This window comes from Aegilops tauschii, chromosome 2, assembly GCF_002575655.3.
Source record: "Aegilops tauschii subsp. strangulata cultivar AL8/78 chromosome 2, Aet v6.0, whole genome shotgun sequence".
In the NCBI taxonomy this organism is placed as follows: Eukaryota; Viridiplantae; Streptophyta; class Magnoliopsida; order Poales; family Poaceae; genus Aegilops; species Aegilops tauschii.
The window spans coordinates 551,274,151-551,346,239 of NC_053036.3; the positions used below are offsets into that span (position 1 = coordinate 551,274,151).

A 72,089-nucleotide genomic window follows, 5' to 3' on the forward strand; every position below is an offset into this window, starting at 1 on the left:
TTTTATTGAAATAAGAGATGCAAAACATTATTCTAAATAACAGCAAGCAAATCTAACAAAATAAATTGACTCTGCAAGTAAAACACATAGCATGTGATGAATGAAAACATAGCTCCAAGTGAGGTTACCGATAATGTTGGAGACGAAAGAGGGGATGCCATCCGGGGCATCCCCAAGATTAGTTGCTTGGATCTTCCTTGAATATTACCTTGGGGGTGCCTTGGGAATCCCCAAGATTAGTGTCTTGTCACTCCTTATTCTCCTCATATCGACATCTCACCCAAAACTTGAAAACTTCAATCACACAAAACTTAACGGAACCTTGTGAGATAGGTTAGTATGATAAAGAGCAAACCATTTCACTTTTGGTACTGTCAAAGGCAAGATTCATAATTATTTACACACAATGCCTACTGTATCATATCATTTCCACATTTATATTGAGAAATATAAGCCATAGAAACAAGGAAACAAGAAAACTATGCATTGAAAACAGAATCTGTCAAAAACAGAACAGTCTGTAGTAATCTGTACCCAAACCATACTTATGCTACTCCAAAAATTATGAAAAAAAATTTAACACGTGAGAAATTTGTATATTAATCTTCTGAAAAAAGAATCAACTCAAAAGCACTCTTCTGTTAAAAATGAGACTTATTTTCGTGAGCGCAAAAGTTTCTGTTTTTCAGCAAGATCAAATCAACCATCACCCAACATGATCCCAAAGGCTTTACTTGGCACTTCATTGAAACAAAAACATTAAGACATGATTACTACAGTAGCCTAATCATGTTAACACACAAAAACAGTAGGTAAAAGTGTTGGGTTGTCTCCCAACAAGCGCTTTTCTTTAATGCCTTTTAGCTAGGCATGATGATTTCAATGATGCTCACATAAAAGATAAGGATTGAAACATGCAAGAGAGCATCATGAAGCATATGGCTAGCACATTTAAGTCTAACCCACTTCCTATGCTTAGGGATTTTGTGAGCAAATAATTCATGGGAACAAGAATCAACTAGCATAGGAACGCAAAACATGCATAACTTCAAAACTTTCAACACATAGAGAGGAAACTTGATATTATTGAGATATGTAAAAGCATATGTTCCTCTCTCATAATAATTTTCAGTAGCATCATGAATGAATTCAACAATATAACCATCACATAAAGCATTCTTTTCATGATCCACAAGCATAGAAATTTTCTTACTCTCCACATAAGCAAATTTATTCTCATGAATGGTAGTGGGAGCAAACTAAACAAAATAACTATCATGAGATTGGAAATTAAAATCATGATGACAAGTTTCATGGTTATCATTATTCAATATAGCATACATGTCATCACCATAATCATCAAAGATAGGACGCATGCTTTCATCATAATAAACTTGCTCATCAAAACTTGGGGGACTAGAAATATCATCTTCAGCAAACATAGCATCCCCAAGCTTGTGGCTTTGCATATCATTAGCATCATGGATATTCAAAGAGTTCATGACAACAATATTGAAATCATGCTCTTCATTCATGCCAATCATTTTATTGAATTCTTCTTCTATCAATTCAGCACAATTTTCCGAACCATCATTTTCAACAAAGGCATTATAAAGATAATCAATAATATGATGCAACCTCGATTCCATTTTTTTAGTTTTCTTTTATAAACCAAACTAGTGATAAAACAAGAAACATAAATATTTTATTGCAAGATCTAAAGATATACCTTCAAGCACTCACCTCCCCGACAACGGTGCCAGAAAAGAGCTAGATGTCTACTATGCAACTTTATTCTTGTAGACACGTGTTGGGACTCCAAGCGCAGAGTTTTGTAGGACAGTAGCAATTTTCCCTCAAGTGGATGACCTAAGGTTTATCAATCGTGAGAGGTGTAGGATGAAGATGGTCTCTCTCAAACAACCCTACAATCAAATACAAGAAATCTCTTGTGTCCCCAACACACCCAATACAATGGCAAATTGTATAGGTGCACTAGTTCGGCAAAGAGATGGTGATAAAAGTGTAGTATGGATAGTAGACATGAGTTTTTGTAATGCGGGCAGTAAAAAAACAGTAAAGTAGTAAGTAGTAAAACGGAGCACAAACGGTATTGCAATGATAGAAAATGAGGCCTAGGGTGCATACTTTCACTAGTGCAATCTCTCAACAACGCTAACATAGTTGGATCATATGACTATCCCTCAAAATGCAACAAGGAATCACTCCCGAGTTCCTATTAGCGGCGAACAAAAGATAGAAATTGTTTGTAGGGTACGAAACCACCTCAAAGCTATTATTTCCGATCGATCTATCCTAGAGTTCGTACTAAAATAACAGCAATATATTCTTTCTGATCGATCTAATCAAGAGCTCGTACTAAAATAACACCATATGACAAATATCAACCAACTCTAATGTCACCTAGATACCCCAATGTCACCGCGAGTACCCGTGAGTTAATTATACGATATGTATCAAACAATTTCAGATTCATAATGCTCAATCCAACACAAAGAACTACAAGGGGACCCCAAAGTTTATATCGGAGAAAAGATAATAAAAACGTGCATCAACCCCTGTGCATAGATTACCCCAATGTCATCGCGGGAATCCGCAAGTTGAGTGCCATAACATATATCAAGCAAATCAATATGATAGTCCATTGTCACCGCAAGCATTCATACGGCAAGACATACATCAAGTGTTTTTAGATCTGAACATTCAATCTGACAAGACAAAACTCTTGGGGATCGTAGCAGAAATTAAAAAAATTCTACGCATCACCAAGATCAATCTATGGAGTCATCTAGCAACGAGAGAGAGGAGTGCATCTACATACCCTTGTAGATCGCGAGCGGAAGCGTTCAAGTGAACGGGGTTGATGGAGTCGTACTCGTCGTGATCCAAATCACCGATGACCGAGCGCCGAATGGACGGCACCTCCGCGTTCAACACACGTACAGAGCAGCGACGTCTCCTCCTTCTTGATCCAGCAAGGGGAAAGGAGAGGTTGATGAAGATACAGCAGCACGACGGCGTGGTGGTGGAGGTAGCGGGATTCCGACAAGGCTTCGCCAAGCGCTGCGGGAGGAGGGAGATGTGTCACGGGAGGGAGAGGGAGGCGCCAGGGGCTGTGGTGCGGCTGCCCTCCCTCCCCCCCCCTTTATATAGGCCCCTGGGGGGCGCCGGCCCTAGGAGATCTGATCTCCAAGGGGGCGGCGGCCAAGGGGTGGCTTCCCCCCCAAGTCAAGTGGGGGGCGCCCCCACCCCTAGGGTTTCCAACCCTAGGCGCAGGGGAGGCCCAAGGGGGGCGCACCAGCCCACCAGGGGCTGGTTCCCCTCCCACTTCAGCCCATGGGGCCCTCCGGGATAGGTGGCCCCACCCGGTGGACCCCCGGGACCCTTCCGGTGGTCCCGGTACAATACCGGTGACCCCCGAAACTTTCCCTGTGGCCAAAACTGGACTTCCTATATACAATTCTTTACCTCCAGACCATTCCGGAACTCCTCGTGACGTCCGGGATCTCATCCGGGACTCCGAACAACTTTCGGGTTACCGCATACTAGTATCTCTACAACCCTAGCATCACCGAACCTTAAGTGTGTAGACCCTACGGGTTCGGGAGACATGCAGACATGACCGAGACGACCCTCCGGTCAATAACCAACAGCGGGATCTGCATACCCATGTTGGCTCCCACATGTTCCACGATGATCTCATCGGATGAACCACGATGTCGAGGATTCAATCAATCCCGTATACAATTCCCTTTGTCAATCGGTACGTTACTTGCCCGAGATTCGATCGTCGGTATCCCAATACCTTGTTCAATCTCGTTACCGGCAAGTCACTTTACTCGTACCGTAATGCATGATCCCGTGACCAAACACTTGGTCACATTGAGCTCATTATGATGATGCATTACCGAGTGGGCCCAGAGATACCTCTCCGTCATACGGAGTGACAAATCCCAGTCTCGATTCGTGCCAACCCAACAGACACTTTCGGAGATACCCGTAGTGCACCTTTATAGCCACCCAGTTACGTTGTGACGTTTGGCACACCCAAAGCACTCCTACAGTATCCGAGAGTTGCACAATCTCATGGTCTAAGGAAATGATACTTGACATTTGGAAAAGCTCTAGCAAACGAACTACACGATCTTGTGCTATGCTTGGGATTGGGTCTTGTCCATCACATCATTCTCCTAATGATGTGATCCCGTTATCAATGACATCCAATGTCCATAGTCAGGAAACCATGACTATCTGTTGATCAACGAGCTAGCCAACTAGAGGCTCACTAGGGACATGTTGTGGTCTATGTATTCACACATGTATTACGATTTCCGGATAACACAATTATAGCATGAACAATAGACAATTATCATGAACAAGGAAATATAATAATAACCATTTTATTATTGCCTCTAGGGCATATTTCCAGCAGTCTCCCACTTGCACTAGAGTCAATAATCTAGTTACATTGTGATGAATCGAACACCCATAGAGTTATGGTGTTGATCATGTTTTGCTCTAGGGAGAGGTTTAGTCAACGGATCTGCTACATTCAGGTTCGTATGTACTTTACAAATATCTATGTCTCCATTTTGAACACTTTCACGAATGGAGTTGAAGCGACGCTTGATATGCCTGGTCTTCCTGTGAAACCTGGGCTCCTTGGCAAGGGCAATAGCTCCAGTGTTGTCACAGAAGAGAGTCATCGGGCCCGACGCATTGGGAATCACCCCTAGGTCGGTAATGAACTCCTTCATCCAGATTGCTTCTTGCGCTGCCTCTGGGGCCTCCATGTACTCCGCTTCACATGTAGATCCCGCCACGACGCTTTGCTTGCAACTGCACCAGCTTACTGCCCCTCCATTCAAAATATACACGTATCCGGTTTGTGACTTAGAGTCATCCAGATCTGTGTCGAAGCTAGCATCGACGTAACCCTTTACGACGAGCTCTTCGTCACCTCCATAAACGAGAAACATATCCTTAGTCCTCTTCAGGTACTTCAGGACATTCTTGACCGCTGTCCAGTGTTCCATGCCGGGATTACTTTGGTACCTTCCTACCAAACTTACGGCAAGGTTTACATCAGGTCTGGTACACATCATGGCATACATAATAGACCCTATGGCCGAGGCATAGGGGACGACACTCATCTTTTCTCTATCTTCTGCCGTGGTCGGGCATTGAGACGTGCTCAATTGCACCGCTTGCAATACAGGCAAGAACCCCTTCTTGGACTGATCCATATTGAACTTCTTCAATATCTTGTCAAGGTACGTACTCTGTGAAAGACCAATGAGGCGTCTTGATCTATCTCTATAGATCTTGATGCCTAATATATAAGCAGCTTCTCCAAGGTCCTACTATGAAAAACACTTATTCAAATAGGCCTTTATACTTTCCAAGAATTCTATATCATTTCCCATCAATAGTATGTCATCCACATTTAATAAGAGAAATGCTACAGAGCTCCCACTCACTTTCTTGTAAACACAGGCTTCTCCATAAGTCTGTGTAAACCCAAACGCTTTGATCATCTCATCAAATCGAATGTTCCAACTCCGAGATGCTTGCACCAGCCCATAGATGGAGCGCTGGAGCTTGCATACCTTGTTAGCATTCTTAGGATCGACAAAACCTTCCGGCTGCATCATATACAATTCTTCCTTAAGAAAGCCGTTAAGGAATGCCGTTTTGACGTCCATTTGCCATATCTCATAATCATAGAATGCGGCAATTACTAACATGATTCGAACGGACTTCAGCTTCGCTACGGGTGAGAAAGTCTCATCGTAGTCAACCCCTTGAACTTGTCGATAACCCTTAGCGACAAGTTGAGCCTTATAGATGGTCACATTACCATCCGCGTCTGTCTTCTTCTTAAAGATCCATTTATTTTCTATGGCTCGCCGATCATCGGGCAAGTCAGTCAAAGTCCATACTTCGTTTTCATACATGGATCCTATCTCGGATTTCATGGCTTCTAGCCATTTGTCGGAATCTGGGCCCGCCATTGCTTCTTCATAGTTCGAAGGTTCACCGTTGTCTAACAACATGATTTCCAAGACAGGGTTGCCGTACCACTCTGGCGCGGAACGTGTCCTTGTGGACCTACGAAGTTCAGCAGGAGCTTGATCCGAAGTACCTTGATCATCATCATCATTAACTTCCTCTCTAGTCGGTGCATGCTCCACAGGAACATTTTCCTGAGCTGCGCTACTTTCCGCTTCAAGAGGTAGTACTTCATCAAGTTCCACTTTCCTCCCACTTATTTCTTTCGAGAGAAACTCTTTCTCCAGAAAGGACCCGTTCTTGGCAACAAAGATCTTGCCTTCGGATCTGAGGTAGAAGGTATACCCAATGGTTTCCTTGGGGTATCCTATGAAGACGCATTTTTCCGACTTGGGTTCGAGCTTTTCAGGTTGATGTTTCTTGACATAAGCATCGCATCCCCAAACTTTTTGAAACGACAGCTTAGATTTCTTCCCAAACCATAATTCATACGGTGTCGTCTCAACGGATTTTGACGGAGCCCTATTTAAAGTGAATGCGGCAGTCTCTAAAGCATAGCCCCAAAATGAGAGCGGTAGATCGGTAAGAGACATCATAGATCGCACCATATCCAATAGAGTGCGATTACGACGTTCGGACACACCATTTCGCTGAGGTGTTCCAGGCGGCGTGAGTTGTGAAACGATTCCACATTTCCTTAAGTGCGTACCAAATTCGTGACTTAAATATCCCCCCCCCCACGATCTGATCGTAAGAACTTTATTTTCATGTCACGTTGATTCTCAACCTCACTCTGAAATTCCTTGAACTTTTCAAAGGTCTCAGACTTGTGTTTCATTAAGTAGATATACCCATATCTACTCAAGTCATCGGTGAGGGTGAGAACATAACGATAGCCACTGCGAGCCTCAACGCTCATTGGACCGCACACATCGGTATGTATGATTTCCAATAAGTTGGTTGCTCGCTCCATTGTTCCGGAGAACGGAGTCTTGGTCATTTTGCCCATGAGGCATGGTTCGCATGTGTCAAATGATTCATAATCGAGAGACTCTAAAAGTCCATCAGCATGGAGCTTCTTCATGCGCTTGACACCAATGTGACCAAGGCGGCAGTGCCACAAGTATGTGGGACTATCGTTATCAACTTTACATCTTTTGGTATTCACACTATGAATATGTGTAACATCACGTTCGAGATTCATTAAGAATAAACCATTGACCAGCGGGGCATGACCATAAAACATATCTCCCATATAAATAGAACAACCATTATTCTCGGATTTAAATGAGTAGCTATCTCGCATTAAACGAGATCCAGATACAATGTTCATGCTCAAAGCTGGCACTAAATAACAATTATTGAGGTTTAAAACTAATCCCGTAGGTAAATGTAGAGGTAGCGTGCTGACGGCGATCACATCGACCTTGGAACCATTCCCAACGCGCATCGTCACCTCGTCCTTCACCAGTCTCCGCTTATTCCGCAGCTCCTGTTTTGAGTTACAAATATGAGCAACCGCACCGGTATCAAATACCCAGGAGCTACTACGAGTACTGGTAAGGTACACATCAATTACATGTATATCACATATACCTTTGGTGTTGCCGGCCTTCTTGTCCGCTAAGTATTTGGGGCAGTTCCGCTTCCAGTGACCACTTCCCTTGCAATAAAAGCACTCAGTCTCAGGCTTGGGTCCATTCTTTGGCTTCTTCCCGGCAACTGGCTTACCGGGCGCGGCAACTCCCTTGCCGTCCTTCTTGAAGTTCTTCTTACCCTTGCATTTCTTGAACTTCGTGGTTTTATTCACCATCAACACTTGACGTTCCTTTTTGATCTCCACCTCCGCTGATTTCAGCATTGAATATACCTCAGGAATGGTCTTTTCCATCCCCTGCATATTGAAGTTCATCACAAAGCTCTTGTAGCTCGGTGGAAGCGACTGAAGGATTCTGTCAATGACCGCGTCATCCGGGAGATTAACTCCCAGCTGAGTTAAGCGGTTGTGTAACCCAGACATTTTGAGTAAGTGTTCACTGACAGAACTGTTTTCCTCCATCTTACAACTGAAGAACTTGTCGGAGACTTCATATCTCTCGACCCGGGCATGAGCTTGGAAAACCATTTTCAGCTCTACGAACATCTCATATGCTCCGTGTTGCTCAAAACGCTTTTGGAGCCCCAGTTCTAAGCTGTAAAGCATGCCGCACTAAACGAGGGAGTAATCATCAGCACGTGACTGCCAAGCGTTCATAACGTCTTGGTTCTCTGGGATGGGTGCGTCACCTAGCGGTGCTTCTAGGACATAATCTTTCTTGGCAGCTATGAGGATGATCCTCAGGTTCCAGACCCAGTCCGTATAGTTGCTGCCGTCATCTTTCTGCTTGGTTTTCTCTAGGAACGCGTTGAACTTGAGGCCAACATGGGCCATTTGATCTACAAGACATATTGTAAAGTTTTTAGACTAAGTTCATGATAATTAAGTTCATCTAATCAATTTATTCAATGAACTCCCACTCAGATAGACATCCCTCTAGTCATCTAAGTGAAACATGATCCGAGTCAACTAGGCCGTGTCCGATCATCACGTGAGACGGACTAGTCAACATCGGTGAACATCTTCATGTTGATTGTATCTTCTATACGACTCATGCTCGACCTTTCGGTCTTCCGTGTTCCGAGTCCATGTCTGTACACGCTAGGCTCGTCAAGTCAACCTAAGTGTATTGCGTGTGTAAATCTGGCTTACACCCGTTGTATTCGAACGTTAGAATCTATCACACCCGATCATCACGTGGTGCTTCGAAACAACGAACCTTCGCAACGGTGCACAGTTAGGGGGAACACTTTCTTGAAATTATTGCGAGGGATCATCTTATTTAAGCTACCGTCGTTCTAAGCAAATAAGATGTAAAACATGATAAACATCACATGCAATCAAATAGTGACATGATATGGCCAATATCATTTTGCTCCTTTTGATCTCCATCTTCGGGGCGCCATGATCATCTTCGTCACCGGCATGACACCATGATCTCCATCATCATGATCTCCATCATCGTGTCTTCATGAAGTTGTCACGCCAACGATTACTTCTACTTCTATGGCTAACGTGTTTAGCAATAAAGTAAAGTAATTTACATGGCGTTGTTCAATGACACGCAGGTCATACAAAAATAAAGACAACTCCTATGGCTCCTGCCGGTTGTCATACTCATCGACATGCAAGTCGTGATTCCTATTACAAGAACATGATCAATCTCATACATCACATATATCATTCATCACATCCTTTTGGCCATATCACATCACAAGGCATATGCTGCAAAAACAAGTTAGACGTCCTCTAATTGTTGTTGCATGTTTTTACGTGGCTGCTATAGGTTTCTTAGCAAGAACGTTTCTTACCTACGCCAAAACCACAACGTGATATGCCAATTTCTATTTACCCTTCCTAAGGACCCTTTTCATCGAATCCGTTCCGACTAAAGTGGGAGAGACAGACACCCGCTAGCCACCTTATGCAACTAGTGCATGTCAGTCGGTGGAACCTGTCTCACGTAAGTGTACGTGTAAGGTCGGTCCGGGCCACTTCATCCCACGATGCCGCCGAAACAAGATAAGACCAGTAGTGGCAAGAAAATTGACAACATCTACGCCCACAACAAGTTTGTGTTCTACTCGTGCATAGAAACTACGCATAGACCTAGCTCATGATGCCACTCTTGGGGATCGTAGCAGAAATTAAAAAATTTCTACGCATCACCAAGATCAATCTATGGAGTCATCTAGCAACGAGAGAGAGGAGTGCATCTACATACCCTTGTAGATCGCGAGCGAAAGCGTTCAAGTGAACGGGGTTGATGGAGTCGTACTCGTCGTGATCCAAATCACCGATGACCGAGCGCCGAACGGACGGCACCTCCGCGTTCAACACACGTACGGAGCAGCGACGTCTCCTCCTTCTTGATCCAGCAAGGGGAAAGGAGAGGTTGATGGAGATCCAGCAGCACGACGGCGTGGTGGTGGAGGTAGCGGGATTCCGACAGGGCTTCGCCAAGCGCTGCGGGAGGAGGGAGATGTGTCACGGGAGGGAGAGGGAGGCGCCAGGGGCTGTGGTGCGGCTGCCCTCCCTCCCCCCCCCCCCTTTATATAGGACCCTGGGGGGCGCCGGCCCTAGGAGATCTGATCTCCAAGGGGGCGGCGGCCAAGGGGTGGCTTCCCCCCCAAGTCAAGTGGGGGGCGCCCCCACCCCTAGGGTTTCCAATCCTAGGCGTAGGGGAGGCCCAAGGGGGGGCGCACCAGCCCACCAGGGGCTGGTTCCCCTCCCACTTCAGCCCATGGGGCCCTCCGGGATAGGTGGCCCCACCCGGTGGACCCCCGGGACCCTTCCGGTGGTCCCGGTACAATACCGGTGACCCCCGAAACTTTCCCGGTGGCCGAAACTGGACTTCCTATATACAATTATTTACCTCCGGAACTCCTCGTGACGTTCGGGATCTCATCCGAGACTCCGAACAACTTTCGGGTTACCGCATACTAGTATCTCTACAGCCCTAGCGTCACCGAACCTTAAGTGTGTAGACCCTACGGGTTCGGGAGACATGCAGACATGACAGAGACGACCCTCCGGTCAATAACCAACAGCGGGATCTGGATACCCATGTTGGCTCCCACATGTTCCACGATGATCTCATCGGATGAACCATGATGTCGAGGATTCAATCAATCCCGTATACAATTCCCTTTGTCAATTGGTACGTTACTTGCCCGAGATTCGATCGTCGGTATCCCAATACCTTGTTCAATCTCGTTACCGGCAAGTCACTTTACTCGTACCGTAATGCATGATCCCGTGACCAAACACTTGGTCACATTGAGCTCATTATGATGATGCATTATCGAGTGGGCCCAGAGATACCTCTCCGTCATACGGAGTGACAAATCCCAGTCTCGATTCGTGCCAACCCAACAGACACTTTCGGAGATACCCGTAGTGCACCTTTATAGCCACCCAGTTACTTTGTGACATTTGGCACACCCAAAGCACTCCTACGGTATCCAGGAGTTGCACAATCTCATGGTCTAAGGAAATGATACTTGACATTTGGAAAAGCTCTAGCAAACGAACTACACGATCTTGTGCTATGCTTAGGATTGGGTCTTGTCCATCACATCATTCTCCTAATGATGTGATCCCGTTATCAATGACATCCAATGTCCATAGTCAGGAAACTATGACTATCTGTTGATCAACGAGCTAGTCAACTAGAGGCTCACTAGGGACATGTTGTGGTCTATGTATTCACACATGTATTACGATTTCCGGATAACACAATTATTGCATGAACAATAAAAAATTATCATGAACAAGGAAATATAATAATAACCATTTTATTATTGCCTCTAGGGCATATTTCCAACAAAAACTTCAAAGGGTAAAGACTCAATTCATCATAACAAGAGTATAGAGGGGAGAAACATCATATGATCCGACTATATTAACAAAGCCCATGATATAGATCACGAGAGAGAGAGATATCAAACACATAGCTACTGGTAGAAACCCTCAGCCCCGAGGTGGACTACTCCCTCCTCATCATGGTGGCCGCTGGGATGATGAAGATGGCCACCGGAGATGATTCCCCCCTTCGGCAGGGTGCCGAAACGGGGTCTAGATTGGATCTCATGGATACAGAGGCCTTGTGGCGATGGAACTTCTGATCTAGGTTAACCCCGAAGGGTTTCAAAATATTTGGGAATTTATAGTGCAAAGAGGGGGTGCGGGAGGCCACCGAGGTGGGCACAACCCACCTGGGCACGCCAGGGGGCCCTAGCGCGCCCTGGTGGGTTGTGCCCCCCTCGGGGCAACCCCCCCCCCCCAGGTGCAGCTCAGGCCCATTGGGTTCCTTCTGTCCAGAAAAAAAACTCCAAAAAGTTACGCGGTGTATGGACTCCATTTGATATTGATTTCCTGCGATGTAAAAACAAGCAAAAAACAGCAACTGACACTGGGCACTGGGTCAATAGGTTAGTCCCCAAAAATGATATAAAGTTGCTATAAAATGATTGTAAACCACCCAAGAATGATAAAATAACAGTATGAATACTTCATAAATTATAGATACGTTGGAGACGTATCAACTACTTACCGTCTATCTAACGCATTAACGGTCTAGCATGTCCTACAGTTAGCGCGGCTCTGATACCAAGCGTTGTGGCACCCCGGCTCAGAGCAACCGGTTTACCTTGCATTGCCGGCCCAGAGATTAAGTCTTCTAGCAACACACAACAACATGGTACAAAAAACAACTGCTTTATTGATGCTAGCGGGGCACATAGGTCTGATATTACATACAGTTGTGAGGCCAAGCGGCACACACGGTGCGGCTGAACAGTATGTACATTATTTAATGAACATGAAGGGGCCTCGATTACATAAATTACGCGGCAGCGGAACGACGACGAAGTGGAACTCCATAGCACAGGGACACCGATGTGGACACGATCTAGAGGCGGGAAGCTCTCCGATCCGATATGATTTACCTGAAATCTGGCATGACATGCCAGGTCAGTACATTGACTGTACTTGCAGGCTCACAACAAACATAAGCATAATGGCAAACTATATCATGACAATTATTCATATTAATGCAATGCAAATCACACTACTGATGCACTGAAACCAACTTGTGCACCGAGTCCCTCGGACTCTCTTACCACACGGGTTACCTCGTAACCGAACGGTGATCATACCCGGATCACAACTGAAGCCAACACTTTGACACCAACCACGATCATCTCATGATCCCACAGATCATCACATAACCAGTGCCAACAATAAATCTTTAGTGTGCAAGATTACTTATTAATGTTGATCCATGGTGTGACTTACTCACGAGCTCTGTCCATAATCGAGGACGCGGCTATCGATAAATTAAATACACTCTGTAGAGGTAGCGCACTTTACCCACACCATGGAATCCATGGCCTCGGCATCCCATTCGGGTGGACCAACGGCATTCTGACGAAACCCTCCCATTGCCATGACACTCTCCCGGCCACTCCGACCAACTCCCCTCTGGGCTAAGTCATGGGTGGCCCTGTGCCTACCAAAGGCATCAACGGCCACCGTCGTGGCAACAATGGTCCCAAACGGGGACAAGGTACCATAAAAACAAACGTGCACACAAGGTTATGTCTGCTTACCGGGCCAGGGTACAGCACGCCCATAACCTTCCCTCGTTCGAGGCACCGGCAAGAGGCATGACAACGGACCGAATCAAGACCTCCCCATAATGGTAAATGTGGTCACACTGAGAAAAACTCGATTCAGTGGCACCATGACTCGATCAACGTTATATTCAAGTTGGATTATTATCAGGTTTAACTTGAAATAAAATCACCCAAGTCATCAGATGCCATGATCATGCAACTATTCGACGTGCAAAGCATACCACTCACGTGAACGAATCAACATCATCAAAATGATCTTCTTGCACTACTTATCATTAAACCTTAATGAATCTACTTCACTGGTTTTTATCATGCATCATTTTAATTACCTCACAATTTATATGAAAATCCATTTATCATGAAGAAACTACCATTATTCATAAGAGCATATTCACTTAGTTAAAATTTTATTCTACTGACCAAAACTAGTTCATGCATTCAACCAGTACCTTAACCAAGCATTTCAAGCATGACAAAATAACTATCACTAAGCAATATTTACTTAACTAATTAAATGCATGAAAAATAACTCATGTTCAAGTTGGAAAAATCATAGATATTGAAGTGACACCATCCAAATGTTGGTGTGGCTTGCCTTAGTGCAGAGGAGGTTCACATTCCTCTTGGTTATCTTCAAGACAAGTCTCTCCCTCTGAAAATATTTAAAAACAGCAAAACAAAATATCAAAAACCATTCTGAAAATCACCAGAAATTCTAGACAGCAAGGAAAAACCTCCACTTTGGTGTGCTGCTAGAGCTCTTCAAAACAAACACAATGCAAAAAGAATCAACTCATTTGGACTTATAGTTTAAAAGTTATCACTAGTCAAAGTTCTGGTCAAATTTTTGAATTATTTTGAATTAAACAGAAAACCAGGGGGTGACGTTGACGGCGTATTCACAGAATACGCCTCCACTCGTACCGCTTCAGGTGCGAGTGGAGAGGCTGATAGTGGGCCCCGCTGGTCAGGTGAGAGGGAGGGGGAAAAGAAGCAGCGCGACGGCGGCATTTCGCTGGAGCTCACGCCGGCGAGGAGGGGTCCTTAGCCGATTCTGGAGGGATAGAAATGGAGAGGGGGTCACGGTGAACCTGCCTGTACCCGTGGCTTGCTGGGGGATGGGCGGAGCAGCTCGAAATCAAGCTCGCGAGTGGTGGTTGCGGTCGGGTTTCACCGGAGAGGAAGAAGACGACGGAGAGGGGCGGCTCCAGGGGCTCCAACGCGTCCAGTCGGCACCAGTGGTCCTCCAAGAAGTCGCCGGCGAGCTTGGGTCGGGGACGGCTGCCAGAGGCCTGCCCGGTCGGGCGGCAGCTATGCTACGGGGCTGTGGTGGTTGGCAGGTGAGTTGTGAGTGCTCGGAGCGGTGGGAGGGGCTCAATTTATAAGCGGAGGAGGAGGGGGGTATGTGGCTCCGTCAGAGCTCTCTAGAAGCCGTCGAGCGACGACGAAGGGTGCCAGCAAGGGGTCGAAGTGCTCAGTGATCATGCGGACGAGCACAGGAAGCAGAGGATAAAGAAGACAGGGGCACGGGGCGCACTATGGCTTTTGGTCACGACGTGCCTGTGCCCGCTACGGCGTCTCTGGCGTTGGCGAGCGCCAGGGAGGGGTCAATGGTGATGAGTTGAGGCTGGTGGCACGGTGCGGCAGTCATCGGCGAGCTCTGGATCGAGCACGCATTGAACAGAGTCATAGGCGCAGCGCAGAGCGCGCCGAACGCATGCTAGGGCCCATGTCCTCACGCGGTCACCACACTGGCATGGTCAAGACGACGCTCACGCGCAGCCAAATCATGTCTGGGGTGTTGTTCGTGCAGTGTTAGGTCTAGGAAGGGTGATGGCACACTACCAGGCCGACCAGATGAGACTTGAGCTTGTTGGCAAGTTTCTGGTCAGAAACTTGGTTGCCAAGTTTGGAGGGCTTCTAGAAGGTGATTAGGGCTGATCTCCTGGGGTTAAGCTTTTCTTAGGAGGCCAGAATTGAAATGATTTTCCGTAGGTAAAATATTCCAAAAAGTCATGCAATATTTTTGCTCAGGAAGGTGGGACAAGGTTCGAAGAATATTTAGGAATTTTCTCAAGATTTTTGGAGCCACAAAAATGAGGGTTTCTTTGGAGCACAAGTTTCTGAAATGAGTTTCAGAGAAGAATTTGAATATTTTTCTTTTATGAAAAATAGTCCTTGGGTCATTTGGGATTTCTCAGAGAAAGAATGTTGAATGAGAGGTAGATGGGTCACTTGGTTGAAAGTCAAGGGCATGCCCAAGTGCTAAGTCCATTTGAATTGATTCCAAAAACTCAAATTCAAAGCAAGGGCAAATAAAGTCCGGAAAAAGAGAGAAGGCAAAATCCAGGCTGTCACAAAGGTGACGATGTGCGTCGGGAATGGTTCCAAGGTCGATGTGATCGCCGCCGGCATGCTACATCTACATCTATCTTCGGGATTAGTTTTAGACCTCAATAATTCTTATTTGGTGCCAGCGTTGAGCATGAACATTATATATGGATCTAGTTTATTGCGAGAAGGCTATTCATTTAAGTCAGAGAATAATGGTTGTTCTATTTATATGAATAATATCTTTTATGGTCATGCACCTTTGATGAATGGTATGTTTATGTTGAATCTCGATCGTAGTGATACACATATATATTCATAATATTGATGCCAAAAGATGCAAAGTTGATAATGATAGTGCAACATACTTGTGGCACTGCCGTTTAGGTCATATTGGTGTAAAGCGCATGAAGAAACTCCATGCGGATGGACTTTGGGAATCACTTGATACTTGCGAACCATGCCTCATGGGCAAGATGACTGAATCTCCATTTTTCGGAATAATGGAGCAAGCTAATGACTTATTGGAAATAATACATACAGATGTATGCGGTCTAATGAGTGTTGAGACACGCGGCGTGTATCGTTATTTTTTAACCTTTACAGGTGATTTGAGTAGGTATGGGTATATCTACTTGATGAAACACAAGTCTGAAACATTTGAAAAGTTCAAAGAATTTCAGAGTGAAGTAGAGAATCATCATAACAAGAAAATAAAGTTTCTATGATCTGATCACGGAGGTGAATATTTGAGTTACGAGTTTGGCCTTCATTTAAAACAATGTGGAATTGTTTCACAACTCACGCCACCTAGAACACCACATCGTAATGGTGTGTCCGAACATCATAACCGTACTTTATTATATATGGTGTGTTATATGATCTCTCTTGCTGATTTGCCTTTATCATTTTGGGGTTATGCATTAGAGACAGACGCATTCACGTTAAATAGGGCACTGTCTAAATCTGTTGAGACGACATTGTATGAACTATGGTTCGGGAAGAAACCTAAGTTGTCATTTCTTAAAGTTGGGGGATGCGACACTTAAGTCAAAAGGCTTCAGCCTGATAAGCTCGAACCCAAATCTGAGAAGTGCGTCTTCATAGGATACCCTAAAGAAACTACTGGGTACACCTTCTACCACAGATCTGAAGGCAGGATCTTTGTTGCTAAGAACGAGTTCTTTCTAGAGAAGGAGTTTCTCTCGAGAGAAGTGAGTGGGAGGAAAGTAGAACTTGATGAGGTAGTTCTACCTTCTCTTGAGTTGGAAAGTAGCACATCAGAGAAAACCGTTCCCATGATGCCTACACCAACTAGAGAGGAAGCTAATGATGATGATCATGAAACTTCAGATCAAGTTACTACTAAACTTTGTAGGTTAACTAGAACACATTCCGCACCAGAATGGTATGGTAGTCATGTCCTGGAAGTCATGTTATTAGACCAAGGCGAACCTACGAACTATGAAGAAGCTATGATGAGCCCAGATTCCGATAAATGGCTTGAGGCCATGAAATCTGAGATAGGATCCATGTATGAGAACAAAGTGTGGATTTTAGTGGACTTGCCCGATGATCGGCAAGCCATTGAGAATAAATGGATCTTCAAGAAGAAGACAGACGCTGATGGTAATATCACTGTCTACAAAGCTCGACTTTTCGCAAAAGGTTTTCAACAAGTTCAAGGGGTTGACTACGATGAGACTTTCTCACCTGTAGCGATGCTTAAGTCTGTCTGAATCATGTTAGCAATTGCCGCATTTTATGATTATGAAATCTGGCAAATGCATGTCAAAACTGCATTCCTTAATGGATTTCTTAAAGAACAGTTGTATATGATGCAACCAGAAGGTTTTGTCGATCCTAAAGGTGCTGACAAAGTGTGCAAGCTCCAGTGATCCATCTATGGACTGGTGCAAGCATCTCGGAGTTGGAATATATTTTGATGAGGCGATCAAAGCATATGGTTTTATACAGACTTATAGTGAAGCTTGTATTTACAATAAAGTGAGTGGGAGCTCTGTAGCATTTCTGATATTATATGTGGATGACATATTGTTGATTTGGAAATGATATAAAATTCCTGGATAGCATAAAAGGATACTTGAATAAGAATTTTTCATTGAAAGACCTCGGTGAAGCTGCTTATATATTGGGCATCAAGATCTATAGGGATAGATCAAGACGCTTAATTGGACTTTCACAAAGCACATACCTTGACAAATTTCTGAAAAAAATCAAAATGGACCAGTCAAAGAAAGGGTTCTTGCCTGTGTTGCAAGGTGTGAAATTGAGTCAGACTCAAAGCCTGACCACGACAGAAGATAGAGAGAGAATGAAAGTCATTCTCTATGCCTCAGCCATAGGTTCTATCATGTATGCTATGTTGTGTACCAGACCTGATGTGTGCCTTGCCATGAGTTTGGCAGGGAGGTACCAAAGTAATCCAGGAGTGGATTACTGGACTATGGTCAAGAATATCCTGAAGTACCTGTAAAGTACCAATGATATGTTTCTTGTTTATGGAGGTGGTGAAGAGCTCGTCGTAAAGGGTTACGTCGATGCTAGCTTCGACACTGAGCCGGATGACTCTAAGTCACAAGCCGGATACGTATTTATATTGAATAGTGGAGCTGTCAGTTGGTGCAGTACCAAGCAGAGCGTTGTGGTAGGATCTACGTGTGAAGCGGAATACGTAGTTGCTTCGGAAGCAGCACATGAAGGAGTCTGGATGAAGGAGTTCACATCCGATCTGGGTGTAATACCCAGTGCATCAGGTCCAATAAAAATCTTTTGTGACAACACTGGAGCAATTACCTTAGCGAAGGAATCCATGTTTCACAAGAGAACCAAACACATCAAGAGACGCTTCAACTCCATTCATGAAAAGGTCAAGGATGGAGACATAGAAATTTGCAAAGTACATATGGATCTGAATGTAGCAGACCCGTTGACTAAACCTCTTCCGCGGCCAAAACATGATCAGCACCAAGACTCCACTGGTGTTAGATTCATTACAATGTAATATAGATTACTGACTCTAGTGCAAGTGGGGGACTGATGGAAATATGCCCTAGAGGCAATAATAAAGTTGTTATTATTATATTTCCTTATTCATGATAAAGGTTTATTATTCATGCTATAATTATATTGACCGGAGACTTAAATACATGTGTGGATACATAAACAAATACCATGTACCTAGTGAGCCTCTACTAGACTAGCTCGTTCACCAAAAGATGGTTAAGGTTTCCTAACCATAGACATGAGTTGTCATTTGATAACGGGATCACATCATTAGGAGAATGATGTGATGGACAAGACCCAACCGTTAGCATAGCATATGATCGTTCAGTTTATTGCTACTGCTTTCTTAATGTCAAATACATGTTTCTTCGACCATGAGATCATGCAACTCCCGGACTCCGGAGGAATGCCTTGTGTGACATCAAACATCACAACGTAACTTGGTGATTATAAAGGTGCTCTACAGGTATCTCTGAAGGTGTCTGATGAGTTTGCATGAATCGAGACTAGGATTTGTCACTCCGTATGACGGAGAGGTATCTCTTGGCCCTCTCAAGAATACAACATCACAAGAAGCTTGCAAGCAAAGTGACTAAGGAGTTAGTTACGGGATGATGTATTACGGAATGAGTAAAGAGGCTTGCCGGTAACGAGACTGAACTAGGTATGGAGATACCGACGATCGAAACTCAGGCAAGTAACATACTGACCAGACAAAGGGAACTACGTATGTTGTCATAAAGGTTCCGCCGATAAAGATCTTCGTGGAATATGTAGGAACCAATATGGACCCAGGTCCCGCTATTGGTTATTGACCGGAGAAGCATCTCGGTCATGTCTACATCATTCTCGAACCTGTAGGGTCCGCACGCTTAATGTTCGTTGACGATATAGTATTATATGAGTTATGTATGTTAGTGACCGAATGTTGTTCAGAGTCCCGGATGAGATCACGGACATGACGAGGAGCTCCGGAACAGTCCGGAGGTAAAGATTAATATATGGAATAATAGTGTTTAGTCTCCGGAAGGATTACGGAATTCACCGGAAGGGGTTTCGGATGTTTCCCGAAATGTTCGGGTACGAGAACACTTTATTTGGGCCAGATGCCAGGGACCCTGGCGTCTGGGACCAGACACCAGGGACCCTAGCGTCTGGTCCTGGAGTCCGAGTAGGACTCTTGCCTTGCGGGCAAAACCGACTTTGAGGAGGCTCTTTCTCCAATTTTCGACCTCGGGGCTCAACATATAAATAGAGGGGCAGGGCTAGCACCCAGAAGAGATCAAGAATCACCAAGCCGTGTGCCGGAAACCCCGTCCCCTCTAGTTTATCCTCCATCTAATTTTTGGCGAAGCCCTGCGGAGATTGTTCTTCACCACCACCGTCACCACGCTGTCGTGCTGCCGGAACTCATCTACTACTTCGCCCCTCTTGCTGGATCAAGAAGGCGAGGACGTCATCAAGGTGAATGTGTGGTGAACGCGGAGGTATCGTATGTTCGGTCCTTGATCGGGACGGACTGCAAAGGTGTATGACTACATCAACTGCATTGTTAAACGCTTCCGCTTAGCGATTTTCAAGGGTATGAAGATGCTCTCCCCCTCTTGTAGCTATGCATCTCCATGGATAGATCTTGCGTGTGCGTAGAAAATTTTTATTTTTCATGCAACGTTCCCCAACAATTATAAATGTTGATGCTTGTACTACTAACTCTATTGATGATCTAACATCTATTCTTGAGGAGAACAACTCTCTAACAGCTCAACTTGAGAGAGGGCCCATGACGTGTGCCCACGAATAAAAGAACCTTGACTGGTACAGTTAACTCCTATACAAACGGTTTTTACTCCCTTTCCGCGACACAGTTTTAAACTGTCAACTTACCTGTGTGAGCTATAGGGCAGTCCATCACACACGACCCAGATAAATCGTCTGCGATAGGGCGAGTGATTGTTGACGATTTCCTAAAGTAATCGTATGCGAAGTTGTGGACTATCCCACACATCACACCTTGATGTTACGTTTGTGATCCGCTAGACATCCGAAAGGATTACACAGATATACTCGTGTGCAAAAGATGGATATCACAAACATTTAATCTACGATCTGTTTGTGATTGGTACATTATCACACGCAGTAAAAAACTGCAAAATGTGTGCGGTTCCTCTACTATTGCCAACGTGCCCATTTCATAAGTGTGTGTGACAGATATTCCTATCACACACGCGTTTCATATTTGAACCATCTTCTTTTCGTGCGACATTACACACACGGGTTTGAAACATTTATGGTGTTACCGCCAATCGCACACGCATATGGTACGAAAACATGTGTGGTATTGCTGACCCACACGCATATGAGATGGGACCATGTGTCGTGCCGCTGAGAATCGCACATGTTATCCGTCAAAGAATTGTGTGTGCTATATTTTTCCATCACACACGTTTTCTTTCTAACCGTGTGTACCCAAATTTATTCCCTGCTATTTATTTATTTTTGGATAATTTATTATTCAAATTTTGAATTATGAAGTGTGGAATTCAAATATTTCACATCCATCATATGAACCCTATTTACAATGGTTCACAATATGCATAAATAAAAATCTTAGTACCATATGTTCAAAAATTAGAGAATTAGGCAGCAGATTAACTATGATGAACCACAATATATACTATTAGAGGCGGTAAAGGTGAAGAGAGAAGTGTAAATTATTTTGATTGCCGATGGTGTTGAAGAAGCAGAATGCCCATAATGTGCCCTCCTCCATGCCAAAGGCGGGCACAACTTTTGTCGAACCCCTTGTGATGAGCGCCCACCCATCCTTCACTGTCTTCAGGAAGACTTCTAGACCATTACCATGGTAGTATGAATTATATACATTAACTTTTGTTGCTTCCACTCTGGTCATGTAGTTTGCAAGGCAATCGTGAGTAAATTGCTTCGGAAACCACTGAATAAAGAAAACTTTCAGATATTCATGTCTAATAGAGTAACTCGTTGTGGGCAGGGAAAAAAGCAACAAGATTACTTACCATCCTAAAGTTCACTGTTGTATGAAATCATTTGCGATAAAAACTGAATTTTGGAAACCTAGTCTCAAATAGTACATAATACTTTGCATAGTGTTCAAATATTTACCACAAAATATTGAGGTCATATCATGACACCATGCCAGGTATCATTTTTTTAGGCATGTTTTTTATTTTTCTACCGTTAAAAAACCAATAAATGACACGTCGAACCGGTTTAAAAATAAAGAAGGAATTGAACCGGATAGGACGGCAAGATGGAGCCGACGTATAGAAACATGGAAGGAATGAAGTATTACTAGAAGATATAATAAGGGTTTGTTTAGTTATTGCACATCTAAGCGACAAAATCAAGTATAAAAAAAGAAAAAGAATAAAGAAAATACCCACACAAATCTTCATGTAAGATCAATGACATAGGAATTATATGTGTAATACTTTTTTTAACATATATGTGCAATACTTATGTCACATCTAGATGTGTTTTAGCAAAACTGATATAATAAATATATATACAGTATCGTATTGACAGGGTTTGGAATTTCCATCTCTTTTTTCAAGCAATTTCCATGTTTCCGGATCACGACGCAGCTCAACCGCTCTAGATAGATGCGCAGGTGCGTGCCCCCACGAATTTTCACAAATGAATCGTAAGGAAAAAAATATGTGTGTTGTAATCCTACGAATCAAACAACTCATGTAGTAACAAAAATCATAAGGATTAGAATCATCCAAAATTCATATAAATCATCTGAATCAAAGATGGTTAGTGATGCTCTTAGGTGGTGCACGACAAAATAAATTGCACGAAGGTGGGTCACGGTGTCGTCAAAGTCTGGTTACATATTTATTACTGACTAGGCAAAAGAAATAGTACAGCTGGTCGAGCAAGAGGAAAAACACGGTTATGTAGCAGGTACGGATCATCAGCATGAGTCATACAGTACATAACTAGAGCGCATGTATCGCGATCGGAGCAAAACTTCTCTCAAACAACCCGTGTGGGCGTTCCGTCACCCTCTGCATCACTCATCGTCAGCGAAAAAGAAGTCTGAGTCATAGTCGTCAAGCTTCAAATCCGGCAAGCCCTGGTAAAACTCAGCCTCGACAGAATCCTCCACTGCCTGTGGTGCTTGTGGCACGATAGCAGCAGCACCCTGAGCAGCCGCATCTTGGAGTGGAAGCAGAGCCGGCTGGGCAGGCGGAGCGTCGAGCATGGCGTTGATTAAGGCAATGCTCCCGTGGCGGCGTCTGGTTCTCGGCCTCCGTACGGCGAGGGAGTTCACACCACTGGTCTCGCCCTTCGTGAACAGCCTCTCCAGCCCTTTTTGCCTGATGATCCATTCATCCAAGTTGATCCACGGGTCCGAAGCAATCATGTCACTCTGATTTGGGTAAGTGAAGCGAGCTGCAGACAGAAAATGCATCAAACAGTACAAATTAAGGACACTGCAGAATACATTAAACACCACTAGGAAATATTTAAAAACTCCACCAACAGGCCATGAACCAGGTACGTTTTTTCACCATGTGCTTTGAAGATAAAATCTTACATACGAATATAGTGTACTCATGATTTGGCAGCGTTTATATATGAAACTGCAATCGCTCTGACATTTTCCATATGCGAGGCATAAGCTCAAGATATACTTTCCTTTAGTGGTTGTCTTCTAATAAGTGTGCACACAACTAGTACTAGTTCTTTTGTTGATTGATATATACAGTTTACATTTTCAGTAACATGGCAATCGGCACGGCATCGGCATTGACAATTTCAGTCAGCTAAGACAATTTCTGAGTTTAGGCCAACCAAAATCCTTACATTGATCTTACCGAGGTTTCAGGACATGGTGTAAGAGCACTTGCACTAACGGAAGGTAGCCTACAAACTAGTATTGTTATTTCTTATACCTGTGTATGTAAACTTGTTATCCTGTCATTATAATTTTGATCAATGGTTAAGTAAAATTGACAACTTCCGTAATTTAGCAAGGAAGAACAATCACCAAACACTAGTAGGAAAAGGGGCTTTTACCCCGGTTTGTAAGGGCATTTTGTCTCGGTTTTCGAACTGGGACTAAAGGGTCGTTACTAAAGCCCTAACCCTTTAGTCCCGGTTCTTATACGAACCGGGACAGAAGGTCCTCCACGTGGCCGCTGATGCTAGCCCAGGCAGGGGGGCCTTTGGTCCCGGTTGGTGCCAACAACCGGGACTAATAGGCAGGGCCTTTGGTCCCGGTTGGTGCCAACAACCGGGACTAATAGGCAGGGCCTTTTGTCCCGGTTGGTGTCACCAACTGGGACCAATAGGCAGGGCCTTTTGTCCCGGTTGGTGTCACCAACCGGGACCAATAGGCATCCACGCGGCAGCATTTCAGGGGCTGTGGTTTTTGTTTTTTTTTTGAAAGGGGGGGTTGGGGGGTTTTGGGGGGTTAATTTAGGTGTTTCATATATTGTGTTAGCTAGCTAATTAATAGAGAGAAGTGTCCTCTCTTATCTCCGTGCTTGGTCGACGCTACGTACTATATACGTATGGAGAGGAGTAGACACGCTAGCTAGTAATCAAATGAAGGAAACAGAAGATCGTCATGAACATATGCATACAGAGAGAAGTGATATCGACCACCTCTCCTTCTCCGAGATATTGGTCGAACAACAAGTTCTCGTATATCTATCCGACACTACTGGCTACATATATACAATAATTATCTCTTACAATACAATCTCCTAATTAAATTGTAGGAACACAGGGTCCACATAGTATTCTCCGTTTTCAGCGATCACGTGGTCAAGGAAGAATGCCGCCAATTCCTCTTGAATTGCTCGCATACGATCTTCTGCTAGGAGTTCATCCCGCATCCGAAACATCTAATTTGAAGAAGGGGGTCAATACATATATATATGAATAAATGAAACTCGACACAAATGATGGTAATAAAATAAAATTATGAATATTATTGCTTACGCACTTCATATTGTTCGTCAGAGTAGCCCCGCTCACAGGTCGTGTGGCGGATAGACTCGCAAACGTAGTATCCACATAAATCATTCCCTTGTTCCTGCCACAACCACTTTACAAGAAATAGAGGTCAATCTAACTGATAAGCAAGCATGCTAAATGGTATTGATGAAACTAGCGCTTGAATCACTAGGAGATGTGCGGAACATGCTACTATAGTATTTACTTTCGGGTGTCTAAATTGCAGCTTCTTCGGCAGTCCCGGAGCTTTTGTGGTGAATTTTCTCCAAACCCTGCCAGACAAAGAAAACAATTACTTGATATCAGGAAATGAACAAAGTTGCTGATATGGTGGATAATGATCGATTTAACTTACTTCTCGAGCATTTGAGTCATGTCCGCATAGTCATGGGGATCTTTTCGTCTCAAGTCTAAGACGGTTACTACTCCCTGCTCAAGCTTAATCTCTAGGAGAATATAGTGGAAGCTGCGCATGCATGCATAAGTCATCAATTACATTACCATAACCTGGACTAATAAGGGAAACCGAATATGCACAAGACAGTAACACTCACTTGAAGTTGTAAGGAAAGAGTATTATATCTTTGTTTTGATTTAATACCAACGATCGTAGCAAGTTGGCCTCGGCTTCTTTGGGATGTTTTTCAACTGTATATGCATCTATGAGATTTGTGTTAATGAATCCAATATCACCGATTTGTCTTTTCTTCAATTCGACGATCTTCAATCTGCATAATATAGTGAGGATAATTATAAATACATGCAATGAAAGAGCTGACCTATATAGAGAGACTTAATGACAGAAGTAGTACTACTTACAGACAGTAGCAAGTGATCGTTGATTTATCGAGGGCCTTTTGATTGTAAAACTGGAAGACCTCCTCAAATGGAACATTCAGCAGTTCAATTCCAACGAGGTCATGCTCCGGTTTAACTCTCAGCGTCAAAGTATTCATCCCATCAGACTCTCTGCAGGTTTTCATGTACCAATCATGTAATCTTCGCATCATCGTTGTTAGCGATCTTTCATCTTTGACGAGAGGCTTCCCGTAATGGTATTTGTGTTCGTCCACCTCCATGATTTCATAATGTACATCGTCGGGCAGGTAATCTCCAAGATTGCTATAACCGGCCACCATCCTCGGATCATTAGCGACGATGTCTTTAGACACCTTGAGCGGGGGGCACGATGGTTCGCTTGTTCGCCGAGCTGGGCAATTTTTTTCCCAGCTCGTCGTTCTCTTAACCTTTGATCACTGACAGTACTTCCCGACCGCTCCGCTTCGACAAATGTCTTTGCAATAATGCGCTCATAGTTGCCTTTCGGCGGAGACTTTGGTGGTTTTGTCAGGGCATCCAGAGTGCGCTTCGCTTTCACCGGATCTACCTTCTCCTCTGGAGGTGGATGTTTCTTTGCTTTCACCCCTTCAAAGAAGTTCTTCACTTCGGCTCGCACGATCTTCGCATTCTCCTCCTCGGTCCTCTCGTATGGTAACTTCTCTGGAGTCTTCAGAGAAGGACCGAATCTGTATTGCCTCCCGCCTCTGGCAGCTGTACTGCTAGACGCCGGCAGAGCAGACGGAGCGGCTGCGGCTGTCTTCTTTCCTTGCTTACGAGGCAGAGGAGAAGGGCTACGACGCGCCGGAGCAGCCGGAGTGGCGACGGGTCTCTTCCGCCCTTGCTGACGAGGCGGAGAAGGAGGAGGCTGGCTGCTCTGGCACGCCGGCGCGGGCGGAGAAGGAGGCGGAGTGCCGCCACGCGCCGGAGAAGGAGGCTGATGAGTGCCCTGATCACTCGCCGGAGAAGGAGCCGGAGGAGGAGGCGGAGTGCCGCCACGCGCCGGAGAAGGACGCTGAGTGCCCTGATCACTCGCCGGAGGAGGAGGCGGCGGAGTGCCCTTACTCGCCGGAGGCGTATAGTTCGGAAGGTTAATGAGCTCCTTCCGCCATAGGCACGGAGTCTTTAGAGCTAAACCCAGCCGAGTCTCCCCTTCACCGGTAGGGTGGTCAAGCTGGAGGTCCTCAAATCCCTCCGTTATTTCATCCACCATCACCCTAGCATATCCTTCTGGAATCGGCCGGCAGTGGTAGGTTGCGCCAGGTTCAGGAGGTAACAGAGCCAACAGCCGCCTTGACTTTGAAGTTCTGCCATTGCGCCATAAGGTGGCAATGTTGAGACTCCGTGATAGCATCCACGGGGTAGCTAGCAGGAGCCGTCAAGACATGCTCCGGCTGAAGCAGCTCGGTGGAAGCCACGCTGCTTCTCCGCTGAGATGGCGGGGTAGCTTCGGGGGTAGTTTCGGCATGTCGATTGCCGTCTCGTTCCTCTAGCGCTTGAACACTTTCGTGCAGCTTCTGAATTTGGGTCTGCTCCATTTTTTTCCTCCTCTCCTGGCTTTTGTAACCGCCTGCGTCCGGAAAACCAGCCTTCCACGGAACGGAGCCTGGCGTGCCTCGTGTCCGTCCAGGGTGCTCAGGATTCTCGAGGGCCATTGTGAGCTCGTCGTTCTCTCTGTCTGTAACGAACGTCCCTTCCTGCGCTGCATCGATATATTGCTGAATCTTCTTAACTGGTATTCTCAAAAGCTCGTTCGTCCAAACGCACCTCCCTGATACAGGGTCCAAGGTTCCGCCAGCCCCGAAGAACCAAGTCCGGCAACGGTCTGTCCAGTTCATTGTCTGTGGTTCGATCCCTTTTTCAAGCAGATCATTCTCAGCCTTGGCCCACTTAGGCCGGGCTTTGAGGTAGCCACCTGACCCCGTCCGATGGTGAAGCTTCTTCTTCGTAGCATTCTTCTTGGTTGTCGCTGACATCTTCTTACTCTTTTCCGATGTCTTGTGGGCCACAAATGCGGGCCAGTGATCTCTGATCTTCTTATACCGGCCGATGAATTCTGCTGTCTCTTCTTTGTCGACAAACGTTTTCAGCTCATTCTTCCACCTCCTGAATAGGTCTGCCATCTTCTTAAGAGCATGAGACTTGATTAATTGCTCTTTAACTGGCTTCTCCGGATCCTCCTCTGGCGGTAGGGTGAAATTTGCCTTCAGCTCAGTCCAAAGATCATCTTTATACATATCATTGACAAAAGACACCTCAGGGTCTTCCTTCTTAGGCTTATACCATTGCTGGATGCTGATCGGGATCTTGTCCCTAACTAGAACCCCGCGCTGAGCAGCAATGCATCCTTTGTCCGGATGGGTTCAATCGGTTGGCTGTCGCGCGCGATTGCTGTGATCTCAGACCTTTCATCCGAGCGCAACTTTCTCTTCGGGCCTCGTCTCTTTACCGCAGTTGTGCTCGATCCGGAGGGCTAGAAAAAAGAAGAAAGACGAGTGTTAATTAATATGTGTACATACCAAAACAATGAATGCATCAATTAGCTAGTCAGCACAGGCTTAACTAATATATTTACCTGGCCGGACTCTGTTCGGTCACCGGAGCCGTCACCACGGGCTCCTTCTTGCACCAGCATTGGGTCACCGGAGCCATCATAATCATGTCTTTCCTCCTCCACTCTTCGATCACCGTAGCCTGGTTCTTCACCCTGTTCTTCCAGACCATCATTGTCGTTAAGATACGACAAGATATCACCTCCGGCTAAGATTATGTCCCCCAACACCTCTTCTGCTTGCTCGTCTCGTCCGTGCTCCATTGTTTCTGCAAATATTACAACATGGCAATTATTACACAAACATGACAGCAGGTGGTTAGTGCAAACGTAGACCTAGCTTATTCCGGGTTTGGGGTGGCCTCGGCAACGCTTCAAGGGTAGGGGCGCGGCGGGAGGGGGTAGGAGACCGACATCATTTTTTTCTAGGGTTTGGGTGTCCTCGAGAGTTTTGGTCGAGCGAGAGGGCCGAGGGGGGCTCCCATGGTATAAGTTATCACGGTCAAGAGGGGGTATAAATATCGACCGTCCATCATGTCGAAGTTATCTGGGAGGGAGTTATATATATCGACAACGATGACATACATACATGGGAAAATAATGTTATCGGGGAGGGGGTATATCGACCCCCCCCCACGTGTTGAAGTTATCGGGACGGGGTTATATCGACAACGACGACATACGTACATGGGAAAATAATATTATCGGGGAGGGGGTATATCGACCCCCCTCGTGTTGAAGTTATCGGGAGAGGGGTATATCGACGACGACAGACCCGATAAAACATAAGAAAACGAAGAAGAAATAAAAAGAGGAGAAGAAGAAAAGGAATAGAGGAGAAGATCGAAGAAAAAAAGAAGAAAAAAAAGAGGAGAAGAAGAAAGGAATAGAGGAGAGAATAAGAAAAAATAGAATTTTTTCTATTTTTTTCTTCTTCTCTTCTATTCCTTTCTTCTTCTCCTCTTCTTTTTCTTCTTTTTTCCTCTTCTTATTTATTTCTCCTCTTCTTCCTCTCCTCTTCTTCTCCTTTCTTCCTATTTCATCATTGTTCATATTTCGAAAAAAAGTAAAGGTTTTTCCTAATGCATTCTTCATATTTCATCATGTTTTATGAACAAAAAAACATCATATTTCATCCACATCCATGCATACATCATATATGTGATCATCTATGAAATAAATCATCATATTCTATAAAAAAATCATTACATATACATATATATGAACAAAAACAATTATGATAACAAGCATATCTATCATCATATATATAAAAAAACAAGCATATATATATATATGAAAAAACAAGAAAAAATGCTAGGGAGGGCGCCGGCCGGACCAAGGTGAGGAGGACCGCGGGGTCGGCGGCGAGGATGGTGACGGGGCAGTGGGCGCGCGCTCGGGGTAGGGGGCGACGGCGGCGAAGGGCGGGGCAGGGCGACGGGGACGGGCCGGGGCGGTGCGCGTCAGGGCAGGGGCGCGGCTGGCGGCGAGGGCGCGGGCGACGGCGACGGCGGGGGCGGCGGGCGGCGTCGGGGCAGCCTGGCGGCGTCGGGGCGGCGGGCGTCGTCGAGGCAAACTGCAGATGAACTCTGAAAAATTTCCTAAGTGTTTGCTTATATAGCAAAGCCTTTAGTCCCGGTTCGTGGCACCAACCGGGACTAAAGGTAGGCATTAGTCCCGGTGAAAAGAGGGCTTTAGTCCCGGTTGGTGGCACCAACCGGGACTAAAGGGGGGGCATTGGTCCCGGTTGGTGCCACGAACCGGTACCAATGCACCCCTTTAGTCCCGGTTGGTGGCACCAACCGGGACCAAAGGCCTCTTGCTGCCCGCGTCGCGGCCAAAAGTTTAGTCCCACCTCGCTAGCCGAGGGGCGCCCGCACCAGTTTAAAAGCCTCGGCGCGGCTGCTGTCTCGAACTCCTCTCTATAGCAGGCTTCTGGGCCTATCTTTAGCGCGCTGCCCGTTGAGCCTTCTAGCCTTTCTGGGCCTGTATTTGCAAACCCGAGGGTTGGAAGGCCCAGCGGGCAGCGCCCCAACAATTTTTTTGCTGTATTTAGTTTTTTTGTTTTTTTTGCTTTATTTATTTTGTTTTGTTTCTACTTGCAACAAAAAACTTATTTATTTTATTTTATTTTGTTTCTAATTACTTATTTATTTTACTTTATGATAATTCTTTTTGCTATTAAAGTTTCTATCAAAAAAGTTCTTTATGAAAATTCTTTTTGCTGTATTTATTTTTTTGTTTTCTTTTTTGCTTTATTTATTTTGTTTTGTTTCTACTTACAACAAAAAACTTATTTATTTTATTTTATTTTGTTTCTAATTACTTATTTATTTTACTTTATGATAATTCTTTTTGCTATTAAAGTTTCTATCAAAAAAAGTTCTTTATGAAAATTCTTTTTGCTTTTAATGATTTTGAACAGAAAATACTTCGATAATTTTAGTTGCATCAATTTTATATGATTTTAGTTTCAATAATACTAGAGGTTTCTTATAATGTTTTGAACAGAAAATACTTTGTTAATTTTAGTTTCATAAATTTTATTAAAGTTTATTTTATTTTGTCGTAACACAAGAAGTCTGGAGTTGTAATAAGTTATTAAAAATAAAAAAGAGGCGCAATGCTCGTTGATTCGCTTCAAGCCTTTCGGAATAGTGTAGACTGCACTGCACATAGCTCCATGCAGTCTACCTTATTCCTCAAGGCTTGAAGCTAAGCAACGTGAAGGTGAGCATTGCGCCTCTTCTTCATCGTCTCTGCACTCAGGGCTTATAAACCGCTCCTAGTGCCTCTCAGCTAGCGAGGTGGGACTAAAAAACTGCTTAGTAAGAAACTCTAGTACCGGTTCGTGCCACGAACCGGTACTAAAGGTGCTCGTGGGGCCACAGCCTCATTAGTACCGGTTCGTGGCACCAACTAGGACCAAAGGGTGGAATTGGTCCCGGTTCGTGCCACCAACCGGGACCAATGGCCTTGCACAGCGGCGTGGTGGTGGGAGTTTAGTCCCACCTCGCTAGCTGAGAGAGAGTCGCACCTGTTTATAAGGTGCGGTGCGCCTGAGCTGTCGAGCTCCTCTCTAAAGCAGGCTTACGGGCCTAACCTCTCTGTACATACCTGTGGGCCTACTGGGCCTTCTGCGGGCCTGAATCCTGGCCCATGGATGGGTTTCTAATCGTATTCAGGCCGTGGTGGCCCAGTAGGTGGCATAATTTTTAATTTTTGGCCTGTTATTTTTCATGCATTTACTAATTATTTTGAGCTATAAGACCCTAAAATTGAAAAGCATTTCAAATGAACTCTGAAAAGGTTGAAAGTTGGCATGGTATCATCATTTCATCCACATAGCATGTGCAAGAAAGTTGAGAGGGTTACGGCAAAAACTAGATGCACTTCGTGTACAAAACGGACAATGGTATCATACTCGTCTGTTACAAAGTTGGCATGGTATCATCATAATAGTTGCGGGAGAAAGTCTTCACTTTTTCTTCGCTTGTGTCATTTGCTTATTGCGCCGTAACCATGGATAATCTTCATCGTTTATCAGGATGCTTGGGTCAGCCTTGACTTTGAAGGGAGGAATTTCATGAAACTTTACATAATCTTCAGACATGTCTATCTTGCCCTCCACTCCCACAATGTCCCTTTTTCCTGAAAGAACTATGTGGCGCTTTGGCTCATCGTATGATGTATTCGCTTCCTTATCTTTTCTTTTTCTCGGTCTGGTAGACATGTCCTTCACATAGATAACCTGTGCCACATCATTGGCTAGGACGAACGGTTCGTCAGTGTACCCAAGATTGTTCAGATCCATTGTTGTCATTCCGTACTGTGGGTCTACCTGTACCCCGCCTCCTGACAGATTGACCCATTTGCACTTAAACAAAGGGACCTTAAAATCATGTCCGTAGTCAAGTTCCCATATGTCCATTATGTAACCATAATATGTGTCCTTTCCCCTCTCGGTTGCTGCATCAAAGCGGACACCGCTGTTTTGGTTGTGCTCTTTTGATCTTGGGCGATCGTGTAAAATGTATTCCCATTTATCTTGTATCCTTTGTAAGTCAATACAGTCGAAGATGGTCCCCTGGACAACGAGTACAACTCATCACAAACAGTGGTGTCACCTCTGAGACGTGTTTCCAACCAACTGCTGAAAGTCCTGATGTGTTCACATGTAATCCAGTCGTCACACTGCTCCGGGTGTTTGGAGCGCAGACTGTTCTTGTGTTCATCGACATACGGGGTCACCAAGGTAGAGTTCTGTAGATCTGTGTAGTGTGCTTGAGACCAAGAATATCCGTCCCTGCATATTCTTGAGTCCCCTCCAAGCGTGCCTTTTCCAGTCAATCTCCCCTCATACCGCGATTTAGGGAGACCTATCTTCTTAAGGCCAGGAATGAAGTCAACACAAAACACAATGACATCCTTTGTTTGATGGCCCATGGAGATGCTTCCTTCTGGCCTAGCGCGGTTACGGACATATTTCTTTAGGACTCCCATGAACCTCTCAAAGGGGAACATATTGTGTAGAAATACGGCCCCAGAATGACAATCTCGTCGACTAGATGAACTAGGACGTGCGTCATGATATTGAAGAAGGATGGTGGGAACACCAGCTCGAAACTGACAAGACATTGCGCCACATCACTCCTTAGCCTTGGTATGATTTCTGGATCGATCACCTTCTGAGAGATTGCATTGAGGAATGCACATAGCTTCACAATGGCTAATCGGACGTTTTCCGGTAGAAGCCCCCTCGATGCAACCGGAAGCAGTTGCGTCATAATCACGTGGCAGTTATGAGACTTTAGGTTCTGGAACTTTTTCTCTGGCATATTTATTATTCCCTTTATATTCGACGAGAAGCCAGTCGGGACCTTCATACTGAGCAGGCATTCAAAGAAGATTTCTTTCTCTTCTTCCGTAAGAGCGTAGCTGGCAGGACCTTCATACTGCTTCGGAGGCATGCCGTCTTTTTCGTGCAAACGTTGCAGGTCCTCCCGTGCCTCAGGTGTATCTTTTGTCTTCCCATACACGCCCAAGAAGCCTAGCAGGTTCACGCAAAGGTTCTTCGTCACGTGCATCACGTCGATTGAAGAGCGGACCTCTAGCTCTTTCCAGTAGGGTAGGTCCCAAAATATAGATTTCTTCTTCCACATGGGTGTGTGTCCCTCAGCGTCATTCGGAACAGCTAGTCCGCCGGGACCCTTTCCAAAGATTACGTGTAAATCATTGACCATAGCAAGTACGTGATCACCGGTACGCATGGCGGGCTTCTTCCGGTGATCCGCCTCGCCTTTGAAATGCTTGCCTTTCTTTCGACATTGATGGTTGGTCGGAAGAAATCGACGATGGCCCAGGTACACATTCTTCCTGCTTTTGTCATCTAAACAGTGCGTGCATGCGTGGTATCCCTTGTTTGTCTGTCCTGAAAGGTTACTGAGAGCGGGCCAATCATTGATGGTTACAAACAGCAACGCGTGCAGGTTAAATTCCTCCTGTTTGTGCTCATCCCACGTACGTACACCGTTTCCATTCCACAGCTGTAAAAGTTCTTCAACTAATGGCCTTAGGTACACATCAATGTCGTTGCCGGGTTGCTTAGGGCCTTGGATGAGAACTGGCATCATAATGAACTTCCGCTGCATGCACATCCAAGGAGGAAGGTTATACATACATAGAGTCACGGGCCAGGTGCTGTGATTGCTGCTCTGCTCCCCGAAAGGATTAATGCCATCCGCGCTTAAACCAAACCATACGTTCCTTGGGTCAGCTGCAAACTCAGCCCAGTACTTTCTCTCGATTTTTCTCCACTGCGACCCGCCAGCGGGTGCTCTCAACTTCCCGTCTTTCTTACGGTCCTCACTGTGCCATCGCATCAACTTGGCATGCTCTTCGTTTCTGAACAGACGTTTCAACCGTGGTATTATAGGAGCATACCACATCACCTTCGCAGGAACCCTCTTCCTGGGGGGCTCGCCGTCAACATCACCAGGGTCATCTCGTCTGATCTTATACCGCAATGCACCGCATACCGGGCATGCGTTCAGATCCTTGTACGCACCGCGGTAGAGGATGCAGTCATTAGGGCATGCATGTATCTTCTGCACCTCCAATCCTAGAGGGCATACGACCTTCTTTGCTGCGTATGTACTGTCGGGCAATTCGTTATCCTTTGAAAGCTTCTTCTTCAATATTTTCAATAGCTTCTCAAATCCTTTGTCAGGCACAACATTCTCTGCCTTCCACTGCAGCAATTCCAGTACGGTACCGAGCTTTGTGTTGCCATCTTCGCAATTGGGGTACAACCCTTTTTTGTGATCCTCTAACATGCAATCGAACTTCAGCTTCTCCTTTTGACTTTCGCATTGCGTCCTTGCATCGACAATGACCCGGCGGAGATCATCATCATCGGGCACTGGTTCCTCTTGATCTTCAGCAGCTTCCCCCCTTGCAGCATCATTGGGCACATCGTCTGGTTCCTCTTGATCTTCAGCAGCTTCCCCCGTTGGAGCATCACCGTATTCAGGGGGCACATAGTTGTCATCGTCCTCTTCTTCTTTGCCGTCTTCCATCATAACCCCTATTTCTCCATGCCTCGTCCAAACATTATAGTGTGGCATGAAACCCTTGTAAAGCGGGTGGGTGTGAAGGATTTTCCGGTCAGAGTAAGACTTCGTATTCCCACATATAGGGCATGGATAACACATAAAACCATTCTGCTTGTTTGCCTCAGCCATTTCGAGAAAATCATGCACGTCCTTAATGTACTCGGAGGTGTGTCTGTCACTATACATCCATTGCTGATTCATCTGCGTGCATTGTATATAATTAAGTGTGTCAAAAACCATTACAGAACATCATGAATAGATAATTAAGTGACCAAATTAATAGAAGTTCATCATCACATTAAAACCAAAGTACATACATAGTTCTCATCTAACAACATATATATAGCTCTCCAGAGCATCTAATTAATTAAACCATACATTGAAACTATGTAAAACATTTCAATGTGAAAACAAATGCGATCAAAATCGCAACCAAGGTAACAATTGATCCAACGGCATAATGATACCAAGCCTCGGTATGAATGGCATATTTTCTAATCTTTCTAATCTTCAAGCGCATTGCATCCATATTGATCTTGTGATCATCGACGATATCCGCAACATGCAACTCCAATATCATCTTCTCCTCCTCAATTTTTTTTATTTTTTCCTTCAAGTAATTGTTTTCTTCTTCAACTAAATGTAACCTCTCGACAATAGGGTCGGTTAGAATTTCCGGTTCAACCACCTCCTAGATAAATAAAATCTATGTCACGTTGGTGGGTATATTTGTCATAAACAATAAATGAACCAAATAGTTATAAAAAGATAATATATACCACATCCGAATCATAGACAGGACGAGGGCCGACGGGGGCGGATACCAAAACCATCGCACTATGTAATAAGAAGGAATAATAAAAGTAACAAAATTAGACAAGTATCTATCTAAAGTAAGAATTGTTTTCTTTCAGAAAGAAGATAAGAACAAGAGGCTCACCACGGTGGTGCTGGCGATGAGATCGGCGCGGGCGATCGACGGCGGTGAAGACGGGGACGGGACGTGACGGACCGCTAAACCTAGACAAATCTCGGGGGAAATGGAGCTCGGAGGTCGAGTTTCGAGAGGAGAAAGATTAACTAGTGTGGCTCAGACATTTCATCGAACACCTCATGTGCATAGGAGGTGAGCTAGAGCACCCAAATGCCCTCCCCTCGCCGGCCAGAAAAAACAGAGCACTCTGGAGTGCTCTGCTGTGGCGATGGGGTATATATAGGGAACTCATTGGTCCCGGTTCGTGGCACCAACCGGGACTAAAGGCCTTTGGTCCCGGTTGGTGCCACGAACCGGGACCAATGACCCCCTTTAGTCCCGGTTGGTGGCACCAACCGGGACCAAAGGTCTTGTGCTGCCCCGCGTCAAAAGTTTAGTCCCACCTCGCTAGTTGAGAGGGCTCGAGAGTGGTTTATAAGCGCTGTTGCGCCCACCCTCTCGAGCTCCTCTCAACTGCAGGCTTTCGGGCCTAACCGTTCTCTTTGCCTGTGGGGCCTACTAGGCCTTCTGCGGGCCTGAATCCTAGCCCATGGATGGGTTTCAAGTCGTATTCAGGCCGTGGTGGCCCAGTAGGTGGCATAATTTTTTTTCTCTGTTTTTTGTTTTGTCTTTTGCTTTATTTGTTTTATTTTGTTTCTACTTACAACAAAAAACTTATTTATTTTATTTCTAATTACTTATGTATTTTACTTTAATTATTTTATTTTTATTTATTTTACTGCTGATATTTTTATTTATTTTACTGCTGCTATTTTTATTTAATTTATTAAGGTTTATTTATTTTAGTTACTATAGTTTATTTTATTTTATTTTATTAAGGTTTATTTATTTTATTAAGGTTTATTGATTTTATTTACTATAAAAAATGAACATAGATGCGCCTATAGAGAAAATTCAACCTAAATTCATAATAAATTTCTATGAAATTCAAAGAAATTTACTGTGAATTTAGGTCAAATTCCCTGTATAAGGGCATCTATTTTCACTTTAAGAGAAGCTCAACAAGGCAGAGAGGGACGGGCTTATAAACTGGTGTGAGCGCCCTTCGGTTGGCGAGGTGGGACTAAACACTATCCGCAACTAGGACCAGCCCTTTAGTCCCGGTTTGTGGTATGAACCGGGACTAAAGGGTGGTGGGCCAGGAGCGTGGCCCATTGGTCCCGGTTTGTCCCACCAACCGGGACCAAAGGAGCCGGACGAACCGGGACCAATGCCCCCACGAGGCCCGGCAGGCCCCTGGCCGCACGAACCGGGACTAATGCGACTAATGTGAATATTGCCCTATGACCAAAGCTCAGTTTTTTACTAGTGAAAACACTAATCGACTTACGTAATTTAGCGAGTAAGATGTAATGCCTAACTTCAAATAGCAATCGCCACGGCATCGGCGTTGACACTTTTCAGTCAGTCAAGACAATTTCTGAATTTAGGACAAAATTCTTACATTGATCTTATATACTGAGGTTTCACGTCATGGTGTAAGAACACTTGCACTAACTGTAGGTAGCCTGCAAAGTACTACGTATTCTTGTCTCTTTTACATGTGTATATGAACTAGTTATCCTGTCACTACAGTTTTAATCAATTGACAAGTAAGATTGACAACTTTTACTCACGTAATTTAGCAAGGAAGAACAATCACCAAAACACTAGTACACGATTTCTTATATACAGAGAACGGCCCTCACAAATTGAATATACTAATTTGTTAGTACTCCCTCTGTCCGAAAAAGTTTGTCCCTTAAATAAATGTATTTAGCACTAAGTTAGTGCTAGATACATCTATTTGAGGGACAAACTTGGGACAAGTTTTTTCGGACGAAGGGAGTAGTAAATAGTGTGTACAGTTCAAAAGTTGAGCTTGTAGGCAGAAGCATGCAGTTGGACTTGTAAGTTTAGGATATGGCCGTAAACACTTGCACAGTTGAGCTCGCAATGTGACACTGGTGTTTTGGTAAATAGCCGCAAATATGCTCATGCCGGACGTGCGCCGCTGGCTCACATTGGCACCACCCAAACTTGCACAGGTGATAAAACAACTCAACTGTAACCGCAACCATAAGTAACAAGGGGAATATATCACCAAAACACTTGGACCGGGAACTAAGACTGCACGTTTCTGCTTGCAATCCGAGCAGAATATTAAATAAGATCGTTTGATGTCCAGGGGTCGTCGCGCACCCAGATTCGAATCACGTACGGAGCAGATGGAAAGGGAGAAGACGCTCAGGCACACCAATTTTACCTTGAGATGGGCTCCCGCCGAAGGACCCTTCATCGAGGTGGACGTAGCGTCCCCTGCAAATTTTGCGGGTACGACGGCAAATCAGGCAAGTCCACGCAGTTTCCGCAATCCAAATCGCAAAAAAAAAAAAGACAGAAAAACACGGAGGATCTCCCGAACACCACCACCTTCTCTGCGCTTCGTACTCGCTGCGTCGTGCGACCGCCTCCCGCCGCTGCCTGCGCTGGACCACACGAGCCCTCACCTCGCCCTCGCTCTCTGAATCGCTCCAGTTCTCGCCGCCGCCGCTCATGGTGCTCTCCAAGGAGAAGGTTTTGGGACGGTGGGGTTTTGGTCCCTCTCCCTCGACTCTTGCTCTGTATAAGCCTCGGATGCGCTTCACCTTTATAGACAACTGGAGGAGCGTATAGACTCGGTCTATGGGTTCACCAAAAAGGAGCCATGCGTCAGCGTACAGAGTCACACGCAGACCCCGGCCTTCCTTTCCTTCCTCCTCATCCCCCGTCTTCACCTGTTCCTCAACTCACCGTCTTTTATGTTTACTTTAGACCCTGATTTGAAATTCGTATTTTTCTTGCCATGGAAGTTCCTACTGTACTTATTTACACTGCGTATAAACAATTACCTTTAGATATGATTGTAACAAGCTTAAGTTAAGGGAAAAAACCAAGTCACAAGAACGCCCAATTCTGAAACAATCAAACAGTGTGATCTTTATTCATTTTCATATCCTTTTTTTTCAGATATATACTAGCAGCACGTGTTATATAGTAAAATGAGTCTTAGCAAAAGAAAAGCAATGCTCAGCTCTGATTAGGGTTCTATCTAAATTAATCTTCAAATACTTGCTTTCCATGTTATAGTCCAGCAAGTCCACAGAAATGGTAAGCGTCCAACATTCTGATTTGGGGCCCTGTCTATATGAAAAACCAAATTATTCTACTGGGCAAAAACTACATTGTAACTTCACAAGATGATCAAATGTTCAAAGCCGAAAGACAAGTTGATTTGAAGCACTCCCGACAGTAAGCAATGATGCTCAACACTATAGCACAACAAGAAATCCGTGCAAGACATCAGGGATTGAAACAAGAGAAACATTTTATTCTCAGGATTAAGCAAGTGCTCCTCCACACAAAGCAAACAGACTTAATCCAATGCGGAACCCCAGGATTACAACAAGAAATCCATGCAAAAACATCAGGGATTCAAACAGTAGAAACATTTCATTCTCAGGATTAAGCAAGTGCTCATCCACACAAAGCAAACAGACTTAATTCAATGCGAAACCCCAGGATTACAACAAGAAATCCATGCTTAAACTCAGGGAATGAAACAGTAGAAACATTTCATTCTCAGGATTAAGCAAGTACTCGTCCACACATAACAAACAGACTTAATTCCATGCAAAACTTCAGGATTACAACAAGCAATCCAAACCTCAGGGACTGAACAGTAGAAACATTTCGTTTTCAGGATTAAACAAGTATTCATCCACACCTAGCAAACAGCCTTAATTCCTACTCTTGGGAGGCAACAGAATCCCGCGGGGCTCCATTCTCATCACAAACAGCCCCGGGCACCAACGCTAGCATACTTCTCTGGCACTCCTCGGTGTTGCTGTACTCATCAAGGAAGTTATCCATGCCTATGTGCAAGGCCCTGCCCATTTCATGCCACAAGAAAAGGGCCATCGAGATTGGTGGCCTAGCCTGCTTGAGCTCCTCCGGCAACTTATCCCCCATCTTCAAGCCCATGTCAAGATGGCGCTTGATATAGGCAGCGTCACCGCGCTGGAAGACGATTCGGCTGACTAGACGTGCAGCCAGACACCTCCGCCTGAAAAGGAGTTCGTCGCGGTAGTCACGCAGCTCCTTGAGTATCTGGAAAAGATCTTCTAACTCATCGAGCCCTGACCGGTGCTGCTCCTTCAACTCCTTGATCTTGTTCCTCTCCTCATCCGTCATCGGCACAGGGCGGCGCATCTTCTTCCCTGCAACGGTACCAAAATCAAAGACCACAGGACGGTGAAACTGCTGCCCCTCCAAGGGTGCTCGGATATTAATTTTGCGAATTTTATTTAGGGGTTTGAGGGTGGGGATTGGACCTGGATCAATGAAAAAAATAGCGAGCTACAGCAAAATAGCGGCGACCTCAAAATATGCTATTAGCGTGCTATATCGCGCTATTAGCGAGACATCGTACACCGATATATTTAGCGAGGCAATTCTCAATACGCTATAGCGTGCTATTAGCGACGCTATAGCGCGCTATTTTTTCCAGGGACCTGGATTGACGAGGTTCTCAGCAGCGGTGTTGGGCGCTGGGCGGGCGAGTGGCTTCTCCTTCTCCGGGGGCGGCAAGCACGAGTCCATCTCCTTCCCTGCTAGAAGCCGAACATAGCAATTATTACAGGGACGAAGGGGCAAAAGTAAACCCTAACTTTTTGACGGTGGCAGGGGTCAAGATTCAACCAGTCTTGGCGAGGAAAGCAGGAGCAACGGCGGCTGGAAGGACATCATCCTTCCCCTTCTCCAGCTCCGGCAGGAACGCGCCACTCTCCTTCCCTGCGAGAAGCCGAACAGAGCAGTTACAGAGATGAGGGTAAACCCTAGCTTTTTGACGGTGGCGGGGGTGAGGGTTCGACCTGGCTTGGCGAGGACGGCAGGAGCGATGGCGGGCGGGAGGATGGCAGCATCCTTCCCCTTCTCCAGCTCCGGCAGGAACGCGCCCCTCTCCTTCCCTGCGACAAGCCGAACAGAGCAGTTAGAAATGAGGAACCCTAGCTTTTATGGCGGCGGCGGCGGCTTCGACGATGGAGGGGGTACGGTGTGAACGAGGCTAACCTGGATCGGTGGTCACCGCCGCGGTGGCGGCGGCGGTGGCGGGCGGTGCTCTGGTGCAGGTGGCCATGACGTCAACGGCGAGGAGGCAGAGAAGGGGCGGTCTCTGGTTGGTGCGAATGCGATGCGTGTGTGGTGCGGTGCTGGATGCGGCCAGCCGATCACGGACGACGTTATATGCGTTCTCTAGACGGGCCGAGTTGGGCTGGGACGCTGGGTGCTCTAACTCTTTCTTTTTATCTCGGGGTGCTCAAGAAGGATTTGTCCTATCTTCCCTCTCGTTAGGGTTCATCATCCTCTCGGCGGCACACCGTCGTTGAGATTATCTACTCCCTTGCCGAGGATCTAGCCAATGACTACTCGGGCTGAATCAGGGGCGGTCTCTGTATCGCTACCCGGCCTTGGTAGGTACCTAGTTTGGAGCCTTCAGAAGGAGAGGGTTTCTGTTTCCGATCTTGGTCCAGAGCGGCAATGCCATGGCGTCCCAAGGAGATGGATCCTCTTCGGGGGGAGGGGGGGGGGGTAAGATGAAGGAGCTGATGAAAGAGTTAGGCCTCAGAGAGGATGACCTAGATGACGTGATGTTTGAGAAAGAAGCTTTCAGCAGCAATTCCAGAAAAAAGGAATAGGTGTTTTAGCCAGGTCATATGGAGGATCTGCGATGCATGATAATCGTTATGATGCATATGGATAGGGACTTAGCACCTATTGGTTTTTCAAAAACATGTGTACTGCATGGGATCTCGCACGCCGTGTGAAGATTTGAACCCTAGAGCCGATTATGTCTGTAATGCAATCCAATTGCTTAGGTGGGCGAGTTCATTGATGTTGAGCCATCGTCGTTTGATTTCCAAGGCAACTTCTATGGGCCAGAATCATACTTGATGTCCACAAGCTGCTCAACAAAGCTACTTATAATCAAAGGAGGACAGAGGGAAATCTTCACGGTGAAGTACGAGCGCCTTCCGAATTGGTGTCAGGTTTGCGGCATGATGGGCCATTAGTTCAAGGAACATGGTGATGGCATTGCCTCAGCTCTCATTTTCAAAAACCTTCGTGCATCGACAACTACTTGCTGGGGTACAAGGGCACGCGTCAAGGGGGCAAGATGCATCAGTTGTGATGATGTGTTCGGTGGTGCAAGCGTTCGAGATTTTGTTTCCGAAGACAAAGCGAAGAGCCAAGATGTTGAGATGAAGGACACTGACCCTAGCCAGAAGCGCTCTTCAGATGATACTATTGATCCGAAGTCCCCTGCTACCCTAGGAACTAAACTTGTTCAGGTGGGGCGGCAATGGTGGCAGTATTGCTTTACCGGCGCCTCCGAGGAGCGGGATGCCTCCCAACCCACCGCCAAAACATGATCCAAAGAGGCCCAAGACGATGCACGCAAAAATGAGAGAACCAATTCATGAGGTGGGAAGATGTTGGATGTGGTTGTAAAGAACAATGATGTGTGATTGACGGCCTCCTCGACGGAGGACCGCCGGACGCAATGAGTCTTCTCTACTGGAATTGTCGGGGTATCGACAACCCCCAACAGTTCAAGAGCTACGCGAACTGACGTTAAAGTTTGCCCCTAAACTGATTTGTATAGTTGAAACTCATATTAGTATAGACCGAGCTGAAAAATTAGCAAATGCTTTAGGTTTTGATTGTGCTTATGCTATTGCTGCCACTGGTAGAAGTGGCGGCTTGGCTGTGTTTTGGAACAACAAAATAAAGATAGAAGTTTTGGGTTACTCAAAGTACCATATTGATGCTAAAGTTAGTGATCTTGGTGGAGACCCATGGAGACGTTCATGTTTCTGTGGTGAAGCACAAACACATCTTCGACAAGGAACTTGGGATACAATGAAGGGCATGGTTACTTTGAATGATCTTCCATGTGTTTGCTTAGGAGATTTCAACGAAGTCTTGAGGTACGATGAACATGACGGTACTGGCCAGAGAAGTCAACACACAAATGCAAGGATTTTGAGATGTCATTGATGTATGCGGCATGATTGATCTAGGATGCCAGGGGAGGAAGTGGACCTTCGAGAAAAAGCTGGCAGGGGGATCATTACACGGGTTTGACTTGATAGGGTGTTTGCATCAGCCAATTGGTGTTCACTATTTCCTTTGGCGATGGTGGAACATGCTACGATTGTGACTTTAGATCACTAACCGATCCTTTTGAAACTAGACTCCACTGGAAGAAACAAAAAAACTGGGAAGCTCCTCGGATATGAGGTCATGTGGGATTCTCATGCATAATTAAAACATGTCGTCCGTTCTGCATGAGATCCCAACAGTCACAATCCGACAGTGAGTGTTGTTGGCGCCAAGTTAGCAGCCCTTGCTAACATTTTGGGAGAGTGGAGCAAATCCATGTTTGGTGGTTTGTGTGGCGAGAAATTGAAAAGGGAACTTGAAAGGTTGTGCGGTGACGCGGCTAGGACCGATCCAAGTACGCTGAAATTAAAATGAACGACCGCTTAATCGAGTTGTGTATCTCCGTGAGGAGTTGATGTGGCGCTAGAGGTCTCGAGTGGAGTGGCTCTTGGCTGGTGATAGAAATACACATTTTCCATCTCAGAGCATCAATCCGGCGTAGGAAGAATCTGATCAAGTCTTTGCAAAAAACCATACGGTGAAATCATAGAAGACCCGACTGAGATGCAGCAGTTGGCGATGGATTTTTTTATCAAAATTTGTACGCGTTTGAAGGGGTGCAAGGGGTACCTGAGGTAATACAACATGTACCAGTTAAGGTAACAACGACAATGAATGAGATTTTAATGGAAGAGAGCACTATTTTCAAATGTTTCCCACAAAGGCCCCTAGGTTTGATGGCTTCCTAGCTCACTTCTTCCAATATCATTTGGACGTCTTTTTTGTGTTTAGAGTTGTGTTGTGATATCTTCCCGTGAGTCCCTGATCTTGATCGTACACGTTTGCGTGCATGATTAGTGTACGATTGAATCGGAGGCGTCACAGACATATGTGGGGCTTTTGTCACTAAAGCAGTTCTCGACATTGTCCGTGGAGAGAAAAATCCGGCCATAAATGGCACACTATTGGTACTGATCCCAAAGGCAATCGGAGTCTCTTGTCACATTTTCGCCCCATTAGTCTCTAATGTTTTCTATAAGATAATGTCTAAAGTTCTTGCAAACCATTTGAAGGTTGCCTTGCCTGACATCATATCAGAGGAACAGTCGGCATTTGTACCTGGCAGGCTTATTACTGACAACATAATCTTAACGTACGAATATTTGCACTTCATGAAGAGGAACGGGAGAATAATAGTTTTTGTGCACTCAAATTGGACATGATGAAAGCCTACGATAAAGTAGAAAGGAGCTACCTGAAGGCAATTATGGGAAAAATGGGATTCACAGGTCTGTTGATTTCATTCATTATGAACATGGTGAGCTCAGTATCCTTCTCTATTCTTTTTAATGGGAGTAAATTGGAGGAATTCAAACCTACAAGAAGTTTTTGACATGGAGATCCTATCTCTCTATATCTTTTCTTATTGGCGGCAGAGGGTCTTTCGTGCCTATTAAAATCAGAAGATCGCTCATCCTAGCTTAGCGGAACCAAGGTGTCCCCATCTACTCCGCTGGTGAACCACCTCCTATTCACGGATGATAGCATGTTGTTTTTTAGGGAAAGAGTACTAGTAGAAAACAGGGCTTAGGTCACGGGACAGTTTTCACATTAGCCCCGGTTCAGTCACGAACCGGGACTAATGTGAGCATTGATCCCAGTTCGTGCGGCCAGGGACCTGCCGGGCCTCGTGGGGGCATTGGTCCCGGTTCGTCCGGACCCTTTGGTCCCGGTTGGTGGGACAAACCGGGACCAATGGGCCACGCTCCTGGCCCACCACCCTTTAGTCCCGGTTCCTACCACAAACCGGGACTAAAGGCCTGGTCCTAGTTGCGGCCAGTGTTTAGTCCCACCTCGCCAACCGAAGGGCGCTCACATCAGTTTATAAGGCCGTCCCTCTCTGCCTTGTTGAGCTTCTCTTAAAGTGAAAATAGATGCCCTTATACAGGGAATTTGACCTAAATTCACAGTAAATTTCATAGAAATTTATTATGAATTTAGGTTGAATTTTCTCAATAAGCGCATCTATGTTCATTTTTTTATATTTATAAAATAAATAAACCTTAATAAAATAAATAAACTAAATAAACCTTAATAAAATAACATAAAATAAACTATAGTAACTATAATAAATAAACCTTAATAAATTAAGTAAAAATAGCAGCAGTAAAATAAATAAAAATAGCAGCAGTAAAATAAATAAAAATAAAATAATTAAATTAAAATACATAAGTAATTAGAAATAAAATAAATAAGTTTTTTGTTGTAAGTAGAAACAAAACAAAACAAATAAAGCAAAAGAGAAAAAAATAGAGGAAAAAAATTATGCCACCTATTGGGCCACCACGGCCTGAATACGACTAGAAACCCATCCATGGGCCAGGATTCAGGCCCGCAGAAGGCCCAGTAGGCCCCACAGGCAAATAGAACAGTTAGGCCCGAAAGCCTGCAGTTGAGAGGAGTTCGAGAGGGTGGGCGCAGCAGCGCTTATAAACCACTCTCGAGCTCTCTCAACTAGCGAGGTGGGACTAAACTTTTGACGCGGGGCAGCACAAGGCCTTTGGTCCCGGTTGGTGCCACCAACCGGGACTAAAGGGGGCATTGGTCCCGGTTCGTGGCACCAACCGAGACCAAAGGCCTTTAGTCCCGGTTGGTGCCACCAACCGGGACCAATGAGTTCCCTATATATACCCCATCGCCACAGCAGAGCACTCCAGAGTGCTCTGTTTTTTCTGGCCGGCGAGGGGAGGGCATTTGGGTGCTCTAGCTCACCTCCTATGCACATGAGGTGTTCGATGAAATGTCTGAGCCACACTAGTTAATCTTTCTCCTCTCGACCTCCGAGCTCCATTTCCCCCGAGATTTGTCTAGGTTTAGCGGTCCGTCACGTCCCGTCCCCGTCTTCACCGCCGTCGATCGCCCTCGCCGATCTCGTCGCCAGCACCACCGTGGTGAGCCTCTTGTTCTTATCTTCTTTCTGAAAGGAAAAAATTCTTACTTTAGATAGTTACTTGTCTAATTTTGTTACTTTTATTATTCCTTCTTATTACATAGTGCGATGGTTTTGGTATCCGCCCCCGTCGGCCCTCGTCCTGTCTATGATTCGGATGTGGTATATATTATCTTTTTATAACTATTTGGTTCATTTATTGTTTATGACAAATATACCCACCAACGTGACATAGATTTTATTTATCTAGGAGGTGGTTGAACCGGAAATTCTAACCGACCCTATTGTCGAGAGGTTAAATTTAGTTGAAGAAGAAAACAATTACTTGAAGGAAAAAATAAAAAAAATTGAGGAGGAGAAGATGATATTGGAGTTGCATGTTGCGGATGTCGTCGATGATCACAAGATCAAGATGGATGCAATGCGCTTGAAGATTAGAAAGATTAGAAAATATGCCATTCATACCGAGGCTTGGTATCATTATGCCGTTGGATCAATTGTTACCTTGGTTGCGATTATGATCGCATTTGTTTTCGCATTGAAATGTTTTACATAGTTTCAATGTATGGTTTAATTAATTAGATGCTCTAGAGAGCTATATATATGTTGTTAGATGAGAACTATGTATGTACTTTGGTTTTAATGTGATGATGAACTTCTATTAATTTGGTCACTTAATTATCTATTCATGATGTTCTGTAATGGTTTTTGACACACTTAATTATATATAATGCACGCAGATGAACCGGCAATGGATGTACGGTGACAGACACACCTCCGAGTACATTAAGGGCATGCATGATTTTCTCGAAGTGGCTGAGGCAAACAAGCAGAATGGTTTTATGTGTTGTCCATGCCCTATATGTGGGAATACGAAGTCTTACTCTGACCGGAAAATCCTTCACACCCACCTGCTTTACAAGGGTTTCATGCCACACTATAATGTTTGGACGAGGCACGGAGAAATAGGGGTTATGATGGAAGACGGCGAAGAAGAAGAGGACGATGACAACTATGTGCCCCCTTAATACGGTGATGCTGCAACGGGGAAAGCTGCTGAAGATCAAGAGGAACCAGACGATGTGCCCAATGATGCTGCAAGGGGGGAAGCTGCTGAAGATCAAGAGGAACCAGTGCCCAATGATGATGATCTCCGCCGGGTCATAGTCGATGCAAGGACGCAATGCGAAAGTCAAAAGGAGAAGCTGAAGTTCGATCGCATGTTAGAGGATCACAAAAAAGGGTTGTACCCCAATTGCGAAGATGGCAACACAAAGCTCGGTACCGTACTGGAATTGCTGCAGTGGAAGGCAGAGAATGTTGTGCCTGACAAAGGATTTGAGAAGCTATTGAAAATATTGAAGAAGAAGCTTCCAAAGGATAACGAATTGCCCGACAGTACATACGCAGCAAAGAAGGTCGTATGCCCTCTAGGATTGGAGGTGCAGAAGATACATGCATGCCCTAATGACTGCATCCTCTACCGCGGTGCGTACAAGGATCTGAACGCATGCCCGGTATGCGGTGCATTGCGGTATAAGATCAGACGAGATGACCCTGGTGATGTTGACGGCGAGCCCCCCAGGAAGAGGGTTCCTGCGAAGGTGATGTGGTATGCTCCTATAATACCACGGTTGAAACGTCTGTTCGGAAACGAAGAGCATGCCAAGTTGATGCGATGGCACAGTGAGGACCGTAAGAAAGACGGGAAGTTGAGAGCACCCGCTGACGGGTCGCAGTGGAGAAAAAATGAGAGAAAGTACTGGGCTGAGTTTGCAGCTGACCCAAGGAACGTATGGTTTGGTTTAAGCGCGGATGGCATTAATCCTTTCGGGGAGCAGAGCAGCAATCACAGCACCTGGCCCGTGACTCTATGTATGTATAACCTTCCTCCTTGGATGTGCATGAAGCGGAAGTTCATTATGATGCCAGTTCTCATCCAAGGCCCTAAGCAACCCGGCAACGACATTGATGTGTACCTGAGGCCATTAGTTGAAGAACTTTTACAGCTGTGGAATGGAAACGGTGTACGTACGTGGGATGAGCACAAATAGGAGGAATTTAACCTGCACGCGTTGCTGTTTGTAACCATCAATGATTGGCTCGCTCTCAGTAACCTTTCAGGACAGACAAACAAGGGATACCACGCATGCACGCACTGTTTAGATGACACTGAAAGTATATACCTGGACAAAAGCAGGAAGAATGTGTACCTGGGCCATCGTCGATTTATTCCGACCAACCATCAATGTCGAAAGAAAGGCAGGCATTTCAAAGGCGAGGCGGATCACCGGAAGAAGCCCGCCATGCGTACCGGTGATCACGTACTTGCTATGGTCAATGATTTACACGTAATCTTTGGAAAGGGTCCCGGCGGACTAGCTGTTCCGAATGACGCTGAGGGACACGCACCCATGTGGAAGAAGAAATCTATATTTTGGGACCTACCCTACTGGAAAGAGCTAGAGGTCCGCTCTTCAATCGACGTGATGCACGTGACGAAGAACCTTTGCGTGAACCTGCTAGGCTTCTTGGGCGTGTATGGGAAGACAAAAGATACACCTGAGGCACGGGAGGACCTGCAACGTTTGCACGAAAAAGACGGCATGCCTCCGAAGCAGTATGAAGGTCCTGCCAGCTACGCTCTTACGAAAGAAGAGAAAGAAATCTTCTTTGAATGCCTGCTCAGTATGAAGGTCCCGAATGGCTTCTCGTCGAATATAAAGGGAATAATAAATATGCCAGAGAAAAAGTTCCAGAACCTAAAGTCTCATGACTGCCACGTGATTATGACGCAACTGCTTCCAGTTGCATTGAGGGGGCTTCTACCGGAAAACGTCCGATTAGCCATTGTGAAGCTATGTGCATTCCTCAATGCAATCTCTCAGAAGGTGATCAATCCAGAAATCATACCAAGGCTAAGGAGTGATGTGGCGCAATGTCTTGTCAGTTTCGAGCTGGTGTTCCCACCATCCTTCTTCAATATCATGACGCACGTCCTAGTTCATCTAGTCGACGAGATTGTCATTCTGGGGCCCGTATTTCTACACAATATGTTCCCCTTTGAGAGGTTCATGGGAGTCCTAAAGAAATATGTCCGTAACCGCGCTAGGCCAGAAGGAAGCATCTCCATGGGCCATCAAACAGAGGACGTCATTGGGTTTTGTGTTGACTTCATTCCTGGCCTTAAGAAGATAGGTCTCCCTAAATCGCGGTATGAGGGGAGACTGACTGGAAAAGGCACGCTTGGAGGGGGGACTCAATAATATGCAGGGACGGATATTCTTGGTCTCAAGCACACTACACAGTTCTACAGAACTCTACCTTGGTGACCCCGTATGTCGATGAACACAAGAACAGTCTGCGCTCCAAACACCCGGAGCAGTGTGATGACTGGATTACATGTGAACACATCAGGACTTTCAGCAGTTGGTTGGAAACACGTCTCAGAGGTGACACCACTGTTTGTGATGAGTTGTACTCGTTGTCCAGGGGACCATCTTCGACTGTATTGACTTACAAAGGATACGAGATAAATGGGAATACATTTTACACGATCGCCCAAGATCAAAAGAGCACCAACCAAAGCAGTGGTGTCCGCTTTGATGCAGCAACCGAGAGGGGAAAGGACACATATTATGGTTACATAATGGACATATGGGAACTTGACTACGGACATGATTTTAAGGTCCCTTTGTTTAAGTGCAAATGGGTCAATCTGTCAGGAGGCGGGGTACAGGTAGACCCACAGTACGGAATGACAACAGTGGATCTGAACAATCTTGGGTACACTGACGAACCGTTCGTCCTAGCCAATGATGTGGCACAGGTTATCTATGTGAAGGACATGTCTACCAGACCGAGGAAAAAAAAAGATAAGGAAGCGAATACATCATACGATGAGCCAAAGCGCCACATAGTTCTTTCAGGAAAAAGGGACATTGTGGGAGTGGAGGGCAAGACAGACATGTCTGAAGATTATGAAAAGTTTCATGAAATTCCTCCCTTCAAAGTCAAGGCTGACCCAAGCATCCTGATAAACGATGAAGATTATCCATGGTTACGGCGCAATAAGCAAATGACACAAGCGAAGAAAAAGTGAAGACTTTCTCCCGCAACTATTATGATGATACCATGCCAACTTTGTAACAGACGAGTATGATACCATTGTCCGTTTTGTACACGAAGTGCATCTAGTTTTTGCTGTAACCCTCTCAACTTTCTTGCATATGCTATGTGGATGAAATGATGATACCATGCCAACTTTCAACCTTTTCAGAGTTCATTTGAAATGCTTTTCAATTTTAGGGTCTTATAGCTCAAAATAATTAGTAAATGCATGAAAAATAACAGGCCAAAAATTAAAAATTATGCCACCTACTGGGCCACCACGGCCTGAATACGATTAGAAACCCATCCATGGGCCAGGATTCAGGCCCGCAGAAGGCCCAGTAGGCCCACAGGCATGTACAGAGAGGTTAGGCCCATAAGCCTGCTTTAGAGAGGAGCTCGACAGCTCAGGCGCACCGCACCTTATAAACAGGTGTGACTCTCTCTCAGCTAGCGAGGTGGGACTAAACTCCCACCACCACGCCGCTGTGCAAGGCCATTGGTCCCGGTTGGTGGCACGAACCGGGACCAATTCCACCCTTTGGTCCCAGTTGGTGCCACGAACCGGTACTAATGAGGCTGTGGCCCCACGAGCACCTTTAGTACCGGTTCGTGGCACGAACCGGTACTAGAGTTTCTTACTAAGCAGTTTTTTAGTCCCACCTCGCTAGCTGAGAGGCACTAGGAGCGGTTTATAAGCCCTGAGTGCAGAGACGGTGAAGAAGAGGCGCAATGCTCACCTTCACGTTGCTTAGCTTCAAGCCTTGAGGAATAAGGTAGACTGCATGGAGCTATGTGCAGTGCAGTCTACACTATTCCGAAAGGCTTGAAGCGAATCAACGAGCATTGCGCCTCTTTTTTATTTTTAATAACTTATTACAACTCCAGACTTCTTGTGTTACGACAAAATAAAATAAACTTTAATAAAATTTATGAAACTAAAATTAACAAAGTATTTTCTGTTCAAAACATTATAAGAAACCTCTAGTATTATTGAAACTAAAATCATATAAAATTGATGCAACTAAAATTATCGAAGTATTTTCTGTTCAAAATCATTAAAAGAAAAAAGAATTTTCATAAAGAACTTTTTTTGATAGAAACTTTAATAGCAAAAAGAATTATCATAAAGTAAAATAAATAAGTAATTAGAAACAAAATAAAATAAAATAAATAAGTTTTTTGTTGTAAGTAGAAACAAAACAAAATAAATAAAGCAAAAAAGAAAACAAAAAAACTAAATACAGCAAAAAGAATTTTCATAAAGAACTTTTTTTGATAGAAACTTTAATAGCAAAAAGAATTATCATAAAGTAAAATAAATAAGTAATTAGAAACAAAATAAAATAAATAAGTTTTTTGTTGTAAGTAGAAACAAAACAAAATAAATAAAGCAAAAAAGAAAACAAAAAAAACTAAATACAGCAAAAAAAATGTTGGGGCGCTGCCCACTGGGCCTTCCAACCCTCGGGTTTGCAAATACAGGCCCAGAAGGGCTAGAAGGCTCAACGGGCAGCGCGCTAAAGATAGGCCCAGAAGCCTGCTACAGAGAGGAGTTCGAGACAGCAGCCGCGCCGAGGCTTTTAAACTGGTGCGGGCGCCCCTCGGCTAGCGAGGTGGGACTAAACTTTTGGCCGCGACGCGGGCAGCAAGAGGCCTTTGGTCCCGGTTGGTGCCACCAACCGGGACTAAAGGGGTGCATTGGTACCGGTTCGTGAACCGGTACCAATGCACCCCTTTAGTCCCGGTTGGTGCCACCAACCGGGACCAAAGCCCTCTTTTCACCGGGACTAATGCCTACCTTTAGTCCCGGTTGGTGCCACGAACCGGGACTAAAGGCTTTGCTATATAAGCAAACACTTAGGAAATTTTTCAGAGTTCATCTGCAGTTTGCCTCGACGACGCCCGCCACCAGGCTGCCCTGACGCCGCCCGCCGCCCCCGCAGTCGCCGTCGCCCGTGCCCGTCGTCACCGTCGCCGTTGCCCACGCCCTCGCCGTCAGCCGTGCCCCTGCCCCGACGCGCACCGCCCCGGCCCGTCCCCGTCGTCCCCGTCGCCCTGCCCCGCCCTTCGCCGCCGTCGCCCCCTACCCCGAGCGCGCCCCCACTGCCCCGTAAACCATCCTCGCCGCCGACCCCGCGGTCCTCCTCACCTTGGTCCGGCCGGCGCCCTCCCTAGCATTTTTTCTTTTTTTTCATATATATATGCTTGTTTTTATATATATATGATGATATATATGCTTGTTATCATAATTGTTTTTGTTCATCTATATGTATATGTAATGATTTTTTATAGAATATGATGTTTTTTTCATAGATGATCACATATATGATGTATGCATGGATGTGGATGAAATATGATGTTTTTTTGTTCATAAAACATGATGAAATATGAAGAATGCATTAGGCAAAACCTTTACTTTTTTCGAAATATGAACATGATGAAATATGAACAATGATGAAATAGGAAGAAAGGAGAGGAAGAGGAGAGGAAGAAGAGGAGAAATAAATAAGAAGAGGAAAAAAGAAGAAAAAGAAGAGGAGAAGAAGAAAGGAATAGAAGAAAAGAAGAAAAAATAGAAAAAATTCTATTTTTTCTTATTCTCTCCTCTATTCCTTTCTTCTTCTCCTCTTTTTTTTCTTCTTTTTTTCTTCGATCTTCTCCTCTATTCCTTTTCTTCTTCTCCTCTTTTTATTTCTTCTTCGTTTTCTTATGTTTTATCGGGTCTGTCGTCGTCGATATACCCCTCTCCCGATAACTTCAACACGAGGGGGGTCGATATATGTTGGAAATATGCCCTAGAGGCAATAATAAATGGTTATTATTATATTTCTTTGTTCATGGTAATTGTCTATTATTCATGCTATAATTGTATTGTCCGGAAATCGTAATACATGTGTGAATACATAGACCACAAAGTGTCCCTAGTAAGCCTCTAGTTGACTAGCTCGTTGATCAACAGATAGTCATGGTTTCCTGACTATGGACATTGGATGTCATTGATAACGGGATCACATCATTAGGAGAATGATGTGATGGACAAGACCCAATCTTAAGCATAGCATAAAAGATCGTGTAGTTTCGTTTGCTAGAGCTTTTCCAATGTCAAGTAACTTTTCCTTAGACCATGAGATCGTGCAACTCCCGGATACCGTAGGAGTGCTTTGGGTGTGCCAAACGTCACAACGTAACTGGGTGACTATAAAGGTGCATTACGGGTATCTCCGAAAGTGTCTGTTGGGTTGGCACGGATCGAGACTGGGATTTGTCACTCCGTGTGACGGAGAGGTATCTCTGGGCCCACTCGGTAATGCATCATCATAATGAGCTCAATGTGACTAAGGCGTTAGTCACGGGATCATGCATTGCGGTACGAGTAAAGAGACTTGCCGGTAACGAGATTGAACAAGGTATTGGGATACCGACGATCGAATCTCGGGCAAGTAACATACCGATTGACAAAGGGAATTGCATACGGATTGATTGAATCCTCGACACCGTGGTTCATCCGATGAGATCATCGTGGAACATGTGGGAGCCAACATGGGTATCCAGATCCTGCTGTTGGTTATTGACCGGAGAGGCGTCTCGGTCATGTCTGCATGTCTCCCGAACCCGTAGGGTCTACACACTTAAGGTCCGGTGACGCTAGGGTTGTAGAGATATATGTATGCGGAAACCCGAAAGTTGTTCGGAGTCCCGGATGAGATCCCGGACGTCACGAGAGGTTCCGGAATGGTCCGGAGGTGAAGAATTATATATAGGAAGTCCAGTTTCGGCCACCGGGAAAGTTTCGGGGGTTACCGGTACTGTACCGGGACCACCGGAAGGGTCCCGGGGGTCCACCGGGTGGGGCCACCTATCCCAGAGGGCCCCGTGGGCTGAAAGTGGAAGGGAACCAGCCCTTAGTGGGCTGGGGCGCCCCCCCTTGGGCTTCCCCCCATGCGCCTAGGGTTGGGAACCCTAGGGGGAGTTCCCCCTTGCCTTGGGGGGCAAGGCAACCCCTTCCCCCCCTTGTGGCCGCCGCCCCCCCCCCTTTGGATCTCATCTCCAGGGCCGGCGCATCCCCCCAGGGGCCTATATAAAGGGGGGGAGGGAGGGCAGCACACCACAGCCTTGGGCGCCTCCCTCCTCCCCTACAACACCTCTCTCTCTCTCGCGCAGAAGCTCGGCGAAGCCCTGCCGGAGAACCGCTACATCCACCACCACGCCGTCGTGCTGTTGGATCTCCATCAACCTCTCCTTCCCCCTTGCTGGATCAAGAAGGAGGAGACGTCGCTGCACCGTATGTGTGTTGAACGCGGAGGTGCCGTCCGTTCGGCACTCGGTCATCGGTGATTTGGATCACGGCGAGTACGAGTCCGTCATCCACGTTCATTGGAACGCTTCCGCTCGCGATCTACAAGGGTATGTAGATGCACTCCTTTCCCCTCGTTGCTAGTAGACTCCATAGATGCATCTTGGTGAGCGTAGGAAAATTTTAAAATTATGCTACGATTCCCAACAGTGGCATCATGAGCCAGGTCTATGCGTAGTTACTATGCACGAGTAGAACACAAAGCAGTTGTGGGCGTTGAGTTTGCCAATTCTTCTTGCCGCTACTAGTCGTTTCTTGTTTCGGCGGCATTGTAGGATGAAGCGGCCCGGACCGACCTTACACGTACGCTTACGTGAGACAGGTTCCACCGACTGACATGCACTAGTTGCATAAGGTGGCTAGCGGGTGTCTGTCTCTCCTACTTTAGTCGGAACAGATTCGATGAAAAGGGTCCTTATGAAGGGTAAATAGAAATTGGCAAATCACGTTGTGGTCATACGTAGGTAAGAAAACGTTCTTGCTAGAAACCTACAAACCACGTAAAAACTTGCAACAACAATTAGAGGTCGTCTAACTTGTTTTTGCAGCAAGTGCTATGTGATGTGATATGGCCAGAAGATGTGATGAATGATATATGTGATGTATGAGATTGATCATATTCTTGTAATAGGAATCACGACTTGCATGTCGATGAGTATGACAACCGGCAGGAGCCATAGGAGTTGTCTTTATTATTTTGCATGACCTGCGTGTCATTGAATAACGCCATGTAATTTACTTTACTTTGTTGCTAAACGCGTTAGCCTTACAAGTAGAAGTAATCGTTGGCGTGACGACTTCATGAAGACACAATGATGGAGATCATGATGATGGAGATCATGGTGTCATGCCGGTGACGAAGATGATCATGGTGCCCCGAAGATGGAGATCAAAGGAGCATGATGATATTGGCCATATCATGTCACTATTTGATTGCATGTGATGTTTATCATGTTTTTGCATCTTATTTGCTTAGAACGACGGTAGTAAGTAAGATGATCCCTTATAATAATTTCAAGAAAGTGTTCACCCTAACTGTGCACCGTTGCGAAGGTTCGTTGTTTCGAAGCACCACGTGATGATCGGGTGTGATAGATTCTAACGTTCGAATACAACGGGTGTTGACGAGCCTAGCATGTACAGACATGGCCTCGGAACACACGCAATACACTTAGGTTGACTTGACGAGCCTAGCATGTACAGACATGGCCTCGGAACACGGAGGACCGAAAGGTCGAGCATGAGTCGTATAGAAGATACGATCAACATGGAGATGTTCACCGATCTTGACTAGTCCGTCTCACGTGATGATCGGACACGGCCTAGTTGAATTCGGATCATGTTTCACTTAGATGACTAGAGGGATGTCTATCTGAGTGGGAGTTCATTAAATAATTTGATTATATGAACTTAATTATCATGAACTTAGTCTAAAATCTTTACACTATGTATTGTAGATCAAATGGCCCACGTTGTCCTCAATTTCAACGCGTTCCTAGAGAAAACCAAGCTGAAAGATGATGGCAGCAACTATACGGACTGGGTCCGGAACCAGAGGCTCATCCTCATAGTAGCCAAGAAAGATTGTGTCTTAGAAGCACCGCTAGGTGAAGCACCAATCCCAGAAAACCAAGACGTTATGAACGCTTGGCAGCAGTGTGCTGATGATTACTCCCTCGTTCAGTGCGGCATGCTTTACAGCTTAGAACCGGGTCTCCAAAAGCGTTTTGAGAAACATGGAGCATATGAGATGTTCGAGGAGCTGAAACTGGTTTTTCAAGCTCATGCCCGGGTCGAGAGATATGAAGTCTCCGACAAGTTCTTCAGCTGTAAAATGGAGGAGAACAGTTCTGTTAGTGAGCACATACTCAGAATGCCTGGGTTGCACAACCGCTTGTCTCAGCTGGGAGTTAATCTCCCGGATGACGCGGTCATTGACAGAATCCTCCAGTCGCTTCCACCAAGCTACAAGAGCTTTGTGATGAACTACAATATGCAGGGGATGGAAAAGACCATTCCCGAGGTATATTCAATGCTGAAATCAGCGGAAGGGGAGATCAGAAAAGAACATCAAGTGTTGATGGTGAATAAAACCACTAAGTTCAAGAAGGGCAAGGGTAAGAAGAACTTCAAGAAGGACGGCAAGGGAGTTGCCGCGCCCGGTAAACCAGTTACTGGGAAGAAGTCAAAGAATGGACCCAAGCCCGAGACTGAGTGCTTTTATTGCAAGGGAAGTGGTCACTGGAAGCGGAACTGCCCCAAATACTTAGCGGACAAGAAGAAGGCCGGCAACACCCAAGGTATATGTGATATACAAGTGATTGATGTGTACCTTACCAGTACTCGTAGTAGCTCCTGGGTATTTGATACCGGTGCGGTTGCTCATATTTGTAACTCAAAACAGGAACTACGGAATAAACGGAGACTGGCGAAGGACGAGGTGACGATGCGCGCCGGGAATGGTTCCAAGGTCGATGTGATCGCCGTCGGCACGCTACCTCTGCATCTGCCCACGGGATTAGTTTTAAACCTCAATAATTGTTATTTAGTGCCAGCTTTGAGCATGAACATTGTATCTGGATCTCGTTTAATTCGAGATGGCTACTCATTTAAATCCGAGAATAATGGTTGTTCTATTTATTTGAGAGATATGTTTTATGGTCATGCCCCGCTGGTCAATGGTTTATTTTTGATGAATCTCGAACGTGATGTTACACATGTTCATAGTGTGAATACCAAAAGATGTAAAGTTGATAACGATAGTCCCACATACTTTTGGCACTGCCGCCTTGGTCACATTGGTGTCAAGCGCATGAAGAAGCTCCATGCAGATGGACTTTTGGAGTCTCTTGATTACGAATCATTTGACACGTGCGAACCATGCCTCATGGGTAAGATGACCAAGACTCCGTTCTCCGGAGCAATGGAGCGAGCAACCAACTTATTGGAAATCATACATACCGATGTGTGCGGTCCAATGAGTGTTGAGGCTCGCGGAGGATATCGTTATGTTCTCACTCTCACTGATGATTTAAGTAGATATGGGTATATCTACCTAATGAAACACAAGTCTGAAACCTTTGAAAAGTTCAAGGAATTTTAGAGTGAGGTTGAGAATCAACGTGACAGGAAAATAAAATTCTTACGATCAGATCGTGGTGGAGAATATTTAAGTCACGAATTTGGTACACACTTAAGGAAATGTGGAATAGTTTCACAACTCACGCCGCCCGGAACACCTCAGAGAAATGGTGTGTCCGAACGTCGTAATCGCACTCTATTGGATATGGTGCGATCTATGATGTCTCTTACCGATTTACCGCTCTCATTTTGGGGTTATGCTTTAGAGACTGCCGCATTCACTTTAAATAGGGCTCCGTCTAAATCCGTTGAGACGACACCGTATGAATTATGGTTTGGGAAGAAACCTAAGCTGTCGTTTCTAAAAGTTTGGGGATGCGATGCTTATGTCAATAAACTTCAACCTGAAAAGCTCGAACCCAAGTCGGAAAAATGCGTCTTCATAGGATACCCTAAGGAAACTATTGGGTATACCTTCTACCTCAGATCCGAAGGCAAGATCTTCGTTGCCAAGAACGGGTCCTTTCTAGAGAAGGAGTTTCTCTCGAAAGAATTGAGTGGGAGGAAAGTGGAACTTGATGAGGTGATAGTCACCCCTTCCGAACCGGAAAGTAGCGCAGCGCGGGAAAATGTTCCTGTGGTGCCTACACCGACTGGGGAGGAAGTTAATGATGATGATCATGAAACTTCAGATCAAGTTACTGAACTTCGTAGGTCCACAAGGACACGTTCCGCACCAGAGTGGTACGGCAACCCTGTCCTGGAAATCATGTTGTTAGATAACGGTGAACCTTCGAACTATGAAGAAGCGATGGCGGGCCCGGATTCCGACAAATGGCTAGAAGCCATGAAATCCGAGATAGAATCCATGTATGAAAACAAAGTATGGACTTTGACTGACTTGCCCGATGAGCGGCGAGCCATAGAAAACAAATGGATCTTTAAGAAGAAGACGGACGTAGATGGTAATGTGACCATCTACAAAGCTCGACTTGTCGCTAAGGGTTATCGACAAGTTCAAGGGGTTGACTACGATGAGACCTTCTCACCCGTAGCGAAGCTGAAGTCCGTCCGAATCATGTTAGCAATTGCCGCATACTATGATTATGAGATATGGCAGATGGACGTCAAAACGGCATTCCTTAACGGCTTCCTTAAGGAAGAGTTGTATATGATGCAGCCGGAAGGTTTTGTCGATCCTAAGAATGCTAACAAAGTATGCAAGCTCCAACGCTCAATCTATGGGCTGGTGCAAGCATCTCGGAGTTGGAACATTCGCTTTGATGAGATGATCAAAGCGTTTGGGTTCACACAGACTTATGGAGAAGCCTGTGTTTACAAGAAAGTGAGTGGGAGCTCTGTAGCATTTCTCATATTATATGTGGATGACATACTGTTGATGGGAAATGATATAGAATTCTTGGAAAGTATAAAGGCCTATTTGAATAAGTGTTTTTCAATGAAGGACCTTGGAGAAGCTGCTTATATATTAGGCATCAAGATCTATAGAGATAGATCAAGACGCCTCATTGGTCTTTCACAGAGTACATACCTTGACAAGATATTGAAGAAGTTCAATATGGATCAGTCCAAGAAGGGGTTCTTGCCTGTATTGCAAGGTGTGCAATTGAGCACGGCTCAATGCCCGACCACGGCAGAAGATATAGAAGAGATGAGTGTCATCCCCTATGCCTCGGCCATAGGGTCTATTATGTATGCCATGCTGTGTACCAGACCTGATGTAAACCTTGCCGTAAGTTTGGTAGGAAGGTACCAAAGTAATCCCGGCAAGGAACACTGGACAGCGGTCAAGAATATCCTGAAGTACCTGAAAAGGACTAAGGATATGTTTCTCGTTTATGGAGGTGACGAAGAGCTCGTCGTAAAGGGTTACGTCGACGCTAGCTTCGACACAGATCTGGATGACTCGAAGTCACAAACCGGATACGTGTATATATTGAATGGAGGAGCAGTAAGCTGGTGCAGTTGCAAGCAAAGCGTCGTGGCGGGATCTACATGTGAAGCGGAGTACATGGCAGCCTCGGAGGCAGCACAGGAAGCAGTCTGGATGAAGGAGTTCATTACCGACCTAGGGGTGATTCCCAATGCGTCGGGCCCGATGACTCTCTTCTGTGACAACACTGGAGCTATTGCCCTTGCGAAGGAGCCCAGGTTTCACAGGAAAACCAGGCATATCAAGCGTCGCTTCAACTCCATTCGTGAAAGTGTTCAAAATGGAGACATAGATATTTGTAAAGTACACACGGACCTGAATGTAGCAGATCCGTTGACTAAACCTCTCCCTAGGGCAAAACATGATCAACACCAGGACGCAATGGGTGTTCGATTCATCACAATGTAACTAGTCTATTATTCATGCTATAATTGTATTGTCCGGAAATCGTAATACATGTGTGAATACATAGACCACAAAGTGTCCCTAGTAAGCCTCTAGTTGACTAGCTCGTTGATCAACAGATAGTCATGGTTTCCTGACTATGGACATTGGATGTCATTGATAACGGGATCACATCATTAGGAGAATGATGTGATGGACAAGACCCAATCTTAAGCATAGCATAAAAGATCGTGTAGTTTCGTTTGCTAGAGCTTTTCCAATGTCAAGTATCTTTTCCTTAGACCATGAGATCGTGCAACTCCCGGATACCGTAGGAGTGCTTTGGGTGTGCCAAACGTCACAACGTAACTGGGTGACTATAAAGGTGCATTACGGGTATCTCCGAAAGTGTCTGTTGGGTCGGCACGGATCGAGACTGGGATTTGTCACTCCGTGTGACGGAGAGGTATCTCTGGGCCCACTCGGTAATGCATCATCATAATGAGCTCAATGTGACTAAGGCGTTAGTCACGGGATCATGCATTGCGGTACGAGTAAAGAGACTTGCCGGTAACGAGATTGAACAAGGTATTGGGATACCGACGATCGAATCTCGGGCAAGTAGCATACCGATTGACAAAGGGAATTGCATACGGATTGATTGAATCCTCGACACCGTGGTTCATCCGATGAGATCATCGTGGAACATGTGGGAGCCAACATGGGTATCCAGATCCCGCTGTTGGTTATTGACCGGAGAGGCGTCTCGGTCATGTCTGCATGTCTCCCGAACCCGTAGGGTCTACACACTTAAGGTCCGGTGACGCTAGGGTTGTAGAGATATATGTATGCGGAAACCCGAAAGTTGTTCGGAGTCCCGGATGAGATCCCGGACGTCACGAGAGGTTCCGGAATGGTCCGGAGGTGAAGAATTATATATAGGAAGTCCAGTTTCGGCCACCGGGAAAGTTTCGGGGGTTACCGGTATTGTACCGGGACCACCGGAAGGGTCCCGGGGGTCCACCGGGTGGGGCCACCTATCCCGGAGGGCCCCGTGGGCTGAAAGTGGAAGGGAACCAGCCCTTAGTGGGCTGGGGCGCCCCCCTTGGGGCGCCCCCCTTGGGCCTCCCCCCATGCGCCTAGGGTTGGGAACCCTAGGGGGGAGTTCCCCCTTGCCTTGGGGGGCAAGGCAACCCCTTCCCCCCCTTGTGGCCGCCGCCCCCCCTTTGGATCTTATCTCCAGGGCCGGCGCATCCCCCCAGGGGACTATATAAAGGGGGGGAGGGAGGGCAGCACACCACAGCCTTGGGCGCCTCCCTCCTCCCCTACAACACCTCTCTCTCTCGCGCAGAAGCTCGGCGAAGCCCTGCCGGAGAACCGCTACATCCACCACCACGCCGTCGTGCTGTTGGATCTCCATCAACCTCTCCTTCCCCCTTGCTGGATCAAGAAGGAGGAGACGTCGCTGCACCGTACGTGTGTTGAACGCGGAGGTGCCGTCCGTTCGGCACTCGGTCATCGGTGATTTGGATCACGGCGAGTACGACTCCTTCATCCACGTTCATTGGAACGCTTCCGCTCGCGATCTACAAGGGTATGTAGATGCACTCCTTTCCCCTCATTGCTAGTAGACTCCATAGATGCATCTTGGTGAGCGTAGGAAAATTTTAAAATTATGCTACGATTCCCAACAATATACCCCCTCCCCGATAATATTATTTTCCCATGTACGTATGTCGTCGTTGTCGATATAACCCCCTCCCGATAACTTCAACACGTGGGGGGGGGTCGATATACCCCCTCCCCGATAACATTATTTTCCCATGTATGTATGTCATCGTTGTCGATATATATAACTCCCTCCCAGATAACTTCGACATGATGGACGGTCGATATTTATACCCCCTCTTGACCGTGATAACTTATACCATGGGAGCACCCCTCGGCCCTCTCGCTCGACCAAAACTCTCGAGGACACCCAAACCCTAGAAAAAAACGATGTCGGTCTCCTACCCCCTCCCGCCGCGCCCCTACCCTTGAAGCGTTGCCGAGGCCACCCCAAACCCGGAATAAGCTAGGTCTACGTTTGCACTAACCACCTGCTGTCATGTTTGTGTAATAATTGCCATGTTGTAATATTTGCAGAAACAATGGAGAACGGACGAGACGAGCAAGCAGAAGAGGTGTTGGGGGACATAATCTTAGCCGGAGGTGATATCTTGTCGTATCTTAACGACAATGATGGTCTGGAAGAACAGGGTGAAGAACCAGGCTATGGTGATCGAAGAGTGGAGGAGGAAAGACATGATTATGATGGCTCCGGTGACCCAATGCTGGTGCAAGAAGGAGCCCGTGGTGACGGCTCCGGTGACCGAACAGAGTCCGGCCAGGTAAATATATTAGTTAAGCCTGTGCTGACTAGCTAATTGATGCATTCATTGTTTTGGTATGTACACATATTAATTAACACTCGTCTTTCTTCTTTTTTCTAGCCCTCCGGATCGAGCACAACTGCGGTAAAGAGACGAGGCCCAAAGAGAAAGTTGCGCTCGGATGAAAGGTCTGAGATCACAGCAATCGCGCGCGACGGCCAACCGATTGAACCCATCCGGACAAAGGATGCATTTGCTGCTCAGTGCGGGGTTCTAGTTAGGGACAAGATCCCGATCAGCATCCAGCAATGGTATAAGCCTAAGAAGGAAGACCCTGAGGTGTCTTTTGTCAATGATATGCTGAAAGATGATCTTTGGACTGAGCTGAAGGCAAATTTCACCCTACCGGCAGAGGAGGATCCGGAGAAGCCAGTTATAGAGCAATTAATCAAGTCTCATGCTCTTAAGAAGATGGCAGACCTATTCAGGAGGTGGAAGAATGAGCTGAAAACGTTTGTCGACAAAGAAGAGACACCAGAATTCATCGGCCGGTATGAGAAGATCAGAGATCACTGGCCCGCATTTGTGGCCCACAAGACATCGAAAAAGAGTAAGAAGATGTCAGCGACAAACAAGAAGAATGCTGCAAAGAAGAAGCTTCACCATCGCACGGGGTCAGGTGGCTACCTCAAAGCCCGACCTAAGTGGGCCAAGGTTGAGAATGATCTGCTTGAAAAAGGGATCGAACCACAGACAATGAACTGGACAGACCGTTGCCGGACTTGGTTCTTCGGGGCTGGCGGAACCTTGGACCCTGTATCAGGGAGGTGCGTTTGGACGAACGAGCTTTTGAGAATACCAGTCAAGAAGATTCAGCAATATATCGATGCAGCGCAGGAAGGGACGTTCGTTCCAGACAGAGAGAACGACGAGCTCACAATGGCCCTCGGGAATCCTGAGCACCCTGGACGGACACGAGGCACGCCAGGCTCCGTTCCGTGGAAGGCTGGTTTTCCGGACGAGGGCGGTTACAAAAGCCAGGAGAGGAGGAAAAAAGTGGAGCAGATCCAAATTCAGAAGCTGCACGAAAGGGTTCAAGCGCTAGAGGAACGAGACGGCAATCGACATGCCGAAACTGCCCCCGAAGCTACACCGCCATCTCAGCGGAGAAGCGGCGTGGCTTCCACCGAGCCGCTTCAGCTGGAGCATGCGGCTCCTGCTAGCTACCCCGTGGATGCTATCACGGAGTCTCAACATTGCCACCTTATGGCGCAATGGCAGAACTTCAAAGTCAAGGCGGCTGTTGGCTCTGTTTTACCTCCTGAACCCGGCGCAACCTACCACTGCCAGCCGATTCCAGAAGGATATGCTAGGGTGATGGTGGATGAAATAACGGAGGGATTTGAGGAGCTCCAGCTTGACCACCCTACCGGTGAAGGGGAGACTCGGCTGGGTTCTGCTCTGAAGACTCCATGCCTATGGCGGAAGGAGCTCATCAAGCTTCCGAACTGGACGGCTCCGGCGAGTAAGGGCACTCCGCCTCCTCCTCCTCCGGCGAGTGATCAGGGAACTCAGCCTCCTTCTCCGGCGCGTGGCGGCACTCCGCCTCCTTCTCCGCCAGCGCCGGCGCGCCAGAGCAGCCAACCTCCTCCTTCTCCGCCTCATCAGCAAGGGCGGAAGAGACCCGCCGCCGCTGCGGCTGCTCCGGCACGTCGTAGTCCTTCTCCTCCGCCTCGTAAGCAAGGAAAGAAGACAGCCGCAGCCTCTCCGTCTGCTCTGCCGGCGTCTAGCAGTACAGCTGCCAGAGGCGGGAGGCAATACAGATTCAGTCCTTCTCTGAAGACTCCAGAGAAGTTACCATACGAGAGGACCGAGGAGGAAACCAGGAAGATCGTGCGAGCCGAAGTGACAAACTTCTTTGAAGGGGTGAAAGCAAAGAAACATCCACCTCCGGAGGAGAAGGTAGATCCGGTGAAAGCAAAGCGCACTCTGGCTGCCCTGACAAAACCACCAAAGTCTCCGCCGAGAGGCAACTATGAGCGCATTCTTGCAAAGACATATGCCGAAGCGGAGCGGTCGGGAAGTACTGTCAGTGATCAAAGGTTAAAAGAACGACGAGCTGGGAAAAAAATTGCCCAGCTCGGCGAACAAGCGAACCAATCGTGCCCCCCGCTCAAGGTGTCAAAAGACATCGTCGCTAATGATCCGAGTATGGTGCCCGGTTATAGCAATCTTGGAGATTACCTGCCCGACGATGTACATTATGAAATCATGGAGGTGGACGAACACAAATACCATTACGGGAAGCCTCTCGTCAAAGATGAAAGATCTCTAACAACGATGATGCGAAGACTACATGATTGGTACATGAAAACCTGCAGAGAGTCTGATGGGATGGATATTTTGACGCTGAGAGTTAAACCGGAGCATGACCTCGTTGGAATTGATCTGCTGAATGTTTCATTTGAGGATTTCTTCCAGTTTTACAATCAAAAGGCCCTCGATAAAACAACGATCACTTGCTACTGTCTGTAAGTAGCACTACTTCTGTCATTAAGTCTCTCTATATAGGTCAGCTCTTTCATTGCATGTATTTATAATTATCCTCACTATATTATGCAGATTGAAGATTGTCGAATTGAAGAAAAGACAAATCGGTGATATTGGGTTCATTAACACAAATCTCATAGATGCATATACGGTTGAAAAACATCCCAAAGAAGCCGAGGCCAACTTGCTACAATCGTTGGTATTAAATCAAAACAAAGATATAATACTCTTTCCTTACAACTTCAAGTGAGTGTTACTGTCTTGTGCATATTCGGTTTCCCTTATTAGTCCAGGTTATGGTAATGTAATTGATGACTTATGCATGCATGCGCAGCTTCCACTATATTCTCCTAGAGATTAAGCTTGAGCAGGGAGTAGTAACCGTCTTAGAGTCGAGACGAAAAGATCCCTAGGACTATGCGAACATGACTCAAATGCTCGAGAAGTAAGTTAAATCGATCATTATCCACCATATCAGCAAGTTTGTTCATTTCCTGATATCAAGTAATTGTTTTCTTTGTCTGGCAGGGTTTGGAGAAAATTCACCTCAAAAGCTCCAGGACTGCCGAAGAAGCTGCAATTTAATCACCCGAAAGTAAGTACTATAGTAGCATGTTCTGCGCGTCTCCTAGTGATTCAAGCGCTAGTTTCATCAATACCATTTAGCATGCTTGCTTATCAGTTTGATTGACCTCTATTTCTTGTAAAGTGGTTGTGGCAGGAACCCGGGAATAATTACTATGGATACTATGTTTGCGAGTCCATCCGCTACACGACCTGTGAGCGGGGCTACACTGAAGAACAATATGAAGTGCGTAAGCAATAATATTCACAATTTTATTTTATTACCATCATTTGTGTTGAGTTTCATTTATTCATATATATATGTATTGACCCCCTTCTTCAAATTAGATGTTTCGGAAGCGGGATGAACTCCTAGCACCAGATCGTATGCGAGGAATTCAAGAGGAATTGGCGGCATTCTTTCTTGACCACGTGATCGCTGAAAACGGAGAATACTATGTGGACCCTGTGTTCCTACAATTTAATTAGGAGATTGTATTGTAAGAGATAATTATTGTATATATGTAGCCGGTAGTGTCGGATAGATATACGAGAACTTGTTATTCGACCAATATCTCGGAGAAGGAGAGGTGGTCGATATCACTTCTCTCTGTATGCATATGTTCAGGACGATCTTCTGTTTCCTTCATTTGATTACTAGCTAGCGTGTCTACTCCTCTCCATACGTATATAGTACGTAGCGTCGACCAAGCACGGAGATAAGAGAGGACACTTCTCTCTATTAATTAGCTAGCTAACACAATATATGAAACACCTAAATTAACCCCCCAAAACCCCTAAACCACCCCCTTTAAAAAAAACAAAAACCTCAGCTCCTGCCAGCTGCTGACGCGTGGATGCCTATTGGTCCCGATTGGTGACACCAACCGGGACAAAAGGCCCTGCCTATTGGTCCCGGTTGGTGGCACCAACTAGGACCAAAGGCCCCCCTGCCTGGGCTGGCAGCAGCGGCCACGTGGAGGACCTTCTGTCCCGGTTCGTGTAAGAACCGGGACTAAAGGGTTAGGGCTTTAGTAACGACCCTTTAGTCCCGGTTCCAGAACCGGGACAAAAGGCCTTTACAAACCGGGGTAAAAGCCCCTTTTCCTACTAGTGGTAAATGGAGTAGAACAAGTGTCACACTTTTTGAAAACTTACTGTATGGCTTATGGATAGAGAATAAACACGACGAAATTATCAATATTCTCCGGTAAGTGCCCACAAATAGTGAGAGATGCACTGAAGGGCCATCTTCAAGTCCCCGCTGAATCCTTGAGCGACAAATATTTGGGAATGCCAATGGATATAGGGCACTCGAAGAAAGGAACGTCCAAATACTTGAGTGATCGTGTCTGGGACAAGGTGAAAGGATGGATGGGCAAACTACTTACAGCAAGTGGCAAAGATGTGTGTATAAAATCTGTTTACTCAATGTCATGTTCGAATTTCCTAACAGTTTAGGTAAACATATAAATTCTATTAACCTATAGGTTTATGTTTCAAACTTCTTAGAAAACCACCTGAGTTTCACTTTGCCAACTCAGCTAGTGCAGTCAGCACGGGTTAATCTAAAACCACCTAAAATTCTGTCCAAAACCACCTCGATGCCCAATTGACCCGGTTTTGGACACTCCTTTTTTCCGAGGCAAGGGGAAACTATACTTTCCTCGCAAAAGAAATACGATGTGCCGCACAAGGGGCGGCCCAGCTAATTCTGGTCGGCCCACCTAAGGCAGGGGTATACGGGGTCCAGGTCCAGCCGCGGAGGCTCGCACCGTCGCACGCTGGGCGTTGGTGAGCCCTGAAGAAAGAAATTCCCCTTCTCTCGCTCCCCCCGTCCCGTGATGGCAGCACCGGCGCCCGGCGCCGGCGCCGTCGAGGTTTCCATGGTACCCCTCTCTCTCGCTCTCGCTCTCTCAGACCTCGTGGATCGTCAATTGCTCATCGGCCGGACTGAGCCTACGCGATTGCTGATCTAATTGGCGTGGTTGAAATCAACTAGGGTTTCACATCACGGATTGGCGTTCGTGTCATGCAGGACGACAAGGCCAAGGCGTTGGTGGCCGCGAAGATCAAGGAAGGGGAGTACAAGGTGCGGATGATAGGAGAGTACGCGGTGCGGACGGACCGCGCGATCGATGCGCTGGAGAAAAAGGTGCAGGACATCGAGGCGGTGTGATGGATCTCGAGCTGATGCTCGGTGAGTACTGCGCCGACCTCTCGGACATGCACAAGGCGCGCCACTACTACCGCGCCACCTCACTCTCGGAGGAGGAGAAGCTCTACCTCCACCAAATCGACGACTTCGCCACCGCCACCATCGCCGAGTACGAGGCCAGCGTCGGCCCCGTCCCGGCCTTCGACAACCACCTCAGCCTGTTCAGCAAAGACATCCCACTGGAGTTCCCCGAACCCTTGGCTCCCCCTCCGGCTTCTTCGGCTTCGGCTTCGTCTTCGGCTTCTCACCACGAGTGAGTTCTCGCTCCTTGCACCAGCATTCATGGTCACTATGCCTTTTGCCGGTTCCTTGCGATTGCAAACTAACTAGTCTACAACCATTTCAGAGTTTCAGAGTAGTATGCCTAGAACAGGCCAGACTGTATGTCTGCCCAGTTTCAACTCGAAAGATGAAGTAATGATGTAGGCATAATGGGAGATTTATCTCCTTGGTACTCTTCTATGTACTGTATCTGATTGTAGTAACCAAATAACGGTTGAGATTTTGTATAGTTCCTAGATAGATTAATCACAGGCCAGTAGAAATGTGCTAGTACGGTAGTACCTTTGATTTATTCCACAGCCAGTAGAGCTGTAGAGGTGTGGTTGTAGCTCTATTACCTTGGCTCCCCCTCCTGCTTCTTCGGCTTCGGCTTCTCACCACGAGTGAGTTCTCGCTCCTTGCACCAGCATTCATGGTCACTATGCCTTCTGCCGGTTCCTTGCGATTGCAAACTAATTAGTCTACGACCATTTCAGAAATGCAGAGTAGTATGCCTAGAACAGGCCTGTATGTTTGCCCAGTTTCAACTCAACAGATGAAGTAATGTTGTAGGCATAATGGGAGATTTTATCTCCTTGGAACTCTTCTGTGTATCCGATTGTAGTAATCAATTAACGGTTGAGATTTTTTATAGTACCTAGATAGATTAATCACAGGCCAGTAGAAAATGTGCTAGTACGGTAGTACCTTGATTTATTCCACAGCCAGTAGAGCTGTAGAGGTGTGGTTGTAGCTCTACTACCATGGGCTAGTAGTAAACTGATCATCTATTCAGGGTCAAACCAATCTATAATTTGTTCCTGGCTGCCCTCAAGATCTGCAAAGGGTCTTCACCAATACACCCCCCTCTGGTTTGTCTTAGTAGCGAAACAATGTGACTGCCTAGATCTAGTAAGTTACTACTTGTTTCTTGATCTGCTTGAGTTAATATCAGATTCACCGTCGATTTGTTTCCTGAATGGCCTTTCATCCCAAACCAAAGTACCAAACTGTAGATTAAAGTGTTAGGTGTGGCGTGGCTTGGGCTGTGGACAATGCCTTCAGACTTGCCCGTCCCAGCTCCAATTATGTCTTGTTCTATCTGCCTCGGAGCCTGGCATTCACTATTTCACTGCACACTTGATTATTGAAACTAGAAATGAATTGCTTTAGGGTTATAGATATCTTCACGTGTTCTGTTTGGTTGGAGACACCAAGAACTGGAGAACTTTGTGAAAACAGTAAGATCAATCACAAACGGTGAGTAGGATAACAGGATGCAGTTACTGATTTAGCAGCCCTACTAAATAGATGTAGGTGGTATTCCATAGTATAACACCAGTAACTTGTGCGTAGAAAACAAATATGCCTTTTTGAACTGCCATTTTGATTGCTTTTGTTCTATTTATATATTAGCTACATAATGTTTGTGCATATATATAGGTGGGAGTGGGAGCCCAGCTGTGGCTTCTGGTTCGCCCCCCATGGAAGCGCGTTTAGCCACTTTCAACTCAGAAAGATGAAGTAGGGATGTAGGCAGAATGGGAGATTCTATCTCCTTGGGACTCTTCTATGTGTCCGATTGTAGTAGGCAATTAACAGTTGAGATTTGGTATAGTACCTAGATAGTGGTTGTAGTAAATTGTTCAGGGGCACAAAAGTAGCCGCTCGGTAAAGTATTCAGGGTCAAACCAGTTAATCTATAATTTGTTCCTCGCTGCTCTCAAGATCAATTGTTCAGGGGCACAAAAGTAGCCGCTCGGTAAAGTATTCAGGGTCAAACCAGTTAATCTATAATTTGTTCCTCGCTGCTCTCAAGATCTGCAAAGGATCTTCACCAATTATTATTCTGTTTCACCGAACGTTTACCATTGCATTGCTACACACTGTTTAGAGCCTCCAGTTTTGTCTTAGCAGCAAAACGATGTGACCGTCTAGATGGAGTAAGTTAGTACCTGAATTTTGATCTGCTTCAGTTAATGTCAGGCTCACCATTGATTTGTTTCGTGAATGGTCTTTCATCCCAAACCCATGTACCAAACTCTAGATTAAAGTGTTAGGTGTGGCGCGGCTTCAGCTTGTGGACAATGCCGTCAGACTTCTCCATCCTAGCTGCAGTTATGTCTTGTTCTGTCTGCCTCTCAGAGCCTGGCATTCACTATTTCACTACACACTTGATTTTTAAAACTAGAAATGAATTCCTGTGGGGTTATAGATATCTTCACGCGTTCCATTTGTTTGGGGACACGAAGAAGTGGAGAACATCCCAAAAATGGTGAGATCAATCACAAACAGTGAGTAGGATAACAGGATAAGTACACTTGGAAAAAAGAGAGGCAGTTCCTGATTTAGCAGCCGTACTAAATAGATGTAGGTGGTATACCATAGTATAACACCATTATACGATAGTTGTATTTATCTATTAGCTACATATAATGTTTGTGCATATATGTAGGTGGGAGCCCAGATGTGGCTTCTGGTCCGAGCCCCCGTGGAAGCGAGTTTAGCCACTTCGGTAAAATTCGGCGGGTTCGGCTTGGGGTCTCCTGTAGCTCCTTAGAGCATGTTCAATGCTGGAATCTTCAAGAGGCGCTTAGAAAGAGAAAAAATAAATATCAGAAAACAAAAAAGACCTAAGCGCCCTACCCGGTCAATGCTAAGCGCTAACTTCCAAGGCTAATTACAACCACAGACGCCTTGCGGAGCGAAGAAAAGAGGCCTAGCGTCCGGTGCAAATCTTTGCACCGATGCCACACTTGAAGCTGGGATTCGATGGGGTAACTGCTCATCGGCCGGGAAATCGATTGGAAATTCATCCTGGCGCCCTTCTAAGCATCCAGCGTTGGAGATGCCCTTAATATAATTCCGCGGGGTACCTCCCCTATTGGACTATTTTTTTTTAAATGTCTGTGCACATATTCAGTTGTGTTGTTGACTATCATGTAGGCCTGCTGTGGACAATGGAGGGGATGTTGCATGCTAAGAGATGATCACCTGGAGCACCCTATCCCTTTCATTTCTTCGGCCCCGTCATCCAAGTCAGCTATCATGGTTCTAGGGGTTTGTACCTATTTTAAGCACGTCTGCAGTTTGACTGGCGGTGATTTTAAACTTGGAGCTGTAAGATTGTCAGTACGGGTGTAGCTATGAACATATCTGATGTATGCGAACGTGTTGGTTCTAAAGTGTGATTCATGCTTGCATTGCTCTGTCCCTCGGTGAATTACGAATGCTATCATCACATCGTTTCTATTACTGGTGCATCTGTTGGTGGATCATGGCTGTTGGCGTGTTGAGAATTGGTCGAATGTCAGTTCATATGGATGATTAATTTAAGCTGTCCATGGTTTCACCTATTTCAGTTCTGTTTTAGCAACACAGTCTCAATTGTTGGACTCTTTTTCTTTGAAAAGACAAGAAAACAAAAAATCATGCAATATGCGTGGGGATTGAAAAGTGATCATAAGGTAGAGCTATTCAAAGAGGTAGAGCTTCCAATAATAAGTACGAAAAAATGCAAGCCCTCACAACCAACCAAAGCTGAGAGAGGCTAGCAATCTTCCAGTCATCCGATCCCAAGTTCCCTCCCTGATCAGATGTTAAGCAACACATTTCCTTTTGACTAAACCGTTGGGATCAGGAGATGAGGCATACACATGGTCTGGTTCTTCTGAGCTTAGCGGTCGTTTGTCAAGTACTGTATGTTTTAAGAACGAATGTACTCCTAGTAACTAGTTTTGGCTTAACTGGGTCGACAATGTAGAGATGAGGCATAAACACAGCAACAAAAAGGGCGCAAACAGGCTCAGCTAGTAGTAGCAGCAGCAAGGGCAAGGCAACAACATAAGCCACCACTACATCCAATCCAAGGAAAACACAGCACCTGCTATCCGTTTGGTTCTACAGTGATGGGATTATATAGCACTTGCTGTACTTTGGTTCTAAATAAGGTGGTGGGATATACAAGTTCTTCCCAATGCCGGTAAATGTTTCGCGACAGGGAAAACCGCACCGCCTAGGGGGCTACAGGAGCTCACTTCTTGCCCCGGCCCTTGGACTTCTTGGATTTCTTCTTGCTCTTTTGCTTCTGTGCCGCCTTTTTTGAGGTCGAGGCCCCAGCTTCTCCCGTGTCAGGTTCGTCGTCATCTGAGCATCTGTCGGCATCAGCCTGAGGCTGGACAGCAGCATCACTGCTCCAGTCATTCATGCTTTTTTTTGTCGCTTCACTTTCAATCCTCCTTAGGCTTGCTTCAGTCAGCACCCTGAGGATCAGCTGCAGTTTGTTCTCACCTTGGCGCAGCTTCTCCACAGCAAGAAAAGCTCTTCCCCTCACCCTGTGATAACCAAAACAAATTCGCGCCAAGTGGTAATTTTTCAGAAGACATGGGGATAACCTATTCATGTCTCTTACACTAGTCTTGAGGGTACAAAGCATGCAGAAAGATGCCACTCTGCATGCCTATCAATT

General features: G+C 45.8%; 3 protein-coding genes across 4 annotated transcripts in view; 1 reads left to right on the forward strand and 2 right to left on the reverse strand.

The window, feature by feature from the left end:
• Positions 1-39,133: 39,133 nt before the first annotated feature.
• On the reverse strand, positions 39,134-40,862 carry LOC109758368 (uncharacterized). Of its 2 annotated transcripts, none has more exons than XM_020317219.4 (5): positions 40,727-40,862; positions 40,528-40,623; positions 40,355-40,447; positions 40,168-40,263; positions 39,134-39,873 (listed from the first exon to the last, which is right to left on the reverse strand). In XM_020317219.4, exons 1-5 carry the CDS (start codon positions 40,791-40,793, stop codon positions 39,401-39,403), a joined length of 825 nt encoding a protein of 274 aa, XP_020172808.1. In that variant the 5' UTR covers positions 40,794-40,862; the 3' UTR covers positions 39,134-39,400. The 2 variants fall into 2 exon arrangements, with proteins under 2 accessions (XP_020172808.1, XP_020172807.1); XM_020317218.4 differs by having other exon boundaries at positions 40,168-40,266.
• A 26,024-nt stretch (positions 40,863-66,886) lies between these two features.
• Positions 66,887-70,824, forward strand: LOC109770727 (uncharacterized). The gene is made up of 3 exons (XM_020329437.4): positions 66,887-67,031; positions 67,181-67,613; positions 70,568-70,824. The coding sequence occupies exons 2-3, from the start codon at positions 67,321-67,323 to the stop codon at positions 70,602-70,604; spliced, it is 330 nt and encodes a 109-aa protein (XP_020185026.1). The 5' UTR covers positions 66,887-67,031; positions 67,181-67,320; the 3' UTR covers positions 70,605-70,824.
• A 396-nt stretch (positions 70,825-71,220) lies between these two features.
• Positions 71,221-72,089, reverse strand: part of LOC109770732 (uncharacterized) — a 14,730-nt gene continuing 13,861 nt past the window's right edge. The window contains exon 14 of the mRNA XM_040399695.3: positions 71,221-71,955. Coding sequence (XP_040255629.1) covers positions 71,655-71,955 — 301 coding nt within the window. The 3' untranslated portion in view covers positions 71,221-71,654. The remainder of the gene's footprint in view (positions 71,956-72,089) is intronic.

Bases quoted from the DNA above. Each gene is read 5' to 3' on its own strand.
- LOC109758368 (XM_020317218.4), bottom strand. From the start codon at position 40,793: ATGGCCACCTGCACCAGAGCACCGCCCGCCACCGCCGCCGCCACCGCG. The intron at 40,448-40,527 runs GTCGAACCCTCA...GGCTTCTCGCAG, and splicing joins TGCCGTCCTCGCCAAGCCAG to GGAAGGAGAGTGGCGCGTTC. The intron at 40,267-40,354 runs GTTGAATCTTGA...TTCGGCTTCTAG, and splicing joins TGCTTTCCTCGCCAAGACTG to CAGGGAAGGAGATGGACTCG.
- LOC109770727 (XM_020329437.4), top strand. From the start codon at position 67,321: ATGGATCTCGAGCTGATGCTCGGTGAGTACTGCGCCGACCTCTCGGAC. The intron at 67,614-70,567 runs GTGAGTTCTCGC...ACTATCATGTAG, and splicing joins TCTTCGGCTTCTCACCACGA to GCCTGCTGTGGACAATGGAG.